This window comes from Pararge aegeria, chromosome 2 (assembly GCF_905163445.1).
Source record: "Pararge aegeria chromosome 2, ilParAegt1.1, whole genome shotgun sequence".
NCBI lineage: Eukaryota > Metazoa > Arthropoda > Insecta > Lepidoptera > Nymphalidae > Pararge > Pararge aegeria.
In genome coordinates this window covers 12,092,838-12,153,785 of record NC_053181.1, presented here as the reverse complement: position 1 = coordinate 12,153,785, position 60,948 = coordinate 12,092,838, and the positions used below count along the sequence as shown (strand labels likewise).

At 35.2% G+C, this 60,948-nt stretch overlaps 2 protein-coding genes across 2 annotated transcripts; one reads left to right on the top strand and one right to left on the bottom strand.

Annotated features, from left to right (window-relative positions):
- The first annotated feature begins 16,642 nt into the window (after positions 1-16,642).
- Positions 16,643-22,836, top strand: LOC120632959 (HEAT repeat-containing protein 3). The gene is made up of 8 exons (XM_039902962.1): positions 16,643-16,880; positions 17,155-17,406; positions 17,900-18,002; positions 18,500-19,018; positions 19,461-19,698; positions 20,872-21,139; positions 21,826-22,125; positions 22,661-22,836. The coding sequence occupies exons 1-8, from the start codon at positions 16,746-16,748 to the stop codon at positions 22,769-22,771; spliced, it is 1,926 nt and encodes a 641-aa protein (XP_039758896.1). The 5' UTR covers positions 16,643-16,745; the 3' UTR covers positions 22,772-22,836.
- A 1,431-nt stretch (positions 22,837-24,267) lies between these two features.
- Positions 24,268-53,391, bottom strand: LOC120627993. Its single transcript, XM_039896155.1, has 5 exons — positions 52,924-53,391; positions 31,254-31,372; positions 29,231-29,381; positions 26,966-27,125; positions 24,268-26,547 (listed from the first exon to the last, which is right to left on the bottom strand). The coding sequence occupies exons 1-5, from the start codon at positions 53,097-53,099 to the stop codon at positions 25,714-25,716; spliced, it is 1,440 nt and encodes a 479-aa protein (XP_039752089.1). The 5' UTR covers positions 53,100-53,391; the 3' UTR covers positions 24,268-25,713.
- Positions 53,392-60,948: the final 7,557 nt, after the last annotated feature.

Below are 60,948 nucleotides of genomic sequence, written 5' to 3'. Positions count from 1 at the left end.
AAAACCCAAAATCAAGCCTATTGAAAAGGGGTTATCGTGAAGAAAAGTAACCAATTTCAACAGATGCTTAAAGAAATGAGCCCTGGTTAGTGTTTATAATAGATAGGTTCATGAAAAGTGAATATTTTAGTACACGAGTAACTAAAATACTTATCTTAATGTACCTTTATTCGATATTTCGTAAAGCTCGCGTTGCTCACGCGAGGTTTAGCCTTTGAGCGGCCAAGCGAGGCGGAGAGCTGATAGGATCGCTGCGCTGTGCGCCGCCGGCGTGCAACGCGCCATCAAATTAATTACCTCTATATTTTATCCCTTTGTCGGCTACCGCTCGCAGACCTGCCAACAACGCTTAGCTGCAAGCTTCGACCTCTAAGTAGAAACTTCGTTTTCGGACTAAAGTTACATTCGACAACTTACGTTCGTTTTCCATTGCTTGTATAACCACTTGCAGACACAAATTTAGAGAAACCTTTCTCTAAAATAAACAATGAACATTAAGCTTAACTTGGTGTACCTACAGGACCTGCGATAACCAAACAAATCTGCAGAGGAAATTTAGATTTCTTCCATTTTTATGCAACCCACCGCAAGGATCTTCACAAGCTATTGTGTAGCTACGACAGCCTAGAATCCTCAGATGTTGGTACTTGGTCCTCAGTAAAATAATTGGACATGGTGCCTTGCAAAGTAAATTATATGAAATTAAGCAAAATTTTCATTGTACCTATGTCATGGAATTTCGCAAAGTAGCGCGATTCGATTCCATATGCGGTGGAAGTGAAGTATAGATTTACTACTAGCTAAGGATATCCAGATGCTACAAGTGACTTCGTTATGTAATAAATATTGGGCGGTAAGGAAAATTCGCATCTAATACGCTGAGTTCAGCTCTGGGATAGGGATTAGCATTCCAATTTCAATTTAGGCTGAAGCCTTTTTCAGTCAAATGGTGGGTCGAAAACTTAAATATTTTTGCTACAGAAATGTTTTAAGTTAATCTTTAGAATTTTTCGACGTGTGAAACCGTTTGTGAAACCGTTTCTTTTTAATATAAACCTATGATTCTTTTCCTGACAGCTCATTGCATTACAAAAAGCCCCACCGTCGAGGTGACAACCTATATTGTATTTTTAATTTATGAATAGGTACATACCTACTTGCGAGAAATATAATAATTTATATTCAGCAATTTGCAACAAGATAATTTACATAAAAACGCACCTAACCTTAATGCCTTTCCTATATTCGGGCATCAGCTGCTTATTTTTAAATATAAAAAGACGCTGCTGGGTACCCTCATTGTATAAAACTATACTTAAGCATTAAAAAGCGAAATTCCAAACTGTTATTTTATGCATGGCGTAGTCAATTCCTATCTACCTACACATATGTATAACCGAGGGCGTTAAGACCCAATATGTAGTAGCCACCGACAGGCAGCTCGTCGACTCAAATAGTTTGCACACGCTATTTTGGATTTATACCATAAGAAAATAAATAATTAGGTATATTATTTAATAATTCATTTCCTTAATTATTTATGTATTTTTACAATAATAAAACAACGGAAATTAAACATAGTATTAGGTTTTAGTCATCTGAATCTTCCAAATTCGAAGCTGATAGGTGCCGGATCTTTGAAGTAGCCAATGCCCGCCTTTCGGTATACTTCTTCTTCTTTGTCGTAACACTCTTGCCAGAGTGGTCGAGGTCATCACGGTGGGACATTGTTTGTTGCAGTTGTTACTCGCCTCACGATCATTCGCCACTTCTCCCTGTTTGCAGATAGTCTGGTACACTCATGCAAGGGACCTCCCACTGAAGATTTGATTTGATCGGTCCATCGCATGGGTGACCTACCGCGTGCTCTAGTGCCTTCTACCTTGCCCTGCACAATAAGGCGTTCTATGGAGTTGCTGTCTTTCCGAGAGACGTGACCGAAGAATTTTAATATGCGGCTATGCACTAATGTTGAGAGACGTTGCTAGATGTCCAGTTCTCGGATAATGGAAATATTGGTGCAAAATTCATTCCATGACACTCCAAGCATACGTCTCCAACACCACATCTCTAAAGCATCAATTTTCCTCTTCTCGACCTCTCGCAAAGTCCACGTCTCCGCGGCGTATAAAAATATGGGGAAAACAAGTGTTCGTACAAGCCGGATCTTAGTGGCCTTAGTAATGTTACGGTTCCTCCATATTTTTTTCAGCTTTTCCATAGTAGTTCTCGTTATTGCCATACGTCGCTTTACCTCTTCTACGCAACCGTCATTGTTAGTTATTAAAGCGCCAAGGTATACGTAGGATTGGACAACCTCGCAGTTCGCGATTTGAATAATTTCCGGCGAATTATTTTTGGCTCTGTCTATAACCATCATTTTGGTCTTACTGCGGTTAATCATTAATCCAAAATCTTGGCTGACGCACTCCATTTTGCGAAGTAACTGCTCCATATGACAGGCAGTGGTTGCGAACAATGTGGTGTCGTCTGCATAGCGTAAATTGGAAATCTTGTACCCGCCAAAAGTAACGCCGTCCGTCCAATCTTCAAGTGTGATTCGCATGATAAGTTCAGTGTAAGTATTAAACAAGAGCGGTGAAACTATGCATCCTTGGCGTACTCCCGCGCTGAGATGGAAAGTTTCTGATAAAACGCCATCCGTGCGAACAGATGCAGTTCCGTTGTCGTATAGACGTCTGAGAAGATGAACCAAATGTTTCGGCGTACCCATGCTTAGCAAAACATTCCACAGCTTGGACCATTTTACCGAGTCAAATGCCTTTGAAAAGTCCACAAAGCAAATATAAGTTGGCTTGTTAACCTCTCGGGCTTTTTCTATTCTATTCTATTCTATAACCTGGCGTACGATCAGGATCTGCTCACGAGTACCCCTACCTTTTACAAAACCAGCTTGTTCAGGTGCAATCTCTTTGGACAAAAAAAAAACTCTTTCGGTATACTTAGGTATGCCGAAAGGCGGGCATTGGCTTACGTAAGTATGGTAGGTACATTTAGAAAATGGTACGTAAGTATGGTACCTAGGTACATTTAGAAAATGTCATTTTATTCGTGTTTTGTCGATAAATATATATATATCATGAAATTTAGTATACAGGGGGTTTCGGGAGCGATAAATCGATCTAGCTAGGATTCATTTATATTGGAATCTCGGGCAAAAACTGCAAAAAATATCCTTTTTGAGATTCTCATGCGTGCGATGCGTGAACGGTAAACGTTACGCCAAACGACGGAAGTATGTAGTAAGTATATCGGAATTGTTGTTTCTTTAAAGTTCTATAAAACAATCCGCGCCAACATAGGTAGGTAGGTACGAATATTTTTTAAGTCGACTCATTTGCGGACGAAGTCGCGCGGGTCCGCTAGTTATACTTATATGCCTACTCCTGTGTTACATAAATTATATCCTAGTTGGATTGAGTGGTAGGTATATTCATAAGAAAATATTTGAATTTTCAAAAATTACACTACCTACCTACCTAGGTATAACGATTATTGATCATCAAACTACGGGTTGCCCGCGTCTTCGTTTTCGTCCGCTTTCAGTTTCTAACACATAAAGTTTTCATACGTACCTAGACGGACTTATAAACCCAGTATAACATGATCCTACGTCGAACATGTTAGCTACTAAACAAACGCTTCAAATAGGTACCTTGCTTTACCGTCGACAATAGTTTTCTTTAAACAATAAAGCATAAAGGGTTAAAATCAAGGCCAAATTTAAAGTTTACAGTGCAATCGTTAATTATAGTAAGAAGTTATAGAGCCTTAAACATGTAGAGTTACAAAAAAAACAGCGTCCAAAATTGACTATTTGGAGGCATGCCCTGCGGAGGCGGCGGCAGTCAAAGGCTCAAAGTGATCAAAGGCGCCGCCATCGAACGGCCTCGGCTTTGATCTTGCCGCTCGAAGTGCAAATTATGTTGTAAAGACAGTGAGTGGCACGCCTGCCGCCTAACAGCCATGGTGATGTTAATTAATTCAATTCGAACTGCCGAATCCATAATTCTTATATTTTAACAGTACATGTAACGAAACAGTACCATATGTAATAGTCTAATTAAAATTTAGTTTAATTCTCGTACGTCTACTTTAAAGGCTTTTTTAAGCATCAAGTGCGTGTATTTGTTTGGACTTTTAGTTTTACAGGCAGATTTACAGAGAAAAATCGTGAAAGAAACTAAGCACTTGAGCTTTTCCAACATCAACATTTTATTAGTCTATCTTATGGCATAGCAAACGCGGAGGCAATTGTTGCAACTAATTACAATTACTTACCTAGTCACAAAGACTATAAATTTTTTTTCTATATAACATTACTCAAAAAAGGTTCTAACTAATTGTTTAAACTGATTTATTGGCAGGACTAAAATAACGTGTTCTTTTACCTTCAACGTTTACTCATGTTAAATTGAAATAAAAACAATATGTTTACAGTCATTTTTTTTAAGGAATAGAATGGTCTAAAACTAAAGTTAGCGAATAGTTAATTCAATGCGATCTATTAGCTAGAGATTCGCCTACCGAGTTAATAGCTAACTATGAAGAAGATACAAATACCCTAAAGTTTTTTGAGAAAATTTACGCTAAGGTTATCATATTATGATACCTATATTCCAATATATTCCTGCTTAGGTTAGAAAAAGGTTCCCGATGAATTTACTTCTGGACAACAGCTAGTTCGCATCTAAACTAGCCTTATTTTGTAAATAAGGCACGGATGACCCATCGTTAGTCTTGCAACATATTCCAGTGGGGCTAGCACGGGCAGGAGATAGGTAAAAATTATATTCCCGGATTATATCCCCTAACAAGGAATATAATTAACATGTCCACCTCCTAAAGCCCGGTAACATAGAATAGTATGTAATGTAATAGTAATAAAAGTTTACTTCCATTTATTATTACACATATACCTATTAGGTATTTGGATATTATTTCGACTTGTGCGCCAGTACTCTGAAGTTTTATAAAGCTGTAGGAGAAGATAATTTGGTATCCTTTCCCCGGTGATTTAATTGTCTCCTGCCCATGCTAGTCTTGTAGGAGGATGCATTTATTCACGCCTAAAACGCTAATTCAGTCAAACAGCTGCTGCTGAGTGAAACAATTTTATTTTATTTTATAGTGGTTAATAATGTAGTCTAGCAATTAAATATCAAACAACTAATATTCATTGGCCCATGTAATGTAGAGCATTGAGGCAAATTAAATTAAGCTTATCTGTAAGCATTTTTTAAAGTTATTTTATTGTACCTAATAGCAAAATAAAATTAACTTCATAAAGTTCTTAGTATAGATACTAGCAAAACAATACAGTTACAATACCTAGAATACTATTTTAAAATGACTATTTGTGTATTTTCATTTGATTTTGTTTTGTCATAAAAAAAAATTTTTTGGTTAGGTATAGGTATGAACTTAAACTTAAATCTGGAACGCGCAACAGAGTAATAGGTAGGTACTACGTTTACATACCGTAAATGCCTCTGTACTGCCTGTATTTCAGCGAAGTAACTAAGGTTGTTATACCTAAGTCCTTCTTGGACCGACAGATCGCTTTACTCCTAAGTAGGTACGAGGTAAAAAATACTTATTCGATTTTTAAGTTCCTTTAATCTCAGCGCAGACAAATTATGCGGAAGGAACACGTTTCGAGGAACGAAGCTCGGATATTTCGTCTAAGCAATTTACGGCCATTATAATATAGGCACGCTGGTCGTTTGTAAACAATAACCGGTCCAGCGATGGAGGTTTTCTTTGAGCGTATTTTGCGCGCGCCGACGCCGATTCGAGTCAAGGGAACGAATCGAACCGTAAGTTGCCGTAGATATTGTTGTATGGATGTGGGGAAGACGAGCGGGGCGCGGGACGATCGAGAATCGAGAGCCGCGTGCGTCGACCCTCGCGGCTTTGCGCTTTGATCTCACCGCGTACGTCGTCGACGATGCCGCAAAGGTTCGAGACTCCCGCTCTCCAGTTACCATGCACACCTGCCGCTTTTTAGTGTACCGAAATGTACAATAAATAATCAAGCGCAACGGATTGCCTAGCAAATGCTTAATCATTTTACATTGAACATAGGTACCTAGCTGTTGCATTTAATGTGTTCAAAAAGTACCTAGGTAGGTAGGTATCTGTACTTTGTTATCTGCTGTGTTTGCAGAAACACGCAGAATTATAAATTCTGTAGGTTGTTCAATAAACAATTGTAAGCTTTTGTGAAGCAGACATATTCTTTATTTACCTTTTGCTCATATTAAATTAATATAAAAATAATTGTACGGAATAGAATGGTCTAAAACAAAAGTTAGTGAATAGTTAATTCAATGGGATCTATTAGGCTAGATATTCGCCTACCGAGTTTTTATACTTACCAACATACAGAATCTATAATTCTGCAATCAACCAAGACGTGGATACATACTTAGGTACAAATATAAATAAATAAATATATTAACCCTAAGATGAGTTATGACTAGTGAACATAAATACTTATAACATACAGATAAAAACCCAGAAAAACATGCATGTTCATCACACAAGAATTTTCCAGTTGTGGGTCCACAGTCTTGACTCAGAAAGCAGGGTCGCTGCCTACTGCGCCAATCAGCCGTCAACTATGTACACGTGTGTAAAAAATTGAAATAAGTATATTAATAAAAGTTATGGACTACACCGCCTTTAATAATAAAGTTTTGCGTTGCAGTAGTAGCAATATTTAGTCACATTCTGACATTTGAAATCTGAGATCTTTACTGTAAATATACCTAGCAAAAATGCAAGTAAACTTGTTAGTCACAATTCATGTAAAAAATCTTTAAAGTACTTATCTGCCGAATAGGGCTGGCATCGTTAACGTGCTAGTGGAAATCGAGGTACGGCTGCCTTCCATATTCAAATTACAGGTTTGAATTGTACTCTGAGAGAGAGTCAGCTCTTTATAGAGGTTGTTTTATATAAGCTGAAACTTTCAACTCATATAAAATGTAGGCTTTTAAGGTTCAAGATTTAGGTATAGATTTTATACACGAAATTACAGAACAGTATAACCGTAGCTAGCTATCAAAAAGTTCGAGGATAGAACAGAATGGAAGGCTGTAATAAAAACGCTACGAAGAAACTGTAATTCGGACACGACCTTCAGTAATGACGAAAACGACGAAGAAGAAGATAAGAAATTTATATCTATTACCCAGATATATCATCTCCCAGAGTAAGTTTTATACACTTTATATTGGAACAATACCTGTTTCATACAGTTGCTGTAAAGTAATTAAGCCTGTCTCACTGACCTCCTGAAACCTTTTCTAACACTTTCGAAAACAACAATTTCCTACCAATTTGTTTTTATACTTTTCAATAATGTATTAGATGTAAACCTTACCTATAACTATCAAGTATGTTAATAATGCAAGCTATTAAAGGCTCTTTTTTATTAGTAGAGCATTTATATCATTATACAACGAGACGGATCTACCCATACATATTTTCAGCTATTATAATCTAACACCCCCTTGCTGATGCGTTCTCAGCCTGTTTGAACTGCAGTTTACAACGCACTGCAACACTGCGGAAGTTAGCCAGACGTCGAAGAGTCGACTTTATAATAGGATGTTTTTTAATTCTCTAAATTGTTTCGAATATCACATACCTACAACTTTCAATATTTTTATACAGGTAGTTCAATAGTATCAAACATCTTAACATATTATGTAATACACATGTAATAACTTTTATTTGAATATATATCACACCTAACTAACATATATGAATACGCAAGCATACAGCTTTAACTTTACCTAAAGTTACTTAGTTACTCAGTTTCAGCTTATACAGTAGGTATCTATTAGTCATCTCACCTAACTGCTCCGCTAAGAAGATATTTTTAAATAGGTTTATAGATAGGCGTTAATTTATTTTTGCGGTATTATTACATTCCAATTTAGTGTGAATATAATGTAGATGAATGTGTAAGCTTAACTAAGCTATAGATTTTTCGATAATTTCTGCAAACAAATTGGGGGAGATTTGGTGAGGGAGTTTCATCGGCCGTGCGGCGCTCGTTCGATTTCGGAAATCGAAATTGAATTACTTAGCTGAACGATTCCATTATAGGTATCTACGTACAAAAAGGGATATCAAACTTATGGATAACTCGTCATTGACGTACATTTAAAAATAATTTCATTTTGGCAGCTTTAGTGCCACTAGGTGCCTAATATGTAGCCCTAAGATATAGTTTAACCCCTTCTTGTATGGCTAAACGTCCAATGACTAATCTTCTACTTCTGAAAATATTCTTGAGGTTGCACTAGACTTCACTTTCAGTATGAAGGTACACTATACAAGCTCAAACGGCTTAGCCCAGAAATTAAACATATTCGGCTTCCATTTTAAGTTTCATTATATACATATCAAAGAGTTGCTGAGCTATATAAATCATGAATTTCTTAAATTAGTAAATGTTTACTGTAAGCGAAATTGTCGTTTTTCTGATCTATGATGTTTTTGGTACATAAAAAGAGAGTACGTAATTTTACTTAATAAGATGAGGTAAAGCTCTAGTTTACCTGTAGGTTTAAACGTACCAACCAACACAGTATTTTTTGTGACTAAGTATCTCATTTCGGTGTGTCGTCGTTATTTACTTTATAAGAACTACCCCTGGTGTTACACAGACGCTTTAAGAGCCGGATCTCTTTATTTATTTTGTTTTCTTTCACATGACAAGAGCGCCGCTACGCTATCGCTTTTTATCTATCAACTTGTGTAAATAAGCCCGGAATCATTGCCTTAAAGTAAATAAAGGAAGAAATATTATCAGCTAAGAGTAAACTTAGAAAGAATTATCATCGTTAAATGTAAATAGAAGAAAGAAATATCGCTTATGTATCCGTATTGTATGTATGCACCTACTAAATGTTGTTTGCTTAAAAGTCCTTGAATTCCAAACAGTTTTAGCACAGTTTATTGAAATCTTTATAGAAAATTCTCTATCGAGTATTTGCAATGTTTAAGAAACTAAACAAACTTCATTGTGTGTTACTTGTATTCTCAGAGTTCCAATGGTTGGGAAGTGTATTGACTTGGTGTTTATATACTTTTAATTTTCAGTAAATTGATCAAACTAAGGCTTAATTATTATGGAAATCGTTTCGGATTTAAATGATACACTCCTTTTTTTTTTTGTTAAAACACCTACCTATATTAGCGTTACTCTCTCGTAATAAGGTGCATATTGATTATATATGAGTGTAAGAAACTAAAACAAAAATCTTTTTATAAAGAGGTCAATTTCACTTTGAGGTTGCTGAAAATACGATGATTCATATATTCACTGCGATAAAATACATTGTTTCTAAAAGAGAGACGTAGAACAAACACAAAAATGTGACATCCGGTGCGGTTTATTTAGGTGGATACTTGCCGACTCCTCGTGCCGACGTTACGGCGCCATAGGGTGGGTGGAAGACAAACCCTTAGCGAGTAATTGTATTTACCTAACTTTTCCATTAAGCCTCGAAATTAGGACCACAAGTGATATTTAAACACAACTTTTTCGATTATAACCTTACGGAGTGTTTTTTCTTTGTAAAAAAATATTTCTAGCATCAACGATGTTTTAAAGTTTTTACCCCATAAAACTCAAATTAATAAGCTAACATTAATCAGCTACTTTTAAATAACCTTGAAACGTTATAGATATGTGTTGTTTGGACGGGATTTGATTATTGAAGCCATTCAACAGATTTGTTAATGGAGTTGGGCACTGCAGCTCTATAGTGATGCAAGGTATAATACTCGAGTTTTGCTTGTTTTGTTTCACTTTTCATCTCACACGGTGACGAGAGCCTGGCACAAATTAAGCTACGGAAGTCTTTATGTTTCCAATTCAATGCGCAAAATGAGAAGCATTCAGAGCCGACTGGCTCTATTTCCGATTCAATCGATCGCATTCGAAATATGTAAAGAAATTGGAGGGTTTTTTATTGCTGTTGTGACAAGAGAATGCTGAAAACCGGCGAGTTCACATGATTACATCAAAAAATCTCATCCTGTTCTTTATATTTATTAGCGTCAACGCACAATCGCGTCCGGTTTTATATGCGCTTTAATCAATTCTGTCTAAATATTGATCGTTTTTTAATTTCCTTTCTATTCTTTGAGCGGAAGAGGCGGTTTATTGTCGATGTTATGTGTAATCAATACGCAATGCATACCTTTCATACGGATACGTGAAACCCTATCAAAGTCGGTCCCTACACACCTTTTGTTTGCTTGCCTTCAGGATGTTATAATTTTTTTTCGTGTCACTTTTTTATATCTAATGCAATTCTCACGTTAGTAAATAAAGAGTACCTATCCCTAAATAAAAAAAAATGCATTTCCATCATTTTTTTTGACATGAGTGGTAAATGGTTAAAAAAAATATTCCACAACCATAAGCAATTTTTAAAATACATAACACTTATTTTTGGGAACACGCATATTATATTTATATTTCGTAAAATAAACTATTTAAAAACTAAATAAAATCTAAAACGTCCTCGAAACCACCGCAGCGAGGCACAGTTCCTAAGATGCTGGCAGCATTGCCCCTCTGGATGGCCAAACTAATTCGTTGGCCAAGGTAACTGCCCGCTCTAGGATCACCGGTAGAAAAAAGATACCGGTAGATTTCGTAAGAATATTATCTTTAAATTTTTTGAAAGTCCGTTTCGCAGTGGGCAGCAACACTGCTTTCTTGGTCCAAGGCCGTGGATAATAACTATTATTATTCATTTTGTTTGAAACCATGAGAAAGTAATGGCTTATACGAGTATGTTATTATTAAACTCTAGCAAAACTGCTGGCAACGCTAATATATTTAGTATTAATTACATTGTCGGCTGGTTAACTTTGACTAAACAATGAGTATTATTTAAAGACTGCTGCAGTTCATTATTAATTAATACAGTTTGATAGTAATTTTGTTCACTTCACAGGTACACGAAAGTAAATATATAATTGTTATTATGGAACAATAACGTTTTTTTTCTTTCATTTTGTGCGCATTAATTGTTCTGGAATTCTGAAAACCTGCACGAATGGTAACAGGCGGCGTATTGTCAAATAAAACGAGACAGACGATAATGGAATTTCTGGGAACAACCCTTGTGCTTGTGGGGTTTGCCGCGGTGTGGGGAGGGGGGTAGAGGACGAGGTCTCAGTCCATCCATCACTCCGCGGGGGTGCAATTAGACGAAGTATATGTGCTGACACGCCGTGCCGCCGACGCGCATACGCCACGTCCATCTCTAGCTATGCATTTATAACATGAACTAATGAAAATTGTGAAACTATGAATACTTAAAATGCACATTATAAATTATCCGTCGTGTTTGTTTATTGCCGCATAGGCAATCTATATGACCAATTTCTAAAGCTATTTACAAAGGTATTCGAGCTCTTAAGTTTACTTGGAAGTATTTGTTGTTGAGACAATATCAAATACAGACAAATAAGCCGCATAATAAAATTAAGAAATAATATTTTTGGAGTAGCTTAGTGGGTTAAAGCACTACATAACGCATCACTTGTGGAGGCCTGCATTACATACTATTTTTGATAGATTTTAATATTCGTTGGCCTCACGATGGCCCTAGGCCAAAATCATGTTCTAAATGAACATGATTTCGAGATTTTTTGTTTGTGATCTGTCAAAATAACTTAAAAGCTTTTAAACAGTGTAGATACAAGTTTATGAAAACTTAATTTCACCAATTATCATAAAATAAAACGCTTAAAATGATAATTATTTCTTTCTCAGAACGTGTTTTCTAATTCGGCTTGGACCCAGTGATTCAATATGTTACTATCGAAGCGCACTGCTTGGACCACTAATCTGAACGAAAAAAAGTGTCCTTTATCTTTAAAATACTAAAGACAAACCTCATTGTTATGCATCTAAAAATATTTCATTTTCATCCCAACCAAAGCCTTTAAAAGTTCCATTATACGTACCTACTTGATGAACGACACGTGTTATCTAGGTTCCTGATTACGAATAAAATCAAAAGATAACGTCAATCGCTCGGGATTTCGGATGAGGAGCTATAGCGGTCGGCATGCAGTGCGGTAGCAGCCACCGATTATCATCGATAAGACACAAAAACAGCTTTTTGATTTATGAAGAGAGCTCGAGAGGCGGCTACTGGGCGCCCGCCGCGTTACGTTGTTTCCCGTTGCATTTTAGTGACGTCATTGTCCGCGGTTATTTTTCGCGGGAATCATCAACCGACCTAAAAAAGGGGGAGGTTCTCGATATGATTTTTATTTTTTATTTAGTTACGCCATTTATACACAGACTTCGATGTTTTTTTTTTGTTATGTCATACCTCAGAGGTGGTCCCATTTTAATTTGGTGAAGATCTATTCAAGGGATCCTGCAAAATTCGAGGGAACTCTTTACTGTTATAATAAGACCTATAGCGATTTAAGTATGTATAATGTAACTTGAGCATTTTATTTCGAAAAGTACCATTTAGTCACGTCTGATGATGAAGACCAAGGATGGCCACTAAAACTAAACAAGAATAAGTATGACACTAGTTGAGCTTGCGATTATTGTATTGTTTAGGTAAGCAATTTATGCTTGTGACAAAAAAGGAACTGATGGGTTTGAGAAAAGCATTATTTTGTAGAAGGTTATGAGCAGTTGACATTTTAACTTGCATACAATTGGAAACCTACCGAGGTCGGTACTTTTTTGTCATAATTGCTATAATGTTATAGGATTTTCTTAATTGTAATAATTGTTGGACTAAGCAGATGGTCAACCTAATGGTAGGTGAAATTTGGAAACCCATCGGCTATAAACAGAGCAATACTTTGCAGGGTATGCGAGGGACAACACGTCTTGCAAAGTGCCGTCCTGTGTCCTTCAATCTGTAAGTACGTACTAAACTTCATGTGCCTGTTATTACACCGGCAACTATACCCTTTAGACCGTCGTAGAACTTCTGCTTGGCGGCATAAAAAAGCATGGCGGTAGTACTTCCTCCGATGATGTGTGTCACGAAAACCTCTACTACCTACCACTTGGTTTGTTTCAACATTTACATAAGTCGCGATACAGAAACCGATGCAGATGATGCGACAGTGCTATGTTTGCGAATGTTCGGATCAACCACTTCGGATTCGGATTGGTTCGGATTTTGATGTAATTTGGGACATTTTAAATAGCTTGCATCCGGTAGGTTCAATTAAAAAATCACCCGGGAACTATCAAGGAATTAAAACACAGGCCTCTTTTAGGATCTTGAGGGAAATTTTACAGGGAAATATAGGAATGCAGTCCAGGAATAAACATGTGGTATTATAAACCAAAAAATCTTGAATACAGTCGCGGGCAAGTTAGTAATTTCATAAGTGTTTTGATATGATTAACATTGATTATTTTGTAAGCAGGCAGTCAGACGGATTCTTCAACTGTAGAAAATCAACCAAGGCGTCAATTATTATAATCGACCGAAACATATAATTACAAGTTTTTGGAATTATTGAAAGATTGAAACTGATTTGAATTTGAATACTTACAAGTATGCCAACAGTCTTTTTGTTATTTGAAAGACAGCCGATGCAAAATTAAAAATCCGTGTCTTAAATATGGGTAGGTTAGATAGTTTACGCATCTAACCATGCAATGGCATGTGTACAACACGTTTTTCAACCGCGCCGTTGACGCGCGTTTTTCATATGTTCGTCGACGGCGCTCTCTTATCCTACAGAACAGTTTTTTGTCATTTGTATCCAAACACACACCAGTGCGTTCGTATAGATACACACCCGTTCGTATAGATACACACCCGTTCGTATAGATACACACCCGTTAGCATAACATACACTTTAGACTAATACCAACTAGTTGAATATTCTTTAATATAATCTTCACATTAATCTCTTCTATCACTTCGTCTGGTATCTTATGCCACAGAGAAGAAATGGCGCAAGAAACTCCAGAGCAATCCATCTTTTAAATATCATGTTTAACAACATTTTATTACAGTTATTTCTTTGATAAATAAATAAATAAATATACTACGACAATACACACATCGCCATCTAGTCCCAAAGTAAGCGTAGATTGTGTTATGGGTACTAAGATAACTGATGAATAATTTTTATGAATAATATACATAAATACTTATAATATATAGATAAACACCCAGAAACTGATAAACATTCATGTTCATCACACAAATATTGTCCAGTTGTGGGAATCGAACCCACGGCCTTGGACTCAGAAAGAAGGGTCGCTGCCCACTGCGCCAATCGGCCGTCGTTTGATGTTTGATAAGCACAAATTTTAAACTATAAATCAATTTAATACCAAATGATAAACACATTTGAATTATGTGATAGAAATGAAATAGCTTAATACTTAGCTTTAGTATGTCGTACACTTCTTTTATTCTTTTGGCCATTATGTGGTTTACTAATACCGATATCCGCAGGGCGTTAATTTTAAAGTATAATAACACGTTGTACAATGACATGTCAATTATCAAATAGTTACTTTCACTATCTTCTAACACGTACGTATCGCGACTGTACAAACGAGCGTCGACGGCGCGTTCAAAAAACGTGGTGTATGCAGGCCCTAAGAAATGCACGCAACTTGGCATGCGGAAAATTACAATTTTGATTACATAGGGCCTAAAACGTAGGTGAGATTTGACCACTGTAAATCGAGCATCGCCCCTACAAGTGATTATAGTTTTATGGCACTGGATCATAACTTGCATCTTATACGCCATGAGGCTCATACCTTATCATATATCCATAATAATAAAATTTGTTTTATTTTACTTAATAACATTTGTGTTCTATGAGTGCGTCATTGCAAGCGTTATGGACTCAAATTGTAACCGTAGGGTACACACATTCAGCCGAATTTTTCACAAGAGATTGAAAAAATATTTTCTATTATCAATAAAAAAAGGATGAAACATCGATGGATATGAAGGCCTATTTAAATCGAGCTAAGAGTTTAGTTGTGTTCCATTACCGGTCAAGAGACCGAGCTTAAGTTTTAGCTCAGTATCAATTATTTATTTACAGCGATATCTAAATTTATATAATGACAAAAATACCGAAATAAAAAGTTTCATCAAACCTGCACCCTGTTTTTAAGGTGGTCGAATAGAAGTCAGTTTTCCTCTTCAGTAAGTTTTCGAAAAACAAGATTATGTAAATGCAGCAAGCGGTCAAAGCAGATCAAAGGCGCTGCGCCGCCATCCACCGACCCTAGGTCGTCTTTATGATAGGCCCGCGTACATCGGGCCAGGTCGTAAAGTCAACACATTATCTATTGCAAATATCTTCCAAGATAATCTATATCTATAACCCATAAGTGTCTAATAATAAAAAAAAAAACAGCAACTGGTTTGCAAGCATTTTTAAGTTCCGAAAGCAACTTAGCTACAAAGTAATATCATTATTATTGAATGATTATAATTTATAAGTGTAACTATTTTTACTTTAAATTTAAGCTATTTTATATAGATATATATCTAAAACTGAATAAAATTACAAAATTGTTCGGCTCATTTCGGAATAGACCGTTATGTTAGTTCATAGAGAAAAGTGATCAGTAAGCTTTCCTCACAGACCGCAGGTTGAGACCCGTTATTAGATAATGCACAAGTAATTATCCTATGATTCTTCGCTAGTTTTGTTAAAAGTCAGCAAATTGGCAACATAAGAATAAATCACCTTAAAGTAAATACCTACCTAAGTTTTCAGTCGTAGGTATATCTTGAGATTTCATTTATTTTAAAGTACATTCGTATTAATTCTTATCACTGCAACGCGCACATAATTATGGTGGTAGGTAAATTGAGTAAAAAAAAAACTATATTTTCACTATAATTTTAAACTCTACCTCTAGCCTATGGAGGGTAGAGGTAAGGAGAGTCATCTTATATGGGAGAAAAGTTGAAAAAGTGTCCAGTGTATGCGCTAAATAACAGTTCAAAAATCCTCCACAATGGCGCTGGTGAATGCACAGGGTATGGTATGAATGTAGCAATCGTAGATGAATTGTGGCGCCATCATGATTTAATACATTTTGACGACACTTTTTCATATACACAGATGACTCTCCTTACCTCTACCCTCCATATGCAATAACCATACGTGCAATAAGCATACTCAATACAGATATTATGACCGTACAGTTAGTACTTCGTGTAAAGTAGGAGAACTGGGAACTACATATATAAATTAAATGTTTGTAACATGAAACGATTGTCCAAATATTTTTTTAGTGAATAGTTACATTTAAGCAATAATATTATTAAAAAACACAAAACTGAAAAGTAGGCCGATTGCCTATTTATGCATGAAGTTATACCGTAAAACTGACTACTTTTCGCTGGTGCACACGTAATTTTTGCATCTTTTAGTAATACCTAAACAATGTAAATTAAATCGCAGACAATAAGAATTATCAAACTGGATTTTAAGACGCGCAATTTTTTGTATTCTCATAGACCAACAATTATTTATATTATCTGTACCATATTTGCTCTGTGGCTTGTCAATGTCAATAATTGTCATTCAATTCGTCGATGTCAATATCTAAAGCATGTAGTGTATTCTTATGATTTTGAATACATACTTTTTTAGGTTATAATATTTAATTGCTATCGTTTTTCTTGTTATTTAATTTAAACATGGGTAAAGTCAGAAAACGAAAAGCAAAACCAAGTCAAACAGTAAACAATGCAACGGTTCACAGCTCTGACGAAGAAGAATTACCCGTTGATAATAAAGAAAATATGATTCAAACTATAATTGATCAGCTGCAGGTAAGAAATACTTCATCACTGCTTGTTGGAAAAAGAGACAAACTGCCGGCCTACAGATATACCACTACCAAACAGCACCAAAATTAAATAAATATAGACGAAACGTATAGTTACCATAATAAGTCATTATAAACATGAAGAAGTTTGTTGGAATTACTGACCAATTTAACAGCTTTTTCGCTATTTCGTTCTGATGAAATCGTATATATTTATTGTGATTGTATATTTTTATGTTACCTACCTAATACGTATAAAACCTTTGTTTCATAACCAGGGTGCAAATGTAGAAGAAAAATATTGTGGTTTGCAAACTTTTGCAATGCTACTAGAGAATCAGGAAAGTTTAAGAGAGATGATAAATAGAGGACTTGTGAAGATGGTGGCACCGCTTTTGATTGACCCAACTTCTTCTGTGAGGAATGCAGCAGCTGGTTCACTTAGGAATCTTTCAACTGATAGTCATAAAATGTGTGATGATTTGATGGAACATGATGTTATGACATCCTTGGTATTTTACTATCATCAGGTATGAATCAATGAAGAAATTCTTTATTCAAATAGGCCTGGCACCTATTTCATTATTGTGAGACAATGGTTTACATTTGGTAACTAAAGCTAAAGCTTTTAGGGTTCTGATTGCCCTTTGGTTGAAGAAGAAACCACTAACAAAACTAATTTCCTACACTTATACACTAGGTAAACCTGGTCACATTTGGGTATGAAAGCCATAGCAAAGCATGGTTTGGATATTAATACCTTTTCCTGTCAGAAGTTAGGGATTAAAAGTATGTAATACATATATTTGCAATGTTGTTTTTCAAGATAACAAAGTTGGACTGTTATGTAATATTGAATTAAAGCAATGGAAAAACAGTTATGAATGCAGAAGAATGACTGAATTCATTCATAACTTCTTTACAATGTCACTCAACTGTGCTAAGTTTTTAAATTTCATAGAACAGTTCAGTAAATCTTCCAGTTCTGAAGTTAATGATCATATTTTTCATAATTATTTGCAGTTCACAGAAACTTGGACGCCTGATCCTAGTTGCAAGAATAAAGATGACTTTGATACTTTTGTTCAATGTACAAATCTTTTATTAAACTTATGTGAAAGTTCAGGTAAGAAATGTATAAGGGAGTAAATAATTAGTACTATTGCCCACAGTAGAGTGAATTTTATTACTGCATTGTTACTAGAGTGTTTTCTTTTTTGTATTATCTCATTGCTAAAGATTGTTGAACTGCCAACAGACACTTATACCAAGTAAGCGTCAGTTAGCAGTGACAAAAAAAATACATTTTGCACAGTGCTTCCAAAGCTATTAAAATCAAATAAGCATAATTTTCAGGACACAATAAATACTTTTTCTTGCAACTGTATTCTAATATGACTTAGTGATTTTAATGTCACCAATTTCATTGGTGTTTTATGATTATAATTCTACAAAACATTGGCAAAGTACCTTGAGCCCAGTTGGCAAAGCCATAAACAAGAATTGAATTGAATGATTATAACTATAAAAAAGTATTTCGATTATTTAGGTTAATTATTATTATTAAAAGTATTAGATTTTCAGTTGTATTAATTTAACCATTATTATATTATTCTTTTTCAGAATTAGCTGTAAAATATCTGGGTGATTCAAAAATATTAGACATATTTCCAAGATACTTAGACTTGAGCACATTTGGAGTTGACATTGTTACAGCAATATTGCAATGTTTGCTTGTTGTTGTAGAGAACAATCCAGTAGCAATAGAAAAAATAAAGAGTTCATCAGAAAGACAACTCAAAGAATTGCTATTATTGGAAGACAATGGTCCTTCTTCTTTATTAATAAAAACACTTGCGGGAGGAGTGATTATAAATATGTCTGGTGGAAACATTTCTACCTTACCAATAGATGTCATGAATCAAATAATTGGAATACTAGCAAAAACTCTGTCATTGGATCACAGATTAGCCTGTAACCAGCTGTCAAGTAATGTGCCTTTGTGTGATCCTGCTGGAAAAGTTAATCCTCCTAAGGCTACGGATGACCAGGTATTAGAAAATCAAATAAGATCTGTTCTTCAGGTCTTGGATGCACAACAGAGTGCAATTGAAATTATTGCAAATGTTTGTTCCTGTGATGGTAAGCTTTTCTATGGTAATTTCTATCTATATATAAAATACAAAATTTAATAGTTTTTGTCTTTCCACTATTTTTTTCTTTGCATTAGTTTTTAAATAAATATTATGTAACATATAAATATAATGAAACATATACTACTTTATCTAAACTAATGCAATGGGATTGGCTAATAAAGTAATATATAATATATATAAATATGTAAAAATATAGCATCAACATTTAAGCAGTCTATAGCTGTGTACCTAGAGTCTAAGCCCCTTTGGATCTAAATTATATTGCATATGGTTTTACAGTAACTCAAATTAAAACCTTGGCTATTCATGTGTACTTTAGTATCAACATTTTTTTTATATATGTATTATATTAAACAATTCTTTAATTATAATTTAGTTACATATTAACCATGTGTCTGGAATACTTAAAATTAATATATTTTCTCCAGACTCAGATGACTCAATAGAAGGTCCTGAATCTTCTGACAGTGATGAACCATTAGATGAGAATGGCTCTAATAATGGAGAGGGAATATTACTGGCGGAAGACAGACTACCACCTGAATTGTTAGAAGGCTTAATTTCATTAGAGATATTTGACAAAGTTTGGGCTCGCACACTGTTGCCTCCAGCAAATGTATTGTCAATATTGAATGAATATGAAGGATCGAAGTTGATTTATAAAAAGTAAGTGGTGTTGGTTTCATTTTTTTACAAGATCTTGTTTTCATCTGTTTAGACCCAGGGCCATTGGCTTTTGATGAATTCTCTACCTATAAGTATTACTACAAAGTTTACTTGGAAGCATACTGCTCTGCTTCCATCTTTGCAAGATAGTAAAAAATTAGGTTGATGAAAAAGAGCAACTGCTTTTTTTCGTTATGGCTTCTTTTTGGTAGAATTTGCCTTCCGCACCAGTGGTAGATATTAGAGTCACTACAAACAGACCCTTTACTTTTCAAAAATGCTTATATTAGGCCTACTTGAAATAAATGAATTTGGGATAAGAATAATGATTCTTATTATGTAAATTCTAAGTATTTATGTATTCAAAAATATACATAAATACTTATTTATAAAAATATTCATCAGTCCTCTTAGTACCCATAACACAAGCTACGCGTACTTTGGGGCTAGATGGCAATGTGCGTAATTTGTCGTAGTATATTTATATATTTATATTATTTATTTTGATTTTCATGCTTTCATCTAGCTTTATTCGATTTCGGGGCAAAATAGTAATTTTACCACAAATCCTTTAACACACTTATATGGTAGAAATAGTCTAGTTGGATCAAAATGTTCTTTCTTTAACTACATTATAATCTACATCTATGGTATCTAACAAATGATGCACATCTCAAAACATAATGCACAAGCCTAGAGAAGATTTATTACTCTGTGTATATATACTAAATACAACAGCACAGAGCTGAGTAGATGCATCTTTGAGCACAATAATGTTAAATTATTATAATAAAACTAAGTGTAGTTTCTAGGATAGAACCAAAAGGACGCTATTACTTATCACTGTCTGTCTGTCCATTTGTCACCAGGCTGTTTCTCAGGAACTGTGATGGTAAGACAGTTGAAATTTCCACAGATGATGTATATCTTCTATTATAACAAATACTAAAAACCGAATGAAATTAATATTTTAAAAAGCTCCAATCGTCTCCCACTTGGGTGGTTAGTATATATATATATATATATATACTAACCACCCAAGTGGGAGACGATATATATATATATATATATATTTATTTCTTTCTTTTAAATTCTTTTAAGGAAAAGAATTATATTTATTGAAGGAATTTATTATTACAATTTTTTATTAATAATTTTAATGTATAATTTCAGGTTGCACAATTTGCAAACTATAGCTCTGTTATGCATCAACAATATGTTATTGAATCTACCAATAGAAAACCTTGGTGGTGTGAATGGTGTATATAAAATTTGGGTAGAAACTGGCAAACTTGTTTTTAAACAGAACTCTGATAATTTCAATGTCTTGGAATCTGCCACCGCTGTGATGAGAGCTGCTTTAGACAAAATAAAATTAAAAGATAATGAGAAACCCACTGAAAGTAATTTATTCAGTGATCTGGCCATATCTGATATTGAGGTATGTATTTTCTATTTACTAACAATATAATTAGCTGACAATGAATACCCAAAAAAGAAGTGTTTAATACATTAGAAAAATCAAATATATCGTTATTATTAGTTTTGTGATAATAATTGATAAAACATGTCAAACCACATTATAGCATTGGGGTGGTTAAATGCTTTAAAACTTACTTTTGAGAAGGAAAGCCTGTGGTTAGCAGTATATATAGAATAGATTTATGACCTAGGGAAAGAGAGTGGCCTTCTTACATAAACTAACAATCGTATAGTAGTTATCTGCTACTGGGTACAGGTCTTGTCTCAGAATGAGAAGGGTTTTTGCCATAGTCCCATCACCCTGGCCAAATGCAGATTGGTAGACTCCGAGAACATTTATGGAGAACTCAGGCACGCAGGTTTCCTAACCACGTTTTCCTTTACATTAAAGCAAGTAGTATTTTAATTGCTTAAATGAAATACTCACGGGCATCGAACTTAGCCTCCCCGAAAAGGCAGCAGCAGCCCTAACCTAACAGTAGGCTATCACCACTGTTGCTTTCATATTTATTATTGATAAATGAAATGATTTATTTTATTTGCATTTCAAACAGATTCTCTTTGGATTTCAATGTGTTATTAAAATAATTTTTGATACCAATAATGAAATAACTATTTTAAAAAAGTTTTATTTTTATTTTATAGATTATGCTAACAGGTATCAGGGAATGTCAATTCCCTGAGATAAGGACAAACCTTATCCGCATGATTGGTATATTAGCTTTGCTATTAGTGAACAACCTGAACGATACTGCCTCAATTGTGATATGCACAATCACAGAGTTCATACTGGAGCAAGCACACAAAGAAAATAAAGTGTGGGTTTTAGCCGAAGCAATCGATACATTGGTGGATTTATATTCAGAAGATGAAACTGATTTACTCGCAGCTAAGGTTAAACTGGTTGAAAAGTTATCAGTTTTAGCACCTATATTGAAAAACATGGTTAGTTAAATGTCTTTAATTTTTTCTTCATTATTTTTTTCCTTTGTAGTTGAACCAAATGAAAGCCTGTGATAGTCATCATCATCATCATCACATCAACCCATTCCTGGAACACTACAGAGCACGGGTCTCCTCCCACAATGAGAAGAGGCTAAGGCTGTAGTCCACCAAGCTGGCCCAGTGCGGATTGGTGGACTCCACTCACGGTACTGCTACATAGTCTACACCTATAGTTATATATGAGATTTTAAGATTTTTCCACAAACATTTATTTATCTTACGTAATTTTTTTTATAATGTAAAGTATACTATGTTATTTCTTATCCTCCAAGAATATGTATAAAAAGTTTCATGAAGATCGGTTCAGTAGTTTTCGCGTGAAAGCGTAACAAACAAACTTACATTCTCATTTATAATATTAGTAGGGATTTCAGAAACCCCTGAAATTATATATTTCTTAATTTCCTCTGCCGTGGATCGAATTTGAAAATCTAATCCTATTATTATGTGTTACGTTGAAAGTATTTTTTTCTAGGCACGAAATTCGAAGAAACTTCCGAAGGAGTACAAAGTCCTGGTCACTACAGCTAACTCTAATCTACCGAGATTTATAAAGTATAAAAAGGCAAGACTTTCTAGTTTCTAGTAACAATAAGCGCTATATAGAAATATTTAATCATAGTCAATCTATGTATATTGTTTATTCTTTATTAAAAAACAATTTTTTGAACAAATTTTTTTTTTTTTTTCTGATTGACAAACATTATTCACTCTTAATTTGAGGAAAATGTCATGTATAACGGAAGCCAAAAGGGCAATCATTATCATATTTAAACAATAATAAAAGTAAAATATTAAAGTTAATAGATTTACCTTATAAGCCTACAAGCTGTACGGGAAAGACGTACCTAAAGGGTTGATCCCTCACCGAATTACCATATAAATTGACTGACGATTAATCTCTTCTTGATCAACTCACAGAATATCCCAAATCTCCAGATGTAATTTTTTTTTTATCCAACGACAATACACACATCGCCATCTAGCACCAAAGTAAGAGTAGCTTGAGTTATGGCTACTTAGATTACTAATGAATATTTTTTATGAATAAAAAATATAAATAGGTACTTAAATACTTGTAATTTACGGATAAACACCCACATACTGAAAAAATATTCAATTCGACATCCGTAAGGCGCATGGGGCAGCAGTATATTTTATAAGTATTTATGTATATTTTATTAATAAAAATATGTATCGGCTGTCTCAGCCACAACACAAGCTACGTTTACTATTGGACTAAATAGCGATGTTCCTAATGTCGTAGTATATTTTTTTGAATATTCATCACACAAACATTTTGTAGTTGTGGAATTCGTACCCACAGCCCTGGACTCAGAAAGCAGTGTCGCTGCCCACTGCGTCAATCGGCAGTTAATTAGGAATTGCTGTCGATAAGGATAGCAATACTAAATTCAATCTGCCATCTGAATAATCAGATTTAATTCGGCTGTTAGACTTTGATTATTAAATAACAATATTCACAGAAAATTTAAAAGTTTCATTTAACTTAATGGATGGCCGTACACAGGTCAATATTATAGTTGACATTACTGTGTTGGAGTATTAATGGGCATGGGCATGGCGCATGGGCAGCCTTAAGTTTATTCACAAAAGACCATTAGCAAAATTAAAGTAGGTCTAGAAACTTAGAATCAAGAAGATTTTTCTTTTTGTGATAGTATTTATTTTGATCATTGCATTGATAATTTTATTTAGTACGGATTAGAGTGTATATGTAACGAGACCACTTTTTTTTAAATTCCCGCTGAATCGGTTCCTCCTTTTATAAGGATCGGATTAGAGCGTGTTAGCAACAAAGACTACCTTCTTACATATCTTGCTGAACCGGTTCCTGGGTGCTATTCCGGAAGACCCCTTTTATCGGATTATGGTGTTAGTGTATAGGCTCTTTTTTATAAATCCAACAGAGCCGGTTTCTGGGTGCTTTTCAGAAATAATAATATATTTCATGTTCACCTACGGAATGTACCTATGCGTACCTTCCACCAACATCGGTGCAGTGGTTGATCGGAACGTAATATGCACCAGACGTGGATGGTTTCGAAATGATAGAAAAAATAATGAAATAATAATTTAATTATTATCAACAAAGTAAACAATATTATAAATATCCCAATCTATTATTCTAATTTATAAATAGGAAACTTGTACATTGCACACAATTTATTCATTATTATCTACAGTAATTAGGTAAGGACACTTTCGCTAAGGCTAAAATGTATGCTGACTTCAGTTGCAATTGTTATATTTTATACATCTATGTTCTTGTAAAGTTTTATTTACGACACTAATAAATAGATTTTAGGGTAGCGTTTTGCGCCCGAAATTCTGTTTAACAGTCTGCCTACACATATGTTACATTTCTCAATTTTTATTTTCTTCAGCTAACAATGCATAGTCGGTAGGTATTTCGCAATCAATTTTATTCTAAATGTATTGAAAAAATAGTAATACAATGGACATTGGTAATTACATTCTCGGGTTAATGAAACCTGAGAATAAAGGCGGGTCCATATCTGCGTACACGCACGAACCGCATGCGCTTCGCGCCTCAAATGGACACGATGCATAAACGCTTCATTTAATATTCCACTGTTCGCGTTCACCAGAAGACATCATAACTAGGACGCGAACTTCTCGCCAGCAGTTTCTATGCTATGCTTCTAAGACGAAAACGAACCGGTGTGGACCCGCCTTTAGAGTGTTTTAATTTGTGATTGGTCGTTAATTAAAAGCTTACCGAATTCGTAAGATAAATAATGTGATGAGACAATAAAGACAATGAGTTGGTTGGTTGGTTGGTCAATGAGTTTGTGGTAACCAATAGTATGATCGACGGAATGTAAGCTCAGCCTCACACATATATTTATTAAAAAATATATTCTTTATCTATATCAATCTCAATTACTCAAGGGGTTAATTAAGTTATCCTGACTCATTGCGATCATCGCTATCAAACATAAAATATTATATTGTCGATTCTATATATAAAAAATAGTGATTAAGACTATGTAATAATAATATATTAATATTACTGTGAAACATATAAATGAATTGACTGACAACAAGCTACTACAATAACTTAATTATTTTATAATTACCTACATCATTACATTATATATAATCATGATTTTGATCCCAACGTTATTATGAAGAGTAGAAGCATATTACTTATAGTGATGCCAGTAAATATTTATTTATCACATCATTCATATTGCCTTAAATAAAAATACAACTAAGTATTATGGCAAAAAGGTTCGTGTAGTTAGGTAACATTTAATTTTACGTATTTCAAAACTCTAAAATGTAATGACTACCACTTTTTTTCCATCCCTCAATTTTCATAGATAAGCTTATTTTACTAAATGAAATTCTGAGATCCGAATACCTACTTTTCAAAATTAATAGCATATGTGAAATTTTATGAATGTTCCATTTCTATGCTTACTAAAAAATGTATTATTTGATTTTATAAAAAAATATTATGTGAACTTTACATATGGGTTATGCTGGAATATTTCCGTTAACAGGTGAATTGGATTCAGCATAGTGGCTTCTTCTAGGCTTTGGTATGGGATTCGGCGAACTAGTGTCAGGTTTGTCGAACTTTTGACGTATTTCCGACACCGAAAGGCGAGTATTGTCGAATGTTAAATCATCTTCTATTAGAGCAGAGTTAAGCTTGCTTATCTCCCTTTCTAGCTCTCTCGTGGCTTTATCAATTTCTAAAAATTCTTTCTCCGTGCTTGAAATAGAATTATCGATACTCTTTTTTCTTGAATCTTCCTCATAAACTTTACACACTACTCTCTGAGGCTCCTCATTGCTGTTAATGTCAACATTTTTAATTTCGTTCAGATTTATATGATACGCCACGTAACTGCCATCTAAAGTATGTGATAAACTTTTACTCCTTTTGTTTGGTGCTAATGAGTGGAAATCTTCTAAATTACCTCGTCGCAGTCTAATATCGTCTTCATTCACGCTAGAGTTTCTTCTGTACTTCGAAATGTCTATTTTAGAAAATGAGATTTGTGTCGAATCTTCAGTATCGGAATTAAGGTTTGTTTCCTTTGGTTCCTCTAAGTCTTGGGTCTTTACAACTTTTATTTCTTTGGTATTATCAGCATTGGTTGTTTTCGTATCATCCTCAACCACTGCAATAGGTAGTTCAGCCGCTTCGTGATCCACTTTGTGTTCTACAATACATTTTTCTTCATCCTCGACTATTTTCAGTTCAACCTTAAGGTTCAACTCGTCAGCAACATCATCTACACTTGTATCTGGTTTCTTCGTATCATTACTTTCTGTTATGCGTAGTTCCAAATTTTCAGTAACCTGTGGAGATAAAAGATAACTTTATTAACGATAAAAAAATAATTAGGACTTTGGCTTTACTTTCGGGGGGCCGAGTTGGAATCCCAGCACGCACCACTTACTTTTCTTATGTGCGTTTTAAGCAATTAAAATATCAATTGCCTCAACGGTGAAGGAATACATCGTGAGGAAACCTACATGCTTGAGAGTTCTCAATAATGTTCTCAAAGGCGTGTGGAGTCCACCAATCCGATGGATTACGGCTAAACCCTTCTCATTGGGTTTATATGACAATGATGATGGTGCTTGAATGTAGGTCGTGGTGTTAGTCTGAACTTTGGTAATCGTCGACTTGTTAGTTAATGAGGGCATCAATAATTCAGAGGTTTAGAAATCATGGCAAGATGTATTAATAAACATTCGTAAGCTAGCCACTAACCGAGTCATCAGCATTTGATGCTGAAGGAGGTTCCGGAGCTCGTTTTTTCTTCCGTCGTGAAGCTCGTACAGGCGGTATGGGTGCTTCTTCGAAAGGGTTTGCACTTTCAATACTTAGCCGCGATCCAGTAATGTCACTTCGTGCCATACGTGGTGTTACACTGAAAATATTAATAGCATAAGGTTAGTATTTAATATTTTTTTTAGTAAAGGATCATCATTGTCATTGTCTGCCTCATCATAATCGACTGATTATCGGGCCAATAAAGGCATCGGGTCACCTCTTAGAAAGAAAAGTGTTTAGACTCTAGTCCACTACGCTGGTCAAGTGCGGATTGGTAGCCTTCAAACGCGCTTGAGAATATTATGGAAAACTCTAAGGCCTTACCTTAAGAAACCTTAAAAGTAAGTGATATAATTAAAATAGTTGCTTATATGAAAAAGTGGCATTTAACCGAAAAGTTAGAGATGCGTGCCGCTCCTGCATTGGGGGTAGTCTTAATGAAATGCATTAGAATGTCGAGTTACTATATTATTTCAATATAGGAATAGTATTGAAATAGGTGTGAGTCTCGTGAAGAGCTTACTGTAGAAATTATCCTATGAAGTAAGGTCTATCGGATCCTATAGGTGAAGCGGTGCTAGCCCAGTGGGTAGGATTTCTACTTCACTTTCGGGGGGTTGAGTTAGAATCCCAGCCTCCCCTTTAACTTTTCTAAGTTACGTGCGTTTTATGCGATTAAAATATCACTTGCTCCAACGGCGAAGGAAAACATCGTGAGGAAACCTGTATATCTGAGAGTTCTCCATAGATAAGCAATGTTATCAAAGGTGTGTGAAGTCCGCCGGTCCGCACTGGGCCAGCGTGGTGGACTACGGCCCTTCTCATTGTGGGAGGAGACCCACAGGGGTAATGGGTTGATATGATGATGATGATTGAAATAGGTATTGTTTTAGTGGGTAGTTTAACGCATTGGCATAATTTGCTTGTCATATAATTTGACCCAAAAAATTAAAAGTAAGCTTTGCTTAATCGAGCTACTGTAAAACAAACTGGATTGTTAACTATTCACGCGTGACTCAAAAAATGCTTTATTGATCGTAGTTATTAGGTAGTGTGCCATGTTTGTCATACACATCTAATAGGTGTTAAAATAAGGAGTTACTATTGTTTAAATACAGAAATTTTTGTGCTAGGTAGCAAACAAGGGTGTCGGTATATTTTGTTCTGGTGTGAATGCATTATTTGTTGTCGCCTATTGTCCATTATATTCTAACAGTGTGGGTTATGTATCACCAGCTCTACAACAAAAGTTCTTTGTTTGTCTTATTTGCATGTCTTAAAGTTTTATTTCCTCACAACAACGAATGCGCAATGTTATTGTAATAACTGGACGCACCTCTGGGCGTTTAAATTAGGCGATAATTTGTTGAAGATTTTCAGAAATGAAATTCGGAACTCTTGAACAGCCTACACCAATTCTCTTAGTATAAAATAATAAAAATGGAACCGATATTTGCGACTCGTAAAAAGAGTAGCATTAAGTTTATTCTGTTTAAACACTATTTGTGTTTCTGTACCCAAAAACTTCATTTCGTCAAGGTTCAAAGAGTGTCCGCATAAAATAAGAAACCTGGAATTTATCTCATCAGACAACCATTATTTCTTATTAGACAACCAATGAAAAGCAATATCACCGATTTATACTTTAAAATTAAAAGCTTAAGGCGAATTTTTAAAAACTTGTTAAAGATCATTTTTTGTCTAAATCTTCGGAACTTTAACATGCCTATTCCCTTTTGTTTTGTTTGGGGTTTGACAATTTTGTATATATTTAGGTATATCTAGGTATATATTGTTAGTTTATATATGCAAATATAGATTTTTATTTATATGCACAACCTTCCTCTCTTCTTGAGCTTTGTTTAACGCCTTTGGTTGCCTGGAACAGATCGCTATGTAGCAATAAGGCCGCCAAATTTATGTTATGTGGTGTACAATAAAAGTGTATTCATTCATTCATCCATTCGACTTTACATATTTTGTTTCCAATCGAGTCATAGAAAAAAGGCGCTAAAAAGCAGACCTTTTTCTGTTAGATTTTGTATTTGGAGTTGGGACTATTTATCTTGTGCATATAGGTACCTATATCTTGTTTATATTGTTCATAATGTTCGATGACATTTAGTGTTTGTTCATTGCACCTTCCTATATCATGTACTTTTGCGTAATGTCTGCTTCTATCCAATTGAAAAAAATAGTTACCAAGGCGAATTGCCGTCTTGCGAGCTGCGCAGGCGCTCTTGGAAGCGCGAACGTGGTAGAGGCGTGACGGATCCCCCGTACACATACTCGTAGCGGTCTGCACGCTCCGGCGAGCCGACCGTGCTGCGGACTCCAGATCCACCTGATGAGTCTGTAAATTTAGGATCAAAATTTAATGGGAGTTATGCTACATCTGCGGTACGGTGTTCTTGAGCGATGATAGCCTAGTGGTGATGTCTTCGTTGACTTTCGGGGGTTTCAAACCCCGCACCTCTAACTGTTCTAAGTGATGTGCGTTTTAAGCGTCAAATATCAAGCATATACCTATATATTGAGGAAACTTGCATGTTTCCATAATGTTCCCAAAGGCGTTCCAAGTCTACCAATCTGCATTGGGCCAGCGAGGTAGACTATGGCCTAAACCCATTCTCGTACTGGGAGGAGATCGGCTCGGAGACCTAGTGGTCTCGTTCTGGGGTCGTCGTACGTTCTGGGGTTACCACAGAACGTACACTTTTTTTTTTTTTTTTATTAACGATAGGCCAGCGTTTGACGACAATCATGCCCGTTAGAAAGCAATGATGAGGTCTAGGTTGGAGCACGCTTGCCTAGAAAAAGCCGATTCACTCTAGCCTTGAAGGTACTTAAATTATACGTGGCAGGAAACACAGTTACCGGGAGGGCGTTCCACATACTGCACTACACATCCACATACTGTACACTGCTGAAAACTGCTGTAGAGGAAAATCCAGGCAATGTCAACCATATTTACAGTAGCACCAAGGACCGTTCAACTTTTTTATAGACAGACAGATGGGAACTGGGAAGTGATGATGTCTAAAATTATAGTGGGTATAACCTGTTAGTGGTATGCAACTATGTCAGTTTTATTAAACCCGAACCCCTAAACGGTTTCTTCGCGGCATCGGTTTGGTACACTTACTGGTAAAACGCTTGGCTGCAAGGCCTTGTCGGTATTCGATAGGGTCTGGGTGGTTAGCTACCGCCGAAGCTATACCGGGCCAGAACATAGACAATACAGAAATTGTAAATATACTCATATTATATTATATACTGGAGCTCGAACCAGGGACCTCCCAATTGTAAGACCACATAGCTCACCACTGCTCCAGAGAGTTCGAGTTCTAAATGAGTTTTTCTAATATATTATATTATGTTACCTATATAGGTACGATTAGAATTACCACTGGTATTTGACATCAACATTGATATAATTGTCTCAATTTTTATCTCTTCTTATTCTTGACCACCTTTGTATTGGCAGGTATTGACCCAATGACGGTGACGACTACATTTTAATCTTTGGCAGTTGGGTTAAAACATTACCAAAACTGTCAATTTTCACAATAAAAAAAAAACATCGAATTGCTAGGAAATAGGCATCTTTATGTTCCCGTTCTGATGAAGGGCGTGGTTGCCGGATCATCCTACGCCTCAGGTAGATGGACACAGGGCGGCAGTTTTTAGGACGTAGTCCTTGCATGCTCTGCGAAGTGATGCTTCTATGGCTGATGGCTTTCCACTTAATAAAAGGTGGACCATCTGCTTGAGCCGTGAATTATCCCTACTAATATTATAAATGCCAATGTAAGTTTGTTTGTTACGCTTCCACGCAAAAATTACTTAACCGATCCTCATGAAACTTTGTACACATATTCTTGGGAGTGTTAGAAGTAATATAGGATACTTTTTATCCCGACATTAAGCTCGGTTCCTTTGGGAGAGGAGATGAAAGTGCTTTGATATTTTACACCAAAACTCCGACAAATTATAACCGATTTAAATAATTATTTTTGTCCTATAGAGGTTAGAATATGTGTTTAATTTATCGGACAGCAGCAAACCCCTCATTCAAGGCTTAGCGGTACTGAATACTTTATTTTTTTTTAGAACTGCAACTAAATTTAATGCCACATGAAAAAACAAAATCAAACGCAGACGAAGTAGCGGGCAACAGCTAGTGTAAAATAAATTTGTTAGTATTTATAGCATGAAAACTTACATTGCAAAGCTCTTCTGTATACGATAGGACTGTTCTCTCCGTTAACGTTAGTATGCTTATTGCCCCTTGACGATGGCTGCTCACCTTTCTTGCCTTTTCTCATAAACGATCGCAAAGACCTGAAACAAAAGTAAATACATAGTTTATATACTGAATTCAGTGGGAAGTGTAAAATAATAGTGTATATTATGAAATCTATAGAAAATTATACTCCTTACGAATATAGCTTCATTGTACGTAAGGTATTTTATAAAGAAGGTACCTATCAGTAAGTGTTATTTTATCTACCTACCCTACTTATCCGTACTTAAAATAATTATTTATTACTATAACCTGTTTAACTATTTATTAACTATAGCGAAGAAAATGAGTAGGTACCTACTGTAAGTTATACTTATTCAAAAGGAAATTTTAAAAAATATACATTACATATTTTTCCACAGAATTAAGAACATACAGATACCTGCGACACCACTAATATTGAAGCATCAAAAACCACTCCACTTTAGTACGGTTTCTCAAACAAACGTTTAGTAACTTCATACAATTTAGCAGTTGTCATGAATTATTTTACCTCTAATGTTCTTAACGTTTGCAATAAAATGGGAAAATGGGAAAAAGTTTGTGAGCTATCAACATTCCGCGGATGTAAAGTGAGACGTGCGCGGGCCGTTTTCACTGTTTTTGGACACAATAATGGCTGAATAAGGATTCTGTATATTCTTAATTCAATGTATTTTTCATTTTATAAATTTAAAATGCATATAAAAATTGATCTGAACCTGCGACTTTCTAGCAATTATTTTTTCTATAAATTTATGTAATTTTTTTATAAATGTAAATATTTTTCATTGGAAAGAAGGCAGGTAGAAGAACGTTCTGAAACACTTATAATCTTCTTCTTCTATTTCTTCTTGACCTTATCCTATGTTATGCTCACATAAAGTGGGATAAGGGGGTGAGCGCAAATTTTCTTTTTTAAACTGGATGTTTCAGTTTTGGCATATTTTTTACCTGTCAGGCTCTGTGTGTGAAGGTGAAACTGAATTTTTACAAAATCAAAAGAAGGTATTTATTTTTCCATACAAACGAATTGAAAACATTCTAAATGTTCACTTATGGCAACCCTATTGAAGATAATAGAGCGACACTCGCATAGTTTCTACGCGACGCGTACATAATACAGTGAAAGGAGTCACTTGGTTTTATTTTTGCATGTGATGCATGTGTGGCTGTATCTGATATCTATCAGCACTAAAACACTATTAGGTTTCGGTTTCCCAGAAAAATTTCAGAGAAAATATGTAATCTTCCTCTAAAGCCTGAGAAGTATTATTTCGGTTTTTATTGACACGTTGTATATTAAAAGATGAACGTTTATTTTGGGGTGTCCAGATTCGTTAAAATATATTCGCATTTGCTTTTATATTATGATTCCTAAGGTGATTTTGGACCTAAGAATGCATAAGTTTCAAGAATATTTTAAAACACATTTATTACAGCGAGGTTACTAATAGATGAACTTCTTAATGACAAGGTGGCTTGGAAGCATCCTGCTTCGCTTTCATCTCTCACAAGATAGAAAAATGAATGTTAAAATGTAAAATGTAAATCGTTGATGTTGGAAAAGAGCAACTGCTGAGTTTCTTCTCGGTAGAATCTGCCTTCCGAACTGGTGGTAGAGTCACTACAAACAGACAGACTTGCCGTTTCAAAAGTGCTTATATAAGGCCTACTTGAAATAAATGAATTTTTAAATTTCGAAAAAAAAAAGTGCTAGATACTAAAATCTATCTCTAAGGGAAAGAAAAGCGTAAAACTTTTAACATTTTGTAAGCAAACAACATCGCGTCCAATAAAAATTCAAATACCAAATGTTTAATATCGTTAGTATCTACTACCCCCACTGACACTCCACATATACTACCTATTATTATAAATTGCTATCATATTTGTTGAATTATTACTCACTTATTACTCTTTTAGTATACGAGAACGGATGTCTGTGGGAGCAATAGGTAACAAGGTACTAACAAAAGTAAGCAGTTTAGTGCACTTGATTCCACTTAAGCGAACACAATAATTTATTGTGCGGTGAGCCCGACACAGCTGGTTAACCGACCATTAGGTATTTTAGGGTTCCGAAAAAATACCCACACGTATAAAACGCTACATGTTCCCCGCGGTGTATATTGAAAATAATAAGCCCGAATTAAGGATTTAAAGTATTTGTAAAAAATATTGCCAGTATTTATATTGTCGGTAATGTTGACTGTGTGCGGGCAAACGTAACATACTTTGGTATTCTTTACTAGGATTTACACGTGCCGAAAGCTCGCCATGAGACGTCGGCACGATGGTTCCTCCTGCGAGGACATCGGCTCGGTTCGACGTTAATCTGATTGATGGTGGACTTTTAGACTAATCATTGTTTAGTCCGAACGCCCCCGTGACCGTGATAAGGGTCCACGCGGCGGAAACCTTAACCCATAGACCCCTACCGCGCCTACGTTCCGGAAATCGTAATATTATTTTTTTAATAAGTACATCTCCTAAACTGTAACCAAATAATATAAAGGGCAAGGTTTATATACAGATGATTGTCTTGTTAAAATAGTGATAACCGTTTTCACTAACGACGACCAAGGCACTGCCTGAATAAGTAGCACCTAAGCTAAGGAGATTTCGAAGCATTCAACAACCGTTCACCCATAGTTGTCACCTAAGAGTTGGTCAAACGTTTTTTTTCCATAGACATCGAATAAGTCTAATAAATCATTAGGTAGGTATAGCGTGAACGGGCATGACTCTATACATTTTGTAAGGATTATTATTCTATGCATAGAAATTACGATTAAGAATATAGGTATAAATTGGAAATAAATTGACTATAAATTGGATAGAAATTGACAGTAAATGCGTTATTGTGGCTTATTTATAACTTGGTTTCATTTTTTATTAAGTATCACTCTGGAATAACCTAAGCAAAACCAAAAAAATTAAATTATCGGGGCATAAATAACTGTCCTTTTACAATTACAAGTGCTTTTGTAGGTATTTTACTACGAGCGAGGTAATTCCGTGTTGTGAATAAATTAGCATTTGCGGCACGAACCTTATAAAAATAAACAGGTAGGTATTTCTGCCAACTCATTTGTGGTTGGTAGGTTGGTAGGTATAGGTATGCTTATAAAACCTGACAAAGTAAATCTGGGAAGTGGGTAGGTTTATTTGGTACCTAATTGAGTTATTTTCTGATTCGGTATCTAATCTGTGATTAATATCTTTGAAAAATACTTTATACTTGAAAGTCACGGGAAAATTGCCATTCTTTATCGGTAAACGCAGCGTTGGTAGACCCCGGATTACCTACATGAAATTAATTTTCGAACTTATGTCTGTTTCACGAAGATTTTGGAAGATATAATACTTCAGAGGCTTTAAAGGTACATTATTTTCCGTCTGTGAAACCGAAATGCTAATAGTTTTTGTTGTAAACCATTGCCATAGTTTTTATTAAAAGTCATCGGATACAGTCCTAACATACCTACCTAACATGTAAAAGTAAAATCAAGTTACTCCTGGCACTTTATTAGGCGCGTAGTGACTTTATACACGTTTCGGTCTTTTATCCTCAATAAGGTTGTCATAAGTAAACACTTAGAATGTTTTGAATTAGTGTGTATGGAAAAATTAATATGCTTCCATATTAATATTTATCATATTTCATATTATGTTTACAGGGTGATTTCTTATGAAATATACACTTATGCAGCCTTCAACAGTATTTCCTAATTCCGTTACACGTCTTTATTTAGTAGGTACCAAGTAGGTAAGCGACATAAATATAAAGAAGGAGAAATACACAAAAAATAAAACATAATACCTACTAAAAATACCTAATAATATTTAACCAAAAACTATAAGTTTATAATACTTTTACAAAATGTAAATGTAAGTGTAATATTTCTAATAATTACCTACTTGTTATATAACCTTGTATTTATATTCAAAGAAGTTTTCTAGAATCAAGAAATTTCAAGATAGTGTTTTATTAAGAGGCTTCAGTCATTTTTACTTTTATAATTAAGAAATAATTTAACGGTTTTTCAATGCAGTTGAAGCATAGACAATTTGTCTTAAATGATTTCAACTAAGGTAGGTACAAAAGCCGTCATACAATTATTCGCAGAAGAGAACGATAGTTTCTTAATTAGTGTGCAAGAGGTAGGTATCTACCTACTATCACTATTATTTTAGCAACTTCCTAAATATTGCATCGATTTACTGCTGCGATTCCGTTTTGATTTTATAAAAAAAAAAAAAAACATTTTGATTTTAACATATCATCTTATTTTAATGTCTGTAAATTCTTAAACATATGACTGCTTTACAAATCTCCAACCCCTATTTTATCCTCTCTACACTATTTTCAAGGGAAGTAAACCCCTTTCAGTCGAATACCAAAACAATTGAAGTACATATTCTTCTTCGTAGTCGTGCAAGGCAGAGCCGTCGTGGCTGAGATGCTATACATGGCGTCAGGTGGCATTCGATTTACATCGCACCGCTCCCCGCAATAGATTTTATTTTTTTATTTTTTTCGCTCTACATTTTTATTTTTGACAAATCACAAAAGCTAGTTCTTTCGCAATGAGTCATCGATTTGCACTGACCGAGCCACGCAATATTAAATAGGTATGATATGTTAAAGACTACTTTAATTTTTATATTTAAATCAACTTTATTTTTGTCCGTCATGACCGGATTCGATTTCAGAACGTTGACCACTAAAAAGCAGTAAAATGCTACGTGGCCGCTCCTTGCATATTTCCACCTTTTTATTTTATCGAAAACCGTAGTGCAAATAATTCAAGAAAATTTTACTTAAAACCGTAACAGTGTTCATCCGTTTAGGCAGAAACATGGTTGTTTGAACCTCATTTTTAAATAGGTATAAACTGATTCAACATATTCTTTATCTTTAAAAAAAAAAGAGTCGATAGCGTGTGTGATGCTGATGATTACCGATTTTCTTAGCGCGAATGTTGGTTATGTTGGTACCTACATTTTATAGCTATTGGAATAGTACAAGAAACTATTAAACGATTAGCTCATCCGTCCCACACGACAGATAGTTATAGCTGTAAACAAGTGCACGCGTATGTTTGACATTAAATCTTCTAGGTCGTGCAGATAAAACGAGATTTGACCCGATCTTGAACCTACGTGGCGGGCAAGCTACTATACTATACCTAAAATGGTCGTGATAATTCCATACCAAAATACCTACCAATATTATATATGCAAAAGTGTCTGTTTGTTTGTTACATATGATCAGCTAAACCACTAAATGGGTGTAACTTGGCACATACATTGCTTAAAGAAGCCGCTTGCTGAAGATAGACAGGATACCTTTTGTTACGGAAAACATTTCCACGGAATTTATCAATAGCTTTTATGCGAAAGAGATAACAATAAATAAATAAATAAATGAACATGCAACCGGAATAAATAATTTGTGTACCTGATACCTGTGAACACGTATTTTTTATCCCGGGAAAATAAACGGTTTCCGCGGGTTTCAGAAACGAACAAAACTATTGCGACCGCAGTCATGGGCAACTGATGGTTAAGTATAAATAATGCACTAATAACACTGTTCAACGCCCCCCCCCCCCCCCGATGTCGTCGAGCCCTGGGGCTCTTCTCATGGCGAGCTTTCGCGCTCGCCCCACTCCCCCGGTGACGCCGTAGCAACCCCTCAGGTGGTTTTCGGCAAGTGTCCTTCCGAAAAATGAAAAAAATGACTGTTCAACGTTTACTTTTGTTCTTGTATGGTTTTCTTTATCTTTCCACTGCACGCCCACTGCACGTCCACTGCTTGACATAGATCATTTAAAGGTTTTTACCGTATAGGATCTCTAACGTTTACACCTTTTGTCCATCGGGCGAAGCTTCTATTGATGTGGAATTCTACCATCGCTCGCGCTAGGACCAATATCCACCAACATATATTCCTTTTCCAGAACCACTTCAGCTTCGCAAGTCGCTAAGCTGCTGCTGTACTCCGAGCTATCCATCTCCCGTAAATGTCATATCTTAGGGCATCCACATACTCAGCTTACGCCTAACTTCCCCAGGGCTAAAAAATCGATGATAGCAATGATAAGTAAAATATAGAAAAATCGGCACTGAAGTTGCTGTCAAGCATAAACCTCTCGTGATTTTATGTAGATAACTACGTGCAATTAAAGTCGAATGCAATAGAAGCTCTTATAGCCAAGTGGATAAGGCTTTTGGCTTACCTATGGAGGGAACTAGTTTGATCCCACGCACGCACCTCTAACTTTTCGGAGTTATGAGCGTTTTAAGCCAGTAAATATTACTATAACTAACATTGTACAGGCACGAACGACTCGGAGAGCCACTTTCAGTGCGGACACGTAAGACTTTACAAACTGTAATTAGTTAGTGAATACAAACTTAACTAAACATATTAAAGTATAAGCCCCAAAGTGCCCTAAATTAAGTACGAATGTGTTACTTATCGGTTTGTGCACTAGCATCGAGCGAGGTTAAGACCTTCGGAAAATAGGTAGTGTTAATGAACGCTGCTGTGCAAACAATCATGGCATCCACATGACCTAGATTGTGTATTCTTGTTAATTTTATCACAATTTTCTTTAAGATGATTCATATTATATCTCTTATCAACAGTGATATCATTCTTTCAGCAACACGCATTTGCATAGATTACTTGATGGTTAACACAAAGTTTAGGGGAAAATTTTACTTTAGAGTACCTAAGCGATGACTTATAATCAACGACTTTTATAACGATGCTTGCAATCTATATCCTTATCCTTACTAATATTATAAATGTGAATGTAAGTTTGTTTGTTATACTTTCACGCAAAAACTACTTAACCGATACTCATGAAATTTTGTACACATATTCTTGGAAGTGTTAGAAGTAATATAAGATACTTTTTATCCCGACATTAAGCTCGGTTCCTTTGGGAGAGGGGATAAAACAAACAGGGGGACAAAGGGGACAAATTATAACCGATTTAAATAATTATTTTTGTACTATAGAGGTTATAATATGTGTCTGATTTTGTCCAAACTATGGTTGGAAATAGAGGACAGAACTCCTCAGCGGACAGCAGCAAACCCCTCAGTCAAGGCTTAGCGATAGTGAGTACTTTAATTTTTTTAGAACTACAACTAAATTTAATGCCACATCAAAAAACAAAATCAAACGCAGACGAAGTCGCGGGCAATGCCTGTTTTCACTAATGACGAATAAGTCAATGCCTAAATAAGTTACACCTTATCTCAGCACGGCTAGCATGGACTGGAGACAATTATATCCCCGGGGAAAGGATATCAATTTATCTTCTCTCACAGCTTTATCAACTCTCAGAGCACTGGCTCACAAGTGGTAATAATGCCCAAATAATACATGTGTAATAATTAGCGAGGGTAAACTTCTCCTATTCCATATTTCTGTGCTTTAGACGGTGGACACGTTAATTATATCCCCAGTCAGGGGATATAATCGGGGGATATAATTTTTGTCTCGTGCCCTTGCTAGCCCTGCAGAAGAATCCTAGGCATACATTCACCGTTCTTCAATAGTTATCACCTACGTGTTGGTGAAACATTTTCTATCTAAATAACTAGGATTTCGATTTAGACGAAGCCTAGGTTTGGTGAAAATCGGCATAAATTGTTTAAATAATAAATTGGATCAGAACCCAGATTCCTCACCAAGCACAGTTAAAATGTTGGCCAACTATCGGCTTACGGTTTGTTAGCATGGATTGCTTGTGCAAGCTCACGGACTATCGAACTTAGTTGGTCAGTCGCAAGTCATAAAATCAGTAGAATTTAATAATAAAGTGCAATATATTCTGAATGTAATAAAAAAGGAATGGTTCCTACCCTACCCATCCGATCTGTGATCTTAGTCATGATCGTCATCATATCGACCCATTCCGGCCCACTACAGTACACGGGTCCCTCCACAATCCACAATGAGAAGAGTTTAATGCCGTAGTCTACCACGCTGGCCCAGAGATCTTAGTATTGACTTAGTAGTTATGATGAATGATTGTACGCATTTATAGTGGAATAGAGTAAGACAGTCAAAAACCTCATTTACCAGCCTATGCCTGTAAAAATGCTGTATGGTCCGGAGTGCTCCATTATAAAGGGTTTATAATGAAGCATTCCGACATTATTCAAAGTTAAGGTTTCAGGCCGTAATTGAGGCACGCCCATATATATTTACCTACATGCTGACATCCGGACGTCACGTAAAAAATCAGACTATTCCTAAAACGCTGAGTTAAAACGTGTTATGTTATCGTTCAAATGAGTGACAGTTGTTATGAAACCATAGAAACGGTTAGAGACAGTAAAATTGTATTTATTTGAATTAACCTAGGATATGGGGCAGGTTATTTTCCTGCAGGGATTAAGCAGACTTGCGCCCAATTTAAGGTGCGCAACATGCGAATTTTGCGACCACTCACAAAAGCCGGTTTGAGAAAGTATTATAGTCGCATATTAGAGATACTACAATATGCATACCAACGCGGATACAGACTGAGTGCATTGGTTTAACCTTACCTTGACTATCTCGAGACATTGAGTTTAGATTGCTAACGTGAACTCTGAGCCAGGAATCTAACATTGTTAGCTTTGAAGTACACCAATAAATCTTAGATTAATCGCGGCGCTAAGCAGGGGCCTCAGAAGGCTCTGTGCGGGTAATGAGCAGAGCTATGACTGGCGTATCTCTACGTGACCAAATAAAAAATGTGTATATTCTTAAAAGGATAGAGCTACCGGAATAGCTAAACGAGATGCGAAGCTAAAGTGGCAATGGAAGGGTCACGTAGTCCCTAACGACCATTGGTCCTCAGAGCTAGGTACAGGCGTGGCGAACCCAGAACTAAGTGCAGTTTAGTAAGCTCCACTGGATGGACAGACGACATTAAGCTAGTCGCGACACAGGACCGTGGAGGGTGTAAGTTACGAAAGACCTATGTGGACATCTATAGGCTGAAATGAAGACAAACGTTCATCGATTTTTTAGAAAAAGTCATCTATTGTTTGACCTTACTTACATTCACATTTGACATTTCATGTTCGATCGATATAGAAGTTACAACTCACAAGACTGCTTTATTGATCGCTGTAGGCTCCTACCCAATTTCATGTTTCATTTGTTAAACGAATACGAACTTTCTATTTTGTCTATTGGCTAAACAGCTCGACTGAAGCGGCGAAAATCGATTTCAGTGTTTCTTTTTCTGCTTAGTAATTTTTAGTTGCCAGTCACGGATATAAATTTCTAGCTATTCACTATGTAATTAGTTTACTCCTACTGTACAAATGGGGATAAGTCGAAACCATGCGAACCGAACATTGTCATTCGAAACTACCGAGTAGTCTCGAACCTTTTATCAATTTTATGTAGATACCTGAGTAGGTATCGTAGGTATGGGTAGGTGAGTACCTACCCATACGATTTTATCCGTCAATTGCTAAATACTTAAGCAAGAATAGAACGTGTTTAAATTGTGTAGGAATGCGCTCGTTTTATAGGTACCTACATCATTTGACATACTGCAAGCTGATAGTTTTATAAGTAGGTAGGTACGTGATTGTAAAAGATAAGCATTGTTAGCTGTCGCTAGGTATATACTTCTAATTAAGTAGGTATATTTACATATTATAGTACAGTAGATAATACCACTGTTACAAGTTATATCGACAATATTTGTTAACGCAGAAAAAGGTAATCGACAAAAAAAATAAAAAGACTAATAAATACGTACAGGTTTTGTGGCTGTAAATGGAGCTTTCATATAGAACAATATTATGAGATTTATGCTATCTCGCCCATAGCATATTTACAGGATATCAATGGTTCTCAGGTGCATTTATAGTGTATGCGAATTACGATTGTCACTGTCAAATATCTGTTTCTACGTGGTTTCTATCCTCTTTGTCATTCACAGATTAAATATGAAGCCTGTGTTCGAACTGTTCCCACAGGAATTGTAAAAAACCGCAACGCGGATATAGAACGTGGGCAACAGCTAGTGGCTTAATAATGATGATTATGATGATGACTTACGTACTATTGAATTCCTAAAGATTGTATATAGTTGTGCCACAGAGTTAAATTTGTCCGACCAATTTAGAGTATGTACCTATCTACCTACTGTATAGATATGTACGCAAGATTTTTAAGTAAAATGACACCAATAACTGTTTTAATATCTAGGCAACCGTGCATTCCTCATGTAGTTTTTATTTATACTTCTAGTTAGATAAAGTTAAAGACCAAAGAAAACGTTATCTAAGTGCGAAAAAATTATATAAACCTTTTTAGGTTCATCTGTTTTCAAAAACCCTAAAACTACAACCTACACGAACGATTCGAACTGTATTTATCCAGACAATAAAAAAAGACCAATATCACTACGTAGTGTTATGCATATTATTTATACAAGGCCAATCACTTATGACGATCCGATTAACTAATTTTTAAGTTCGTTAAAAATCGATCAAGTCTATCGATCTCTATAGTAGGTACTATATGCAGTACCAGTACCAGTACTATATGCATTTTTTAAACTAAATTAGTGAGGTGCACTAAAATAACTTAGAGCGACTCCTAAAAACCAAGAATATCGAAGCTTTACCGTTGAATTCGCGTAACGGACAAATCAAAATTTTTCGAAAAGTAGGTTTTAAGAAATATTTATATGCACTATTTTCGATGTGTCGTGTGGTTACGCTTATTTTTCGTAAAGGCTCAAAATAGCGTTTGCTCACGTCTTTGTCCGTGAAGAATGTGTTTTCCCGATCTGCATACATTTTGGCAAAGCCAGCAAAATAGTCGTCCAAATTGATACAGCTCTTCCGATATTCCAACGAAACCGACAGATTCTTTCATCATCATTCACTTTAAAGTGCATATAAAATTATCGGAACTGGCGAGATTAGAACCCGCATCTCTCCTGGAAACGAGACCTGATTCCTCGATCCTCTTACCGGCCACCAAATCGAATAATTTCAATTCTAACGTTACATCATAACGTTCTCATCTTGCGAACCCTATCTTATAGGAAACAGTTATTTCGAAATCACGGATAGCGTAGGTATGTAAAGATAAAGTTTATTAATACATAAGATATTATGTAACTATACTTATTGGTAGGCATCTAGTAATTAGTTAGAAAAAAAAAATCATAATATGTAGGTGAACCGATTACGAGGCGGTAGATACCTACTTGTTATTATAGCAAACTTTTTTTGAACTGGACTCTATATTACCCTCTAATTTGTTTCGGGTTTAAGTAACTTGCCCGTTTTCACTTAACATCGGATGCCTGGTGTTACCTTATTGGACGTTAGTGAAGACGGGCTTTAAGTTATTAAAATACCTAGGCATCGAGTATGTATATAGCCTTATAGCTTCAAAACGAATAATAAAAGTTATAGAGCTTGAGACATAATTAAAATGTCAGTCACCACCTCGATGCCTGATTTTTTACTACACTACGGTTGTATCATAGTATAGAAACCCAAATATAATGTAGTGCTGATAAACTAATTGTTTACCAGTTTGAATATTCTATAAAAAATTCTAATATCTAGTTCAGAATAAGTAATAAGTATTATTAATTTCCTATTTAACGATCTACCGGTGGCGTTTTAAAAACAAAAAGCGTTTTAGGGTTCCAAACCTTATCGAGGTAAAACCGAACCCATAGGATCACTTTACTGTCTGTCTAGCCGTCAGCCCCTATGTCAAAGGCCGTTTTGTCCGTAACGGCTTGCGGTATCAAGTTAAATAATGAATTACTTATCCTAGTTACTGCAAGTATACTTAAATGTAAGTTAATATTGTAAAAAAATGGAAGTTTAAAGAATCAAACTTTTAGAAATCTACCCGACACTACAACCTGCTAAGAGCCACATTTATTACAGCAGCAAAGCTACTTTACAATTGATGAATTTCTTAATGACAAGGTTGATTGGAAGTTGGATCCCAGCTCCGCTCTCATATCAAAAAATGATTGTAAATGTTGATGTTAGTCAAGAGCAACTGCTGAGTTTCTTGCCGGATTCTTCTCGGTAGAACTAACTCACTACAAACATACATTGTTGATGTTTCAAAAGTGCTTATAAAATAAATATCTTTTGAATTTTGAATGCAATAAAAACAAAAAGAAGACTTTACTGTGGTATTTATCAAGACCCACTCACTGCTTAATCAGAAAACCCTGGTTATTCGCCGGTGACCTACAATCTTGAAATTTGGCACGGTATTTTGACACAAATGAAGAATAAAATTCAGAGAATCTTTTTATGTTTCGATTTAAAATCTTTATATTACTCCAACTGACAGCTAAAGTGATATTTCATCCCAATGCATCTTTGGTAGTAGTTGAGCTTTTAGAGTATTTCTGCTGCCTAGAAGCGTTTGGTGTGTAAGGTCTGAAGGGCGTGGTTGGCGGTGTACAAGCACATGACGCTTCACAGTTAACACATACTACTCAGTTTGATGAACACAGGGTGGCATTTTGTAGGATGTGTTCCTTGCATGCTACGTCTACGTCTACTGGTCGTCAGGTGGGCAATGTGCTTGGTAAATAAATAATATAAACAAAATGTAGACTGCGATTGAATTCCGTACCAACCTACCTACTTATTAAATATTCCTGGGATAAACTGGTGCGATTGTGTGAAACAAGTATTATTTTATTGCCCTGTGCACTTGATAGCACTGGTAAATTATCAGATGCTATGGTATCGTAGGTATTAGGTTTCGGTAGTTTGTTTTAATTGAAAATAATAAAAGGTAAAAAGACACCACTACTGTACATTTCAAGGTTGGACAGAAATTGAATCTTTGTAACACGCAGATTTTCCTGTTAGTTCATGTTTATTATTTACCTATAAGTATATAATCAAAATATCGTAATAAAATTTAACGTAGGTAGCTGACGTTGGAAAATCAAAAAGGAGAGACTGCATCTATAACAATAGGTAGATATGTATTTAACCTCATAGCTAGATCGAAAATACTTAATTGCAAAATTCTCTGAAAACGCGACATTCGCGAACTAAGTAGTGCCGTTACAAAAACACCAAAGAGATAAGGAGTTGAAAGTACCAGTAGGTTCATTTGAAGTAACCGGCGGACTTTATACAAACTTAATGGTGTGATACAAAGATACGAAGAAAGAGCTTGTCTTGGATAGTGTTAAACTAGCATTGAATGAGAAGTACATTTTATGATAAAAAACTACACATACTACGATTAAAACTGACGGAAGCAGATGACTTTGGCTTAAAGATTCAATTTCATTTTGCTATCAAACCTCTTTGACAGCAAAACGAAAAGGCACGACAGAACTTCATTCCTAAGTGTGGAAATTAAACCAGGCGAAAAATTAAGTATCTCGACATTTGGCTTATGAAACGTTTGAAATTCATTAAGCAAAAAAAAAAAGCTTCAGAATTTACCCAGCTGCTAATGGTGCCAATAGTAACAAATCTCTAATGGAAACTGAATTTACAGGTCTAAAAGTAGAGCTTTTCTATAGACAGCCCTACAGAGGATACCCTATTATTATCAGATCATACAAAAGTATTCTCTCTTCTTTTTAACCGAAGTTTTCCAAGCGATACATCTTCTAATTTTTTCTGTTAATTTGACAGATTTGACTCTAGTTGCAAAAACTCGTGTTAATAAATGAACAAATATAAGCGCTTAACTATAAATTTAAAACACATCAAATAGGCACGTGATCTATAAATTAAGTTTGATAACGTCTGCGCCGAACCAATTAACTGTCTTATTTACTTTCTCCTGTTCGAAAGGTTTTCAATCCATTCTACTAAGGACTTGTGTTTTAAAACCATCTTTACTATATGTATTTTTAGAATACGGCATCTATAATGTGGTAAACTAGGTACCTAACTATAAGAAAGTAATTCAATAAAGCAGAGATGATCCCGTGTATTGAAATTGTTGGATGAATGCCAAGACACGTCCAGACTCCTGAACAGTTTTATTTTGTTGCCTAAATGTAGAAGTGAGTAATATGCTAATTTATGTTTATCCTTTGGTATATCTTTCTTTAAGTACTCGTTAGGTATACAAATAAGAATTTAAAGTTCATTACGCCTCTTTCTTGGATCATTTGAAGGCCCAAATTTAGAATCACCTTTCCTCAGTCTCGTGCGACGTAAATGATGTTAAGCTGCCGGTCTCGATCATTATGACGCCTGTTAACTTATTATATGTTCCTAATATCTAAAGTAGGATATTCCATCACTTATATTGCTTTTCGGAAATGAAACACGAGAATGTTGGCATTTTTAGTAGAAAAATAACGAAAACAGATTCCCACTTAACTTATTTCTCACGGATTCTTTTTGCCGACTGATAGCACATGCCTTCTATTATTGATTAAGTGAAAAAAAACCCCAAAAAAAATCATTGAATTATTTCTTCATCATTATGATGATGACTCTCAAAAATTAGAAAGCAAGATGAATTAATGAATGAATACACTTTTATTGTACACCACATAAAGAAAAATTATAAATATGTAATATTTTACAAAAAGTATATAATTTGGCGGCCTTATCGCTACATAGCGATCTCTTCCAGGCAATCAAAGGCGTTCAACACAGCTCTAGATACATATTTAAGTAAAATAATTTGCTGCAGGTTTTTGAAAAGTTCAAAGTCTTTGAACTGATGAGAGTTCAAACTCAACATAACCAGAACTTTTCAATCGCTAAACGAAATTTTAGTTGACATACTTTTACCAACGAAACAAAGAGAATATGAGGACTTGTTATGTAGTTTATTATGTTTACTTTTCACAAAAATATGGCAATTTATATAACAACGTGTAATAGTATCTAGAACGCAGACGATGTCGCACGAGTGTTCTAAATGTTATGAGGGTTAAGATATAATGCGTTCCATTTTACTCTGAAGGTAGGTAGGTAGTAAGTATGTCTGCTTCTTCAATAATAGAATTAAAAAATAAAACGAAACATTCAATTGAATGAATTGTTGTGACTAATAATAAATAAGACTTATACCTGCCTACTACAAAGTCTGAGCAGTAATCATGTAATGTAATGCAATGCAAGACTAATTGCAGTGGTTGCGGTTTTTATTTCTTCCTATCGGTATTGCCTTGAAAGTCAAAAACTTTTGTTTCCAATTACCTACTAGTTATTAAACCCTGTGCCCGCGTGTCTTGCTATGTACATCTTAATAATAAATAAATAAAGAAATATACTACGACAATACACACATCGCCACCTAGCCCCAGAGTAAGCGTAGCTTGTGTTATGGGTACTAAGATGACTGATGAATATTTTTATGAATTATATATACATAAATACTTAGAAAATACATATAAACACCCAGACACTGAAAAACACTTATGCTCATCACACAAACATTTCCCAGTTGAGGGAATCGAACCCACGGCCTTGTACTCAGAAAGCAGGATCGCTGCCCACTGCGCCAGTCGGCCGTCAAATAATATTAATAATCTTCTTATTTAAGGGATCGTTTTCGCTTTACTTCTGACTCTTCTTCTCATTCAAACCTTCGATCCCGTCTTTGTAACCGTCTGGTACTCCCATTTTGTAAAAACGAAGTTCTTCGGTAATTAATTTCCTTAAAGGTGAACCTTTAAGGAAACTATGCTCTGGAACAATCTGCCTGCTGAAATCCGTGAAAGGAATTCCCTTCCGATATTTAAGAGTCGTCTGAAGGACTACTACCTCTCTTTGAGTGCTGGCATTTGAAGTAGATTCTTTATATTTCTTTCTTGTAAATTATGTGTTAAAATCTACTTATATATATTATGTTTGTCATATATTTATATATATTATGTATATTTTTTATTTATATATAACGAATATTTATTTAAATTATCAATTATCTAAGTTGTATCTTAACATTTTGCATATCTATCAACACTATATCTACAAAGGTTGCCTGTAAGAGATTGCTTGCAGCAATAAGGCCACCTTTGCATGTCTACATTTTGTACTGTATACTACTTACTGTTTCTTTTCCTGTATGTTATACGTGCAATAAAGTGATACTTCTTCTAAATAATGTCAGCATTATTAATGAGAAACCTAACCTGAACTACCTTTTAGTACTGAGCATGCTCGAGATGTATTTTTCTATACTATCAAGTTAATTGTAAGATAGTTTTATAATTATATCTAAGGTTTTCGATAAGGTCAGTCGTTTCATTCCCACTTTTTAGAATCCTTAATTAATCTCGAGGGACACTGGCCTTCAAATTTAATAATAATAATAATAAATATCGTTTATTTCTTTCATCAAAATTGCACATATAATGAGTTGACGAACTGGCTACCCTAGCTAGATTTTATCTGTGTTAAGGATATCCAGCCGTCGCCCCCGGAACATACATAGACAGATTGAAATTAAGACATTACTATTATGTAGATATAATTGTAACTTAAAAGAAAAAAAAGGAAATATAAATAATAATATAAGTGTTTGTGTGTGTGTTGTGTTATAACATTTTTGGGGTAGGGTTCAAGTAACAATGACAATCAGGTAAATTAAATTAAAGTTTGTAATTTCGTGAATAAAAAGCAATATGGCAGCTGAATGGCGCCATTTTCAAATGTGAAAGCAAAGCAAATTTAAATATTGAGTTTATCATAGTTTTAACAAAATGGGGCGTTCCTCAAGGGTCCCTGTTAGGCCCATTTTTTACAAATATTAAACTTGTCACTTACCTATTTTTATAATAATTAATAGAAATGTTGAATATAATATGTTGAAATAGATCAAGTCGCTTCCGATGACCTCATTTACTTTTTTTTTCAAACTATTCAGTAACTAAAAAGTACTTTGAATGTAGTGATCAGCTCTTGGTTACGTTTACGTTCAGCTACTTTAAATAATTCTGAGCATACATTCGATTGTTGATCCTTGCATGTTTACTGAGTGTTATAAAGTGACATCACACACTATTAATAAACGCCTGACGGAGTTTATGCTGAAAAGTGACACAACACAACGCATCTGTGCATTTTGATAGACTGAATTATCATTTAATTTGATGTCTTTGTTTAATATGATGCTCTTCAAGACATTTTAGCAGATCGAATATAATTTTTTGTTTTTCGGTTTCATTAATTATAATATTCCTGGAAATTCATATTTATGTTCCACTTATTATTTTAGGAATATCATAGGTATGTGAGAAGAGTTTATTTTTCAACTTATTTTAACAATACTCAAGTAACACAACAATACAATATTCAAGCAACACTTTATTACTTTTGTTGGGTTACTTATTACTTAACAAAACCAATCTTTGGCATAGAGCAAGGCTTGCCAACCAGGGTTCCGGGCCCCCTACGGCGGCGCGCCGTGGAAGGTACGAGATGCACCACGAGGCGCCCCATCTGTACTTCAAAATAATTCTTTAGTAGTTTTTGTGCATTGCTGTCACGGCTTGACCCACACTTTAATAAGTTGTATGGAGATCACCAAACTCAACCATCCAATTGTTGGGAAAGTTTTATATTTCTTAATTATTTGTTAAAATTCATTATTTATTATGGTATTATTAGTTTCATTATGAGGTTTTATTTTTTCCGCCTATCTACATTTGAACTAGGTAGGTTAGGACCAGGCGCCCGTTACAAATTTCGTGCGCCGATGCAATGGTTTAATAAGGTTAGGAACCATTGGCATAGAGCAATCTTGTATCCTGTATACAAGTATTAGGATATTTGTATCCCACGAAGGAAAACGCGGACAAAGTCGCGGACAAAAGCTTTTTATAGACAAAGTTAGTACTAACGTTCAAAAATATATAAGAACATATATCTATATATACTAGTTATATGATATGAATCATAATAATAATAGAAGGTAATTATCACATACACAATACATCCTTCACACTTCATGTTAGCTAGTTAAAACCTAGATTTCATATTTGTAGATATAATATCATATGTGTGTATGTCTTCCTCTTGTTGACGATGGATGGATGGTTTTTTAGCTTTCCAAATCGAATAATAGATAAATACTGTGTGATATGAAACAACACGGACATTCGCTTTGTAATGTTAGGGCAGTTCAATAATTAAACATTTTCTTGCCCTTGGTCTGACTCGCACTAAGCTGTTTTGTTTAAATAATATGATTACAATCAATACAAAATATAGTTATCCCTGTCTGATAAAAGTTTGGGGTTCATAGAGGTTCTCATCAACAGAAAAAGTAAAAAGAGAATCTATCAAAGAAGTTTGCCTACACTACATTTCGTTTGTACTAGGTTTAGTATTTTGTAGGGTGTGATAAGGGTACTTTCCCCATTTCAGATAACAATCTACTATAAGATGCATTTATAATGCATGCATATAAAGCAAAATATTTAGTAGGAATCTATACTAATATTATATAGAGGAAATTTGCTTTTGTTTGTTAGTTTGTACCCAATAGGCACCGAAAGTACTTGACCGTTTTTAACCACTTCTTACTTTTTAATTCATTCCAATTGGTCATTTAATTCAGAAGTTATTAAGAGTTAAAAAAAAATAAGGACTACACTTACACAAAACCGTTATTTTTAGAGAAATCTTAATTTAAAAAGTTCTTATTAAAAACTAAACCCGAATTTAATAATAAAACTTAAAAATATCTGTAGAATTACACCTTAAATAAATGCCACACATCCCAAATGATCTCTTCATACGGGATGCTTTAAAAACAAAAAGAACCGCGGACGAAGTCGCGGGCATCAGCTAGTGATGTATAAGATGTATTTTTCTGTGTGTGTGATATAAAATAATAATAAAGGAAAAGTCCGACGTTAACAAGCTAAAATAGTGTTAACACCGTTAGCTAAGTATCTGCAGTCATATACAATTTCTTCCGGGTGTACGATGTTGTTTGCTACTTGTATTTGCGGGTTTACTTATAAAACAACTAGGAATCCTTCTGCAATAGAATGCAGAGCTTGATAGTCACCTTAGACCGTATACTTGGTAAATCCATTTAGTAAATGTCAATTATCTTCATCTACAACCCTTCTTCAACGTAGGTGTACGTTAGTGAACTTAGTCACCTTTGTCACTTTTTAGCTGTTGCTCGCCCGATTATGCCTTCCTGGGATAAAATTTCCCTATGTATGTATTCAGGATGTAGGCTTGCTTAATGCAAAATGTTGTTCAGATCCGCAGGGTTATTACGGATCTCAAGTCACAAGAAAAGTGGCGTTTGACACTTTTGACGTTCGCCGCTTGACGTTTGATCGCGAGATTTACATCTGTGAAAGCGAGATACGGAAAAACCCTGCGGTTTTGTTGTTAAGCTCGATATAGGGTCATTTCGCCTGTTTGCGTCCACTTAGTGGAGTTGTTAGGTTTGAACGTGAAAAAAAAAATGTCCGTGCGGTAGTTTTTAATCAAATATGGTTGTAATGTAGTCCCTATATAGTCTTGTCAAGTTTAATGCACAGTTTTGGACAACGCATCTGATGTTTTATTCTACACAGGTATAAATAGCTGAAACAGGCGATTTTCCCATTTTGCGTCCACAAAATCCAGATTGCGTCCGCCTGTGGACCAATTGGCGTCCACCTGTTTAGAAATAATTAGGAAGGGAAATAGGAAATAAAAAGGGAAGCTTGTGATTTTAATCAAAACATTTATTTAATACCTAATTGCTGATATCATAAAAGTTAACATAAATTGCACTTCAGGATATTTTTTTTTCTCCTCCAACTAACTCATGTCGATGGCTTTATACGATTTTATTTTACCATTTCGGTACAAAGCCTTTAAAATTAGCCAAGTGCGAATCGGACTCAGACTACTTTTTAATATTTATTGTTATAGCGGCAATAGAAATACATCATCCATGAAAATTTCAACTGTCTTACTATCACGATTAATGAGCTACAGCCTGGTGACAGCTCGAACAGCGAAGTCTTAGTACTGGGTTCCTGTTTTTACCCTTTGGGTAAGGAACCCTAAAAATGGAACAAAATTCAAATATTGGCAAATATATAAAATAATTTTCGTATAATAATTGTATATTTTTAGGTTATAAAGAGTATATTTAAATAAAATTATATAAATTATACTCTATTATTTTCGTGTGATAAAAAGATGGACGCAAAATGTTATAGGGTTTCTTATGTAGGAAAACTGTGCGTCCAAGTATGATTTTTGACATTCATTATCTTTTTTTATATTTCTAATAATATGGACGCAAATCGGCCATCATATTATGCATGTTAATGTTGTTAAAATTGATAGGAAGTTTATATTGTTTTTCCCATGTTATCGTATTTAATTAAACATCTTACTGAGAAATAGTTAGAGTAATCTGCGTCCACAGCGGACGCAAAGTCGTTTTTTTATAAATTTTATGTACCAGTTCGCGTCCACCTTATATAAAACTGTCAGTAGAAAAATATAAGCACAAACATCGTTATTCCTATAGTGTGGTTCACAATTCACATAAACACCTTAAATACTTATCGTGAAAAGTACAGCTGCTCACTATTTTTTTTACAACACATTCGCGCGTCAGCACTTGTTGGTTGCACACGCAAGATTACTTTATTTTTCATTAAATTTGGGTTGCACGCACAGATCTTTTGTTTGTGTGTGAGTACCTGTCATAGGTCCGAACATCAATAGAAGCGCTCTTGTTTAGATTGGTGTGTCGGTATTGTTATTTTTCACTGTTGTATAACAGTGTACCGTCGTTTGGACGCGAATTGGGCGTCGGACGCGAAAAGGCGAAAAGACCCTAAGTAACAAAGATCATTTTAGAAATCCCCGCAGAATGATTCTCAGCTGCTGTCCCGGGATAGAAAAGTATTCTATGCCCCTCTCGAGAACGCAAGCTATCTCTGTGGCATATTGCGTTAAGATTAGTGCAGTGGTAGAGCTGAATACATATAACAAACTAACAAACGGACACACTTTAGCATTTATAACATTAATATGTACTTATTTACTTAATACTTGCTTATAAAATCATGTTATTGCATCGTCGATTAACTTTTTTGGTCTGGTTCTGGGAAATTGAAAGTAGCAAACAATATTATATAGTTCAATTGTTTTATAAAATCCTAAATCACGCAGCAAAAGATAATGTAAGTAGGTATAATATAAGTAGGTATGCAGGTACATAAAGTCCTTGAATGCCACCTCATTTGATTATTATGATTTACAAGATTTGTATTAATTAATGCTGTTTTATTTAATGCTTAGACTTGTTTTATTCGTGTATTCGCATAATATTATGAAGGTGGTCCTAATTATAATTAATCCTAAACTAGCCCAAATAAGTAAGTCTAGAATTGGTGTAGAGTCACGCCAAATCGTAAGCTAAGACAACCTGAGTCTTATTTTAAATATTAAAAGTATTTATTAAATTTAGCTAGGCAACGATTAAAACGACTTTTACAATCATTGCAGCAAAATCTTTTGGTTGTGGTAGCTATTGTAAGCACCTACCTACATTTATATTTATCTAAAGTATCCTACGTATTTAAAAATCAAATAGCTGTCTACTCACCACGAGTTTCTAAGGTCCTTGATTCCAGAAAACGTAATGCTATTCGATCTGCTCAACTTCCGACCAATTGTCCAGAACCTGATCTTATTGTGATTGTCCTCTTCCCGGAACGGATTCAGGTGCTCGGGGTAGTCGTGAATGGAGATCGTCTTTCGAGGCCCCGCCATCGTCGTCATAATTGAACCACAAGTTTAGACACTACGCTTTCCAGAGTTTTACATAATAGTTACACGGCAAAAACTGGCGACGACCACTTCGTTTTTTATCTGTTATCACACTCTTATCACAGACTGATAGCGCGTTGTATCGTCTTATCGCGAGATAATTGCGTAGGATTTGTTTTCGCGGTATAAACAAGAGCGCAGCGTTGCGCCGCTCGACGTCGCGGCCAAAGGCAGACTAGTCTCTACCAACGCGACGGCATTAAACTCGCTGATGCGGCTATCACAGTTAGGTTAGAAGTGATTCACGACAGCGGCACAATGACGTTCACGATCAAGTCTCGCTCTGGTGAGATGTTTTAGAAGCTATAGGTGTCTCGAATCATTTGCATTTTCATCTCCATCTTTCGTTTTCAACTTTCAATCGACGCCTTTAAGTAAATATCAGTTTTATTACCACGATTTGATCTAAAGAAAAAAGCGCTGAAGTGTGAAATGCAACAATGCTCTTACAAAATTCAATGTTTTTACGAAATAAGGCAATAGATAATTAGCCTGTAGAAACTAGAATCTTCTGACAGAGGCACAGTATTGTGAATAGAGCCATCAGTATACAACAAATGCCACCTGTACAATAAACTTAGCATACAGGTATTGTATGCGCTTTGCGTGCAGAGCATTAACGATTTTTTAAAGAATACCGATCGAGAATGCAAGACCAAGACTGTTGCACATCAGTAACTTTAATTACCTACCTACGCTAATTAGTGATGACGAATTGAACTGCGCATAAACTGGTAAATCTTTTGTTGTGCTTCATTTTATTAAAGTGAATGTTGTTCGTTGAATAGGTAGGTACCGTTTGTTAGTGATTATTAATTTACGCAAAAACTTGCAACGTTTTTACCCAATCAACTTCCGACTTGAATTTTATTAGTAAAAAGAGAGCATGATTTTATCGACAGCATGCATTCGCAAAGTCATAGACTCGATGCTATTACTCCATTAGATACATATGTACATTTACTGTTAAGGCTCTTATATAATATTCGTCTGTTTGTTATGCACAAGACTGGACCACCGCAGCTTGCACATTTTACAAACAGCTTGTTACAATAGCGTTATGTTATATTAAAACTTTATCATTAATATAATTATTAAACAGGTAATAACCGCAGGCATATACTTTGCTACCCAATAATAAGTAATCTAGTAGGAAAACTATTATTATAAGATAATTTTGCAACATGACGTAATGCAAATCGTAAAGTCGAAGGCCAAGTAAACTTCGGAAAATATTGCACCTTGGAATATTTTATTAGGAGTGTCATGTCAACTACATGAATTGCGTAACTGTTTAACGTAACTACTGAATATTAACATTGTGTCTATACGAACAGTAGCATGTTTATATACTATGATGTTCTACGTACCTACTCAAAATAATGTTGTGGAAGACGATTGGCACTATAAACGTTGTTTATAACCTTAATGGTAACGGAACCCTAAAAATATAGTCATTTAAGTACCTTAGTAATAAGGAACCTATTTATTTTTATTACGGATTTCAGATAGCACTAAACATTTTTTAAATCCATAACTATAATATTATATGGAGATATACGTATATTATGATCACATAATTCGTGGAAGTGGAGGCACGCGATTTTATTGATCCAGCTAACCGAACAAGCCCGTTAGTTGTGCTTAGAACCTTTATTTTTTGGTACCTACCCATTATACTTTTATGCCAGCAACTTCGTCTGCGTAATATTTCTAAAATACCGAAGAGTTATAATTTTATTCCAATATGCACTAAGCACGTCAACAGAAAGCAAGACACCTACACACCTGAAATAAGTAAATAATAACCAAAATACCAGTTACCGTCGACATAACTTAAAAATGATCGTACAGACGAATTTTATATTCTTGTTATACCTCATTAGAGGTGAAGTATCGCTTGTCATTATTGCTCATCCTCAATAATGACAAGCGGTACTTCAAGCTTGAACAGCTAAACGTTTCTTGCCATTTTTTTTTGGCCTGAGATTCAATATATTTTCTAAAGTTGAGGAACTTTCAGAAGTTAAACGATATGTTTACACCTAGAATGCTCTCTACTGATAATAATCAGGAGCAGAAATAATAAGTACCTCGAAGAGTTGGTATCAGGGAGAATGAACACGCAGGCTTTTTGATAGCATTTAGGTAAGTTGTAGGAACAATAATCTCTAATTTTATTCCAAACGAAACTCCCAACTTTTTTAACTTGATTAGTTATTATAGTTATTGGAGCTGGTCTGGCCTGGCAGTGATGTACACTTCACATACACAAAAACGAATAACCTAAAGGTTTCATAACGTATTTCCATATGGTGTTTTCAACATTCATTGTATAACGGATCTTGGCATACCTTACCTGGTTGGATTATTAGTGTTCTGTTTATATATTTAGCTCGGAAGTTTGATGCATTATTGCGTCATCTTATAAAATATACCTGCCTCCGTGCAGTAAGTTTTTGAGGTAAAAGTCTACGGAATTGGCCGAGTGCCTGTAAATAAAAACGTGTTAGTCATCGCCTTTTGTTCGTTCACTTTATTTACGTAAATACGACTTTTTATTCATATTTACAATGGTACCACAGAGGTAAAAATAAATAACTCGGTATAGACAATGAAACCATTCCTGTTAGTAAATTCTGCAGTATTCGTAATTGTATAGGAAATCTAGCAGTAGGAATGATGTTCTGAGACAAGGGCGCCGAGTAATACTTAGTTACTCGTCAGCTGAAGAAAGCATAAAGTATAACACGATCACGGCGTAACCTTAATTGAGAGGTGTTATAAACTAATTTAACATTTACAGACAAACACATATATTAACTTGACATATTCAACAACAGATTTGACGTTTAGCTTTTTGCCAACACACAACAGCAGATTTGAAGTCTCTTGAGACAATTCTGCTGCTTTTCTTAAAGTAGGTTTTTTTTTTATAAAATTCTTAATGTATTAATTAATTAATTAATTCATTCATTCATTCATTCATTCACGTTATCAACTTGGACTGCATCATCACTTACCAGCAGGTGAGATTGAAGTACAGGGTTAACTTTTAGTGGAATAAAAAAAAACAGGTAGTTATTATAAGATGAGAAAACCTTTAACTATTAGGACGTTACGAAAACTTTACATTCATACTATATCTGATTTTCTTTAACCCATAACCAGTTAGGTACTTCTGCGTTTTGATAGGAACAAAAAACCAAGTTCTAACTTGAGGTTCAGTGTCTGATTTTAATTGAATTTTCATTCGTTTGGGATATTATAGATCTTTTTCGAACGTCATTTAGCCTAAGTCTAAGCATAAGTTCAAGGGGCCCATTAAAAGCCCTAGGGCAGTAACACATTGCTTGGTAGGTATGTTACTTTATAGGGATTTCCATACCTATCGTCCATTGTCAATTATTGGGTTCTTGTTCTTCCTTTATGTCTTCTTTCCACGAAGAAGAAAGATCTACCAGTGCTACAATTCTGTCATTACAAGTTAAATAACAATAAAGAGATTTGAATGAGTGCCATCTAGGGACGCCATAGAAATCATAGTTAACTTTTAAGCGATCGAATAGATGAAAAATCTAGCATATTTAATACACAGCAGTCTGGTTGGCCATCTGCTTGATCCGCCAATTATTACCTCCAAAAGAAAAAAATAACAAATTGCTTACTAGGCACGGAATAATGTGTTCTGATTTTCTACGAAGTTTTTTTTAATATTAATAGCGGGCATACGAGCAAGTTGGTCACCTGATGATAAGTGATAACTGTCGCCCATAAACATCTGCAGCACCAGAGGAGCCACCGATGCGTTGCTGGCTTTTAAGGGATTTGTTTATCCGCCCCTTGTGTAACCCTACATTGTATTTTTTGAGGAAACACATCAGATGGGAGACTGTTCCATAATTTGCAAGTGCGCGGTAGAAATGATCTGGTATTTGGAACAGTAGAAGAATACCAGGCATCCAGATGATGAGGGTGGAATTTATTTCTACGGCGTGAGGTGCAGTCAGAGAACAGGGAAGGAGGCATCAACGGAAACAAGTCTTCAGAATATTCTCCATTATAGAGTCGATGACACAAGTGCCAGAGAGCACAGTTCTCTGCCCAGGGTTTGTTATAAGGTATTGGATATCATTTTGTGTTAAGACTAGCATCATATACGCACTGTTTGAAGACTTTAGTTTTTAGGCATTAAAAGGTTACGAACATAAACCTCTGGGTGCCAAATATAGGAACTATGATGCTCTATCCTAAATGCAAATAGGTTTTACATTGCATCACATGGTATCCAGTATTCTAGTCTCTTATTATCTTGCTCAAGATAATATTTGTATGAAATATTCATAATATAATATATAGTCTAGGGTCATTGCCCCGTTGACACTTGGCCAACACAAAGGCGGCAATTTACTAGAGAACTCTTGTGTATGCCACTGACAGGGTATTGTCAGAGAACAGGATAGGATCCATTTCGAGCCATCAATTGCGTTTCGTATCGCCAATTCATTGAGTCACCGAGTCAGTCTGTTATTAATGGTCGTAATCTACTCGTTATCAATATTTACCTACTCGCCCAGTTGCTTACTACTTAATATTATAGACATTATTTTTTGAATAAATAACTCACATCCATCTAGACGGCCGACTGGCGCAGTGGGCAGCGACCCTGCTTTCTGCGTCCAAGGCCGTGGGTTCGATTCCCACAACTGGAAAATGTTTGTGTGATGAGCATTAAGTGTTTTTCAGTGTCTGGGTGTTTATATGTATTTTCTAAGTATTTATGTATATATAATTCATAAAAATATTCATCAGTCATCTTAGTACCCATAACACAAGCTACGCTTACTTTGGGGCTAGGTGGCGATGTGTGTATTGTCGTAGTATATTTATTTATTATTTATTTATTATCCAACACAGTATAGGCTATCTTTCTACGGTAGAGAGTACTACTATTTAGTTTAAATAGGGCCTCTCTAGGGAATAGAACCCAGAACTTCGTTATTAAAAGCCGAACATGCTAAACTAGTTAGTAGTATACTATACAGTAATTAGCTGTCTATTGACTGTAAACAGAGTTTTGAAACTAGAGCATCAATATGAGTTCGAAGTCTAGATTACGAGTTAACAGTGCTAATTGATTGTCTTCTCGTTGTATCCGTAATACAGTTCTCCATGGCCCCAATAACTGCCTGGTTAAACGGGCTAGGTATTAATTGGAAAGATACATTACAATACAGCTAAAAAATTAGGTATAGTTAATCAAATATCGTTTTACATACCTAAAAGGTGCTTTTATGATATTATGTCACTTAGGTAGGTAGGTATAGGTAATTTTAGGGTTCCGTACCCTAATTAAGCCTATCCTAACTACGCGTGCGCAATCCGTCTGTCAGGTTGATGAGATTTTAAGGAATTTGACATTAAACCCGGTTTTTATGTCAAATATTTGACCCACCCGGTTTACATATTAAGTAGAATACATGATCGAATGGTGTCTGAACTAATTTTCCTTATGTAGGGTGTATATTTTGAAAATGTGGTCAGGAACTATTGGAATAGTGGCGAATTTTGATCGATGAACCTTCTAGGCATCTCTTATAAAATCTATCTAGGTACTAGATATTATAACGTAGATATATAAGAACGTACAAAATCCTCATTCAACCATTATTGTACGCAGTGAAATGTGTCCAAAACAGTGAAAACGCCCAATTTTTCTATTCCTCCCATTTTATGGTGAACGTTTAGAACATTAGAAGTAAAAAATTACTGTCAACTGATAAATTGTATGAAGTTAATAGCTTGTTAGAAAAACACAAAAGTGGCTAACAGCTGGTTCGAAAAACACTACTGAATTGGAGTGGTTTTTGAAGCTTCAATATTCTAGTTTCTGTGTGTTCTTAATTCTGTGTATCTAGGTATATATAGGTAGGTATAACACATAAGAATAAGTAGTTGATTCAAGAAGGTATACGAAACGTACGTGCCGAACTACCTAATAACTTTTAATCTGAAGCCTTTCTACCGCGTCTGCTCGCGTTATCTAGAACTATGTGTTGCAACTGGGTAAATAAATGGACCTGTATTTTTAGACGTACCTACCTGTAGTCACTCCTCGAACTTTATGCACAGAATTTGAATTCTGTGAGTTTATATTGTTATATAAAGAAAAGGAATAAATTAAATAAATACGTCAGACAATAGACACATATGCTTTTGTTATAGGTACTGAGATGACTGATGAATATTTTTATGAAAAATACCTAAATACTTATAATATACAAATAAAAACCCAGACAGTGAAAAACTTTCATGTTCATCACACTAATATATTCCAGATGTGGGAATCGAACTCCCAGCCTCAAATGGAAGGGTTTCTGCCTACTACACCAGAAATGGAAAGAATAGTATCTAAAGTCGTCTATAAGAAGTCTCGCTAAACTTTAATGTCTTCGCAGACAAATTGATTATTTGGGAATCGAAGAGTTAAGAAATGGAACGAAAGGGATGGCCTACCGAAACAACTGCCCAAGTTATTTTTTTTAAACTTTACCTAAAATAATTTATAATTCGGTCGGTTGATAAATAAAATTATCAGTAACATTATCTTGTAATTTTATGATAATACCAGCACGTGATTATAAGACGAGGGGTACCTATACGATAAAGGGTTCCGTACCTCATAATCTTTTATAAGATTACTTTGTTGTCCATCTGTCTGTACGGCACTTTTCCATAGCAACTGCCCGATGTATTAGTGTGAAATAATTGAAAAACAATAAACTAACTAAAATAACTTTAGCTTTATTTTCATATTAACGGTATTGGATTGTACCTTCATACACTTCGTGGTGATACAGAGATACAAGAGAAAGTTAATGACAATGAGTTTATCACTTAAAATCGAGGTTTCTTAGGTCTACGCTTCTCTAGGCTTCGGCCATGACTAGTTTTCACCCTACCGACAAAGCTTTACGATACGTTACGATCCCGCGTAAAAACTAATGAGGGCTGTTAGCGTTTCATTACTACCCTAACAGGCTCACCCGCTGATCATAACTTACCACCAGGTGTGATTGCAGTCAAGGTGAGGTTTCTACTTTCCTTTCGGGTGGAACGAGATCGATCCCCGGCACGCAACTCAATTACGAGTATGACACGTTTTCTTTATATGTAGTAACAATTGACGGACAAAGCAGACGATGGTTTTCCATTTACCTGATGGTAAATGGAAAACCATCGCCTTCCACGCCCTTATACCTGAGCACCGCAAAAATACGAAAGCGTTAGTACTTCCCCGGACGAACTCTATTAAAAACAGCGCTACTACTATTATGAAAATTAAGCTGAATTTGCTATTGTCCGCGAAAAACAGGAGAATCTGTATGGTGTAATTTATAATATCTTCAATCCTCATACTCCACACCAAACAGATCTTCGGCAATGTACCCTCTACGCACGTTTCGCTCCGAAACCGGAGCATCCACAGGAGATGTTGACTTTACAATGAATCATTGTTAGGTAAGTGAAAAAATTATAAATTACACCATACAGATTCCCATGCTTTTCATGGACAATAGCAAATTAAGCTTAATTTCTATAATATATCATGGATTTCCGCAAAGTAACGCCTGCTTCTGTCCAATATGTTACGTCCAAGTAGGTATGTCTCATAAAACTGTTATTCCATAATTATACTGTTTAAGCGTCCGTAGAAAGTACCCTGATATTCCGATTCCGTTTGGTTATTACATATTAGGTATGCCTTATTGGTGCGGAACCGTCTCAGAGCGCGAGTCCA

Bases quoted from the DNA above. Each gene is read 5' to 3' on its own strand.
- LOC120632959 (XM_039902962.1), top strand. From the start codon at position 16,746: ATGGGTAAAGTCAGAAAACGAAAAGCAAAACCAAGTCAAACAGTAAAC. The intron at 19,019-19,460 runs GTAAGCTTTTCT...TATTTTCTCCAG, and splicing joins AAATGTTTGTTCCTGTGATG to ACTCAGATGACTCAATAGAA. The intron at 21,140-21,825 runs GTATGTATTTTC...TTTATTTTATAG, and splicing joins TGGCCATATCTGATATTGAG to ATTATGCTAACAGGTATCAG.
- LOC120627993 (XM_039896155.1), bottom strand. From the start codon at position 53,099: ATGACGACGATGGCGGGGCCTCGAAAGACGATCTCCATTCACGACTAC. The intron at 31,373-52,923 runs GTGAGTAGACAG...CTTTTGTTTCAG, and splicing joins AAGGACCTTAGAAACTCGTG to GTCTTTGCGATCGTTTATGA. The intron at 29,382-31,253 runs GTAAGTTTTCAT...CTAAATTTACAG, and splicing joins ATACAGAAGAGCTTTGCAAT to ACTCATCAGGTGGATCTGGA.